At 43.6% G+C, this 72,089-nt stretch overlaps 1 protein-coding gene across 2 annotated transcripts; it reads right to left on the bottom strand.

The window, feature by feature from the left end:
- Nucleotides 1-14,019: 14,019 nt before the first annotated feature.
- Nucleotides 14,020-65,169, bottom strand: LOC137383956 (serine-rich adhesin for platelets-like). 2 transcript variants are annotated; one of them, XM_068057396.1, is made up of 9 exons: nt 64,979-65,169; nt 39,701-39,820; nt 39,359-39,424; nt 36,771-36,923; nt 30,758-30,926; nt 29,375-29,913; nt 23,684-23,739; nt 21,663-21,715; nt 14,020-19,460 (listed from the first exon to the last, which is right to left on the bottom strand). In XM_068057396.1, the coding sequence occupies exons 1-8, from the start codon at nt 65,009-65,011 to the stop codon at nt 21,688-21,690; spliced, it is 1,164 nt and encodes a 387-aa protein (XP_067913497.1). In that variant the 5' UTR covers nt 65,012-65,169; the 3' UTR covers nt 14,020-19,460; nt 21,663-21,687. The 2 variants fall into 2 exon arrangements, with proteins under 2 accessions (XP_067913497.1, XP_067913498.1); XM_068057397.1 differs by having other exon boundaries at nt 14,020-19,397.
- Nucleotides 65,170-72,089: the final 6,920 nt, after the last annotated feature.

The following is a 72,089-nucleotide window of genomic DNA, read 5'->3' as shown; positions in this document are numbered from 1 at the left end:
CAGACAGTTTGTAGAATGCTGCTTTTATGCCAAGGGCAGTCACTCTCACCTCATCTCTGCAAGTCAGCTCCTGAGCCCATGTTTGCACCAAGGCTATATTGAGATCCGGGCCCATGTGGTCCTGGCAGAACCTATACTGAACATCGGTGAGCAGGTTATTGATTAGGAAGTGCCACTTGAAAATACTGTTGCTGACCCTTTTCATCATTTTGTTCATGCTTGGCATTTGTATCATGCTGCATCCTCATGCATGTTAAGCATTGAATGGATTGTTTGCCTCTTGTCTCCAGAGATGAGCTGAGAGCGACTGCTCTTGGCATCAAAGCAGCATTCCACCAACTGTGGCACCAAGGAGTCCTGGCAAAGCTGAAGTCAAGGGGGATCAGGAAAACTCTCCACTGGAGTCATACCGAGCACAAAGGAAGACGGTTGTGGTTGTTGGAGGACCATCACCCAAGGACACCACAAGGGCTGTCTAGCATAAACCTCTATGAATGCTGTGGAGGAGTTAACAGTAAATGAATTACAGTTATAAGGATAGACTTAAAGGTTTGCATGCTTTGGGAAGGTGCTCAATTTATAATGCTGAGCTGTACTCTTACCATGGTGGCTTTCTTCACCTTCTTTCTGACCTGCAACCAGGACCTGGTTATGCAGGCAATCTTCATCCTATCTGTTATCTCTTGCTAGGCTTGATGCACCCATCACTTTTGAGGAAGTGCCTTTCTATCCAATAAAGCACAGTCCACCTTTCCTGCACTTCCTGTATCTCTATTACCCACAGATCCCTCAATGTACAGGCAGGGTTAGTCGTCTAAGAAAACTGGTTTTGAAGGCCGCACCACACCGTCACAGTAATGGCAGAGCTTGTGCTGTCTCCTAGAAAGTAGCATAAAGCCAACCTCTATTACAGGGACGGCACTGCTAGTGGCTGTCAAGTTCACTGTAGACCTGAACTTTCATGACTCTGCCTGGTTCTACAGCTACCACAGGAGACATCAGAGACATCAGTGAAACAAGCAACTCGTAGTCAAGTAACATACATTTCCTTGCTAACCTCTGCCTTGCTCAACAGCACAATAGATGCAAGCATTTCTGACTGGCTCGCTGTATGAGTGGGAGCTCAAATGGTCCGTGCTCAATGGGAAAACCAGCAACATCAGAGGCTAACAGACGGGCAAGCTTTCTCAGATAATCATTGGTAATGCAGTGTAAACCTCCTTTTAGTGCAGTGTCAGCAATTTCCAAAGTTTCTCAAGAATGACCCAATCTGTGAATTCTACTGAAACACAAGATAGCAATCAAATGTGTGAAAAGCAACTGATGCATAGCTGTAAAGAAGGTCGATAGCAGATGAATAGCCCAGGCACGACCTAGATGGAGCATGATAGTGAAAGAAAGAAACTGCATTTCTATAGCTCCTTTTACAATCTCAGGACATCTCAAAGTACTTTATAGTCAGTGAAGTATTTTTGAACTGTAGTCACTGCTGTAATGTAGGAAATAGTAAGGCACCGCAAACAGCAAACAGCAATGTGATAATGACCCAATAATCTCTTTTAGTAGTTCTGGTTGAAGGATAAATATTGACCAAGACACTGGGTAGAAACATGGCCTGTGTGTAGTGATGACACAATGGGCTGGATTTTACCAAGCCCTCAACGTCAGGCTCTGTGCCGGCAGAGGCCTGCCATGGATTCCGACGTCAAGGGGGCCCAGCCCGATCCTCCCAGCGGCAGTAAGGCTCTGTGGCGGCCCCCCTGCCTCTGGGTGATGGAACCTGGATTTCAATATTTAAATTAATTTGCTGCATAAATTTAAATGTACTTACCTGCAAGCTTGAGGGCCCGCCGCCATCCTCAGCATGGTGGTCGGGACTCCCGTGCCTTCAGTTCCCTGTCCAGGTAAAGGCAGCATGACACTGGTGGGGAGGGGGGAGGAGTGAAGATTTTTGAGGGTTGGGGGGAATGGGGTCGAATAAACAGAATGGGTGTAGGGGATGGTGGGAAGGGGTGAACTTCAAACTTTTTTCAGTCTGGGGGGTGCAGGAGGAGGTCAGATTTGAAAGGTAAGTGTTTTGGGGGGAGGAAAGGAAAAATGCTTAATGTAATTGTTATTGGGGGTTGGGAAAGGGGCATTAGAAATTTATTTAATAAAGTTTGGGGGGGGGGGATGGAGCGGCAGGGCTGGCGCACAGGCAACTGACGCCATTGCTGGGGACGGACAGCCCGTCTCCTCCATATGAGTGGGGGTGGGGGGGGGGGGGGCGCTGCCCCGGCTATTTAAATGAGTCGTGCATGAGATCGTGGCAGCTCTTGGCGTGCAACCCGCACTTGTGGGTGCCATTTTCTGAGCTCTCCGCTGAGATTGGCAGCAGGCTGTTAAAATCCAGCCCAATTTTGTATTTGTGTTTGTGTGTGTGTCTGCGTGTTGTATGTGTGTCTCTGTTAAGTGTACTATCTGCACATAGGAAGAACAAGGAGAGGCAATATAAAATGAAGGGTACAATTCTAAAGGAAGTGCGCAGGCACTGGCACTATTTTTAAAGGGCAGCCAGCCCTGCTGCTCAATTTGAATTTTTAAAGAACCACCTCCCAAACTTTATTAAATACATTTCTAATGCCCCTTTCCCACCCCCCAATAACAGAGCACTAGGGGTGTTTGTACTCAAATCATTGAAGGTTGCAGGGCAGGTTGAAAAAGTGGTTAATAAAGCATACTGGGTTTTATAAATAGGAGCAAAGAGTACAAAAACAAGGAAGTTATGATAAACCTGGATAAAACACATGTTCGGCTTCAACTGGAGTATTGTGTCCAGTTCTGGGCACCACACTTTAGGAAGGATGTGAAATCATTAGAGAGGGTACAGAAAAGATTCACGGGAATAGTTCCAGGGTTGAGGAACTTTTGTTACATGAATAAAATTGGAGAAGCTGAGACGGTTCTCCTTGGAGAAGAGAAGATTGAGAGGAGATTTGATAGAGGTGTTAAAATCATGAGGGGTCTGGACAGAGTAAATAGGGAGAAACTGTTCCCATTGGTGGAACGATGCAGAACCAGAGGACACCGTATTAAGGTGATTGACAAAAGAAGCAACGTCAACAAGAGGAAAAACTTTTTTATGCAGCGAGTGGTTAAGATTTGGAATGCACAGGCTGAGAGTGTGATAGAGGCAGATTCAACCGAGGTATTAAAAAGAGAATGGATAATTATCTGAAGAGAAAAGAATTGCAGAGCTACGGGAAAAGGCAGGGTGTGTGGGACTAGGTGAGTTGCTTTTGCAGAGAACCAGCATAGACACCATGCGCCTCCTTTTGTGCTGCAACTATTGCATTCTATGATTCTATGATGTGCATGCCTGTGTTTCTGCCTTTATTTTGAAGTGTGTGTGCATGTCTGTGTCTATACATGTATGTCTACATGTGTGTGTGTTTGTCTATATGAGTATATGTCTATAGGTGTATGTGTATGTATGTGTCTTTTTCTGTGTCTGTGTTGTAAATAGAGGTGCATTGTGGAAAAGACACAAAAGAAAATAAACCAAACATGGGGGAATATTAAGTTCGAGATAGGAAAGGTAGAATAGTTTTGGGGATAATCACAAATAATTCTGAAGATCTTGGGAAATGCGGAGGACAGTGTCGGAACATTTAGAAAAGTAAAACAAAAACTTCAAGAAAAGGAAACTAGAATGGGAAGCAACCAGAAAAAGGAAATTGTGAATAGTGTGAGGAATTAAAACACTTTATCCACGGCAACAAATTAATAAAGAAAATATGGGCCTGTAAGATAAGATGGACAAGCCAATGGGGAAGCTGACAATGCAGCAGAGCTTTTCAAATATTTGTTCAAATTAGTCTTTGCGATAGAAATTGTTGCTGGTATTCTTAACCTGACCACAGAAGGAACGCTGGGCAGGAATTTTGCTTTGAGGTCGGGACTCTGCCATTGGGATCATTTCTGGGTCCAGACCCCACACAATGTGGGCAATTTTTGTTGGATTGGCCCATTAGTGGCCAGAGGGCATGACTGCTGTCTAATTAATAACGGCGGCTGGGCTCTCAATGCTGTCGGGCCAATAAGAGTGAGAAAGCTGCAGCCTGCTGAATCCAGGTAAGGGAGAAAGAGGGCACCTCGAGATGGAGGCCGCAGTGGTGGCCATTTTTCTGCATTGGCAGCGGGGCACCTTTCACTGGCCATATTCTGTCCACTGCAGGGGGCCCACCTGCTGACTGTAAAATTCCAATCGGTGTGGGAGAGGGGCCTTAATAGGCCCCTTAATGGCCTCAATTGGCTATTCATTGCTTGCGGCAGGTAGCTGTCTCGCCCTCAGCCAGGCTTCCAAAATCGCTGGGAGGCTGAACCGTGCTGGCAAACCTCGGGCAGGCTTCCAAGATTCTGGCCACTGAGTTCATGTGGAAACAAAATACTTATTAATAAAAACTGAAGCTTTTCATTGAAGCACGGCTCCAGAAAGAACGAATACGTCAAAAACTTCTTCTGAAATGGGGGGTGCTGTAACATAAAATGTTTTACAATCCTCGAGACGCAGGGAATCTCCCAGAAAATCAGGAGGTCATTCATTTGATTGCGGACAATAGAACTGTAGCTGATGCAGAATGCCTTCTGACAGCCAAGATATATCATAAAGTCATCACAGGCAACATGTAGTCAGAACGCAAGTGGTGATGACACACATTGTGTAAAATTATTAGGGCTTGATGACTAAAGATAGCTGCAATGATGGGTGACTAATAACTATGAATAAAAATCCACCCCTGCCTCTCACCAGGAGAATCCTTGGATTATGTTGCTTAATTACTCATTGTAAGTAGAATGTCTGAATTGCAATCATCCCAAGGGGACTGACAATGCAAGATGTTTTGGGAAGGCGGATGTAAGAAGACTACTGTTATGTTCTTCTATGAGTGATCGTGGATATTTGCGTGGGTTGGGATTACACCAGTTAGAAGCATCAGTAATGACATGCTCTTCAGCTTCCCTCCCGAAGGAGAAGTATCCAATTTCCAGCTGGCGAAGAATGGAAAGTTGCAATGTGCAGATCTGTGTTGCAGCACAGGGCCCCTCAGCCTGGGGCACGCTATGGGCCCGGTTTTAACTCTGTGCAAGTGGATACGCTTTGAATGAGTTAAAATCTCGCCCAGTGTGTCAGGAATCGGACTTAAAAAATGTTTAGGAAAAAAATTCACAAATATCAGAAACAAGATTAAGTGAGGGAGCAGAGCCTAGAGCAGGGCACAAATCTAGAGTTGGGTCAGGTTTAATTAGACAGGAGAACGTTGACTTGTTTCGGGATGTTGCTGATCAAGTCCACTGTTACTTTCCCTGCTTAGTTTAAACTAAATTAAAGTTATGCTGAAGTTGTATCGAATCTTGGTTAGACCACTCTTGGAGTGCAGCATACAGTCCTGCTTGGTAGCTTATACAGAGATACAGAGGCATTGGAGAGGGTAGAAAGAAGATTTACAAGGAGGTTTTCAGAGCTGCGAGGTTATACCAATCAGGAAAGGATGAACAGGCTGGGCTCTTTTTTCTTGAATAGAGAAAGCTGAGGTCTTTAATAGAGGTCTTTAAAATTATTAAAGATTTTGATAAAGTGTTTCCACTTGTGAGGAAGAGCAAAACTAGAGGTCGTCAACATAAAAAAGTCACCAAAAAATCAAAAAAGGGAATTCAGAAGAAACTTCTTTATCCAGGGAGTGGTGAGAATATGGAACTCACGACCAAGGAAGTAGTTGAGGCACATAATATAGATGCATTTAAAGGGAAGCTGGATAAGCAAATGAGAGAGAAGGGAATAGAAGGTTATGTCGATTGAAGTAGATGAGCAAGAATGTGAAGAGGCATGAGTGCAGCATAGACATTGGCATGGACTGGTTCGGCCGAATGGTCTGTTTCTGAGCTGTATATTTTGTGCAAGCCTATGCAAACCTTTCTGTGCATGTATATATAATTTGAGCCAGCCAGGGTATGTCCAAGCTATATAGGTCTCCCCAAAGACATAAACCTCCAAATATGCAAGCCAGTCTTGTTCGACAACTACTACAAGAATTGCAACAATTTTCATTAATATAGAGGTTTTAATGTAAAAATTATCCCAAGGTACTTTAAAGCGAGGGGAGAGAAAAGGGAAACAAAGATGAAAGGAATACAGTAAAGGACACTGAGCCATGGTGACGAAAATCTTCGTCGTTGAGATGGGTTTTGAAAGGATATTTTTAAAAGTGAGCTGGATAGGTGGAGGGGTTTAGGGAGGGAGATCCAGAGTGTCAGACTGAAGTGGCTAAGGGCAATATCAGTGGGCAAATGCAGGGGAGGATTGCACAACCTGCTAGAGCTGGAGGGTCAGAAGGTACAGGAGGGAATGTAAGAATAGGGTGTGGTGAGCCCATGGAGGGATTTTAAGAGGAGAACGAGGATTTTTAATTCAATGTGTTGGGGAAAGGGGAACCAGAGCAGGTCAGGTAGAGGAGGTCACGACGCGTGGGAATGAAGGCCAAAGAGGAATATTTGCAGACAGGATGCAAGTGGCTGATTATTTTTGAACAAGATCGATGCTGAGTCATGCACATTCTGTTAAAAAAAAACCTGACTACATCTGATTAGAATTTCCTGTGAAACAGCATAGCACAGCTGGGTGACTGCCCCCCTTCCTTAGTCAGAGACTAGGAGGGGGAATTAAGCATTGCTAATTAATTCAACCACAGGCAGAATGGAATTGGCAGCTTTTATTCACAGCAATTGACTGTCTGTAAATGAAGAGCTTTTTAAACCTGCTGCTACTGACATTGATATTGGATTAGGAGTTTATTATGTCAGCAGCAAAAATCACTTAGGGCTGTTTGAACATATACAAACGAAAGGTCTTCAAATTGGCTTCACAAGAATCAAACTATTCCCATGTGTATAAATGAAGTAGAAGACACATGTTCAATGACTTGAGGTCCACAGTGTGAGGCACACTGCAGGAAGTGAGCAAAAGGGTTTGACCTGCATAGAACACATTCCATTCCTAAAGAATACAGATACATGTCCATAAAGACAATATCCCTGGACACTCCACTGCCCTTCTTGTTAGTGACTTCCTCAATAAATCCAACTAGGTTAAACAGAAATGACTAACCTTGATAGATTCCAGTCATTTCCCCATATGGATTTGTCCTTGCCTTGTGCAAGTATCTCCGCCATAATCCACAAAGTGTTTCTTCCATTGTTTGGAGGCCACAGATTTTGTGCAGATGGGGTTGAGCAGATACGGTGTGTGGGGGTGGTGATGTAGTAGCAAGATCAACCTTCATCCCCAGATCATACAACTTCCTATGTTTGAAGGATGAGAAAGAGTTGCTCTTTGATTGGTGGACATGGACCCATGAAGAAGCACCCTTTATCCAAGCCTGGAAAAATTAAAGTGTTGAAGCTTCCAAGTTGGAATCTGTGCTCAGGACCTTCTGCTCTTAGGAGATGAAGATTCAGTTACTGCCAAAAAACAAGCAATAGAAGCAAAGAGGAGAAGTTCCTGACCATAACCGTGGAGAGCAATATGCTTGGACGTGGCACATCAATGACGTTAGCATCAGGGCAACATTCAAGTTTGACCGACTATGAGTCCTCTGTTGGAAAACAGCATGGAGTCAGATAACAACTTTCTTCAAACTGTGGGGTAATGACTGGAATTTATCAACGGGGACAGAGTGACTGAACGTTTGAACAGGAATAAGCCGACCAAATACAGTTAGCATTTCTCAGGGAGTCACTAACAAGGTTAGGGGAATGTCCGGGGATGTTGTCTTCATGGACTTCCAGAAGGCATGTGACAAGGTTCCACACAAGAGATTTTTAGCAAAAGTGAGAGCACATGGAATTGGAGGTAATCTTGTGACATGGGTTTTTAATTGGTTGGGAGGTAGGAGAGAGAGAATAGGGATAAAGGGAACATTCACTGATTAGTGACGTGATGTTCCACAGGGACCTATAATGAGGCTTTGACGTTTCACTATATGTATCAATGACTTGTAGGAAGGAATAGGCAGCTGTGTACACGAGTTTGCAAATTACTCTAAATTAGGGGACACACTAAATTCTGTAGATGGGAGCAAGAAATTACAAAGGAACATTGGCAGATTGAGTGAGTGGATAAAACTGTGGCAGATGGAGTTCAAAGGTTGGAAAGTCATCCATTTTGGATCAAAGAAAGACAAATCAGAGTATTTACTTAATGAGGAGAGACTAGAAACTGTGGAGGAGCAAAAGGATGGGTGTGTCCGTGTGCACAAATCACTAAAGGCTAATACACAGGTACAAAAAGTAATCAAAAAGGCTAACAGAATGTGGAATTTTTCTCAAGTGGGTTAGAATATAAATGGAAGGAAATTTGGGTGGCGCAGTGGTTAGCACCGCAGCTCCAGCGACCCGGGTTCGATTCTGGGTACTGCCTGTGTGGAGTTTGCAAGTTCTCCCTGTGACCGCGTGGGTTTTCGCTGAGTGCTCCGGTTTCCTCCCACAGCTAAAGACTTACAGGTTGATAGGTAAATTGGCCATTATAAATTGCCCCTAGTAAAGGTAGGTGGTAGAGGAATTGAGGGAAGGTGGGGATGTGGTAGGAATATGGGATTAATGTAGGATTAGTATAAATGGGTGGTTGATGGTCAGCACAGACTCGGTGGGCCAAAGGGCCTGTTTCAGTGCTGTATCTCTAAATAAATAAATATACTGAGTTGTAAGACCCTTAGCCAGACCCCAGCAGGAGTAAAAGCAAAATACTGCAGATGCTGGAAATCTAAAACAAAAAGTGCCAGAAATACTCAGCAGGTGCAGCAGCATCTGCGGAAAGAGCAGAGTTAACGTTTCAGGTCAGTGACCTTTCATCAGTTCTGATGTTTCATAGCCTAGAATGATACTTAGACTTCAAAGATTAACCTATGATGCCAGTTTGTATAAACATGGGTTGTGTTCCCTTGAGTTGAGAAGATTGAGGGCACCTTATCGAGGTGTTTAAAATGATAAAAGGATGCAATAGGGTAAATAGAGGGAAGCTATCTCCTCCTGGTGAATCCAGAACAAGGGGATACATTTGACAGAGGGGAAGGGCCATTGCAACTGAATCCTCTTCATCTGCTCACTCAACATCCACAATCACCAGTGGCAGGCCACTGGACAGCAATCATGGACAGAGATGCTGGCTCCGCCTCTCAACTTGGCTGAGGCTGATTGCAGCAACAACTCCTGAGATCAGCCAACTGACAATTGAATCTAGGATCTTCCTAGTCATATAGCTCAGTACCATACTGTCAAGTACATTTATTTGCTGAGTTATAGGTTTGGAGGAAGTCAAATGTTTTAATAAACAACTAGAACTGGAGAGGTTTCCGGCCCAGCTGTACAATAAGAGATGGGAGTTAAAAATAATGAGCTACAAAAAAAATAAATCAATAATTCACTCTAAAGTCAAACGTGAGGCAGAACAACAGGAGAGGAAGTAAGTGGAAAGAGAAAAGTTAAGTCAAATTGGAAGGAGATTTAAAAAATGAGGAATTCAAATAAGAAAATAGCCCTTTCTCTGCTGTGATGCAAGGAGTCAACAAGTCTTTGTGTTTTTGAATTAGCAGGCAATTATAACAAGCCTCAATAAAAGAACTGGACATACAATAAACGTCAAGCTGTGTGTGATCATAGGTTAAATCACAAGGGGTTGCAATGACTATTGCTCATCTGCAGTTAAAATAGTTTTTTTAACAATGCATTACAAGTTGAGTGAAAGGCCAAGTATAGAACAGAGAACGCTTTGAAGAGGCTAAGAGACTGTTGCCAAATCACATCTGCAGCATGAAACATTAGGGGAAATAAATACATTGGATAAATATTCAGCTTCAGTAAGTAGTGAAAATGGGCCTTGGTACATTGGCCACATGTTATACACGCCACCTAATTTCTTTTTGGATGAGGTACGGTGGATGGGGATGGTATATAACAGGTGGCGGATCTGCTCCCATCTGCTTCACACGTCCACTGATGATGGAGGTGTTGCCTGTTGTAAGAAGCATGTGCACATGTTAATATCTTTAACAAGCATTGCTCCTTTTCCCTTTGGCTGGCCTTCAGCTTTTTCCTGTCTGAAGGACAAACTCACTGGGAGTGGATTACAACATGTTCAGGGATCTCACTATGGAAGGACCCAAAGCAGAAAGTAGAACAAGACATGGATGCACTGACCCAGAAGACTATAAGTGTACAAATGTGGAGAACCACTCACGCCACTAGGAGGGACAATGCACTGCATGTACACCAGATCTGAATCCACCATGTGTTCCCTAAAGTGCTAATTGATGTGATTACAGCATGGCAGTGTCTAACCTTACCTGGAGATCGAGGTAAGCTTTTGGCAATGCACGCAGAAAAACAAACAGTAAACCATGTTTGGTAATTACTATGAGATACTAGATGTTCACATACATCCATATGGTCTGACTTCAATCTTCAAAAGCAGGCCAATATCTCATTTTGTAGTTTAAGATATCACGCCAATTTATTAAACAGTGAAGAAGTGAATAGTCTAGCAGTGATATGATAGTTGACACGTATTTGCTCTAGAAAGGAGACGATTCCCGTATATTGGGCATATTGGACAGGCAGTGGGTGAGTCCTCACCTCCACCTGTTGAATGATGATGGTATCAAGGTCCAACTACTTTTGGTGATCACGTCCCAGTTAAATATGGACAGCAAGTTGCCAGTGCATTCTGATAGCTTGCCGATCTGCCAGGGTGGGGAAATGATGAGAAATTCTCTGTGAGGTTCAGCCCACTGTAATTGGGGTTAGGGGGACGTGGGGATTACCAAGTGTCTGGCAGCTGATGGGATGATGTTAGTGGGACCAGGGGGAGCATAAATTCTCGCCATTGGCTGCAAAAGAGAAATTACTCAGTGCAGTTTTACCAGCGGCCCTTGAAGTACTGCGGGTTCAGTCATTTTATGTTGAGTTCCACTGGGTGAGGCTTGCACAGCCCCTCCACCACCCATTGGCCTGCTAAAATCCAATCAGCATGTGCAGCATAGGAGACTTTGCATATATTAATAAGGTTCCCGCATGAGTGGTGGCTGTCTAAATCAAGGACTGGTTGAAAACCACACCAGGTGGGGCTTTGGGTGGCAACTGAGCATTGAGTACTTTGTTGCCTATTTTTTGTCTTGCTACCTGGCCCATTCACATTGAGAAATAAAAAGTGACAGGAAGATGAAAATCACCCTCAAACTTTTTTTACCCACTCCTCATGTGGAGGATAACCAGCTGTTTTATATAACTTTTCTGTAGGTAGAATTTCTGCTCTGGTCTTCTGACCTACCACCAAAAGACTTACATTTATATAGCACCTTCCCTGGCCTCAGGACATTCCAAAGCATGTCACTTTTGAAGGGTTGTAATGTAGGTAATGCAGCAGCTTATTTGTGTACAGCAAGGTTCCCCTAAACAGCAGAGATAACCTGTATTTAGTGATCTTGGTTGAGAGATAAATATTGGCCAAGACATAGGGGAGACATCCCCCTCTTCAAAATAGTACTGTGGGATCTTTCTGTCTAAGTGAGGGGGGCTCATCTGAAAGACAGCACCTCCTACAGTGCAGTACTTCCTCAGAGTGTCAGCCTAGATTTCATGCTCAAGTGTCTGGAGTGGGACGTGAACCCCCAACTCAGAGACGAGAACGCCAACAACTGAGTCACAGCTGACATCTCATCCTGATACCACCATAACCTTGGTGGAAGGTGAGTGGCAGTCCTGCAGAAACATGTCAATGGCTGTTGGTGCTCTGGAGTTTCCAATGATCTGCCACTGAAGTCATGGCAGAGATCAGAAGGATCCCTGTGAAATTTCCAGATGCTCGTCCCTTTTTTTGCTACAAGCTTTTCTTATTACAGGTGTGAGCCTATTCTACTTTACCTTTTACTGATGACGTTTCCTTTTTAAAATTTATTCATAGGATGTGGGCATCGCTGGCTAGGCCGGCATTTATTGCCCATCCCTAATTGCCCTTGAGAGCTGCCTTCTTGAACTACTGCAGTTCATGTGGGGTAGGTACAACCACAGTACTGTTAGGAAGGGAGTTCCAGGATTTTGACCCAGCGACTGTCTTCTGATTATTCAACTCAATAAACAGATCCAGTTACTTAAATGCTAAGCTTCCACCAGTTGTCGCGGCTTGTTTAGATTTTTTCGCAATTGGAAGATGAACTCAAAATAATTGGCTTGTAAAACTTTTAATTTGATAAATCATACCATTTTGTCAAAGTTAACTTAGTTTCTCCCTTCAAGCCTACAGTTGGAAAGCCAGTTTGAACTGATCTTGCGAGATTTTACCGAAGGAAGCTTGGTACAGAGATCTGAACTGGGGTTGTAGTTATTTTTGGACTTTATGTACAGTGGCTGGATATAGGCCGTCAGACGCTTGGCAAAGACAGGTCATTTTTTGACATGACTGGTTACAAATTGGGAGAGGGAAGCTGGAGTGGTTTCCTAGCAACTTAGGCATGTTACAATCTTGAAACAATGGGATAAATTTTCTTGCCGTTTTATCCACGAATAGGAATTCCCATCGGTTCCCAATCAGTCATGCACTCAAAATTGTGATTAAGCATTCATGTTACCTGAACCTCAGCATCAGAGCATGAAATACTCGACAGCATAATAATATAAACAGAGTACAATGCAGTCCTTTCAAGTAGGATCTAGGGACACAGTGGGATATGCAGATTGTCTCCAGTTGCTTGTGGAATGCTTTAGTTTCACTGTAGTCAGATCAGCTAACCTCTACGGTCTGTTCAATAATATGTTGCATTAATGTGTCTTAGTATTAGAGAATCTTGAGTTTTTATCTGTCCATTAAACACTACATTATCCATAAGATGCAATGTGAAATCTATCCTATTGCTGTGGTAGTATTTAGAGTCCAACTTCACAACTGCTGATAGGAGAACTTGGGAGTTGGCAACACATCATAAAGTAAGACAAGAACAAGTCACATGGTAATTGGAAACATTTAATCTGCAGTTTACTACAGTCTGTGCCTTGAATAGAATATAAAACAGAAGCAAAAAACACAAGTGCCAGCTCATGTCACATCACATCATGGGGTGAAACATACAAAACACCAAACAATATCAAGGTGATCATGCTTAACTTGTAAACCATCCAACTTGTCAAAACATGTCAGGTTTCACATGGAGCAAAACATCAAGTACAACTGTCATGCTAGGCCCCCACCTGTCAAGAATGAGGCACATTAATTTTGTCACGAACATTGATTTTTAACTGTTACTGGAATAAACAGATCAGCCGTGGCTGGAAAAAATCATTTGCATATTAACAAACAGTGTTTGGAAGGACAAAGCAGCCATTCCCTGATACATTCAATCCACAAAGGACTTTTGATCATCAAAGGTTGACTGCTAAGATGGCCGAATACACAAACGGACATGGTCAAACCAGCTAGTCAATGACTAACCTGCTGGGCAACCTGAGTTTTTTGAACTTGTACAAACAGTTTGGGCAGAAAGCAGAATGCTCCTGGACTGAGAAGATCTCTCCTGTCTGCTCCCATCTCTTTCACACAAGCCTCTGAATCCACTGAAGACACATGAACCCCAAGAGAGAACAGTCTCCTACACTGAACAAGGCTTAAGAAGAATACTGGGCCCCAATGAAAAGCAAGAGCTACCTACAATCAAGGACTCGACAGTGAGCTCGAAGAGCCGTAACAAAAACTCTTCCGATATTGCCTCAAACTTTCCCACTTTATTTCTTCTGCTCTTTTCTGTCTCTACTTGCATGTGTGTTAAAGGTGTGCAAAGGAAACCTAACCCCAGTCCGAATGCCGGACCCGGAAGCCTGACATGACCCGGCCCGACCCCGACACGTGTCGTTGGATCCCGTCGGGGTCAGGTCGGGTAGCAGGCCTTTACATCAGTACATGGGTAAAGGCCTGCTACCCGACTCGACCCCGACGGGTCCCGATGACATGTGTCGGGGTCGGGCCAGGTCATATTGGGGTTCCGAGTCTGGCATTCGGACTGGGGTCGGGTTTCCTTTGTACACCTTTAATGTGTCTATCGCGTATGCATGCTAATGTGGGGCGTGTTGTGTATCCGTAGATGTTAACTGAATTAGCGTTTAAGTTTAATAAATTTCAATCTTTCTTCTTTAAACCTAAGAAAGCTTGTTTGTGCTGGTTTCTTTGCCTTATAATTGGAAAGCCGTGAACAAGGATTCACCAAAGGGGAGCTAAAAACACGGTGTTTAAAATTAAACCCTGTTACGATAAGACCAGGTGAAGGCTAAAAGGGTACCCTAGACCTCTTTCACACCTGGTTGTAACAGTCACAGCTGTTATACGTACCCCCCAGCTGGCAGACAGAAAATGAGCTTGCGCGCAGGTATGGCCTACCAAGAAAATATCTGTAAATCCCACTGATGTGCTTCTTATGTCACAGTTCTGCAGCTGATGATCACATCAAAGATGCACAAAGCTCTCTTTTAAAGAAAAACACTCATTAACCCTTTGCTGAACATGTTGCAAGGCAAATAGACATTCAGGAAAAATTATTTTATGTTTGGAATTCATCTCAGCAAGAAGTGTAATCAATGAACCAGCTTAAGCATTTAAAGTCTTCCTACAGGGTCCTGTGGCAAGGGAGGTTCAGTGGAGAAGATTATCTCTGTGCACTTTGTGGAAAGAAAATACCGAGGCCATTTAAAAATCGGGATATGATTTGGTTAAACGCAATGTGCAGAGAAAAGCTTACTTCATGGTCTGAATAATACTACAGGCTTACAGGTCGGGTTACCAACCTTATAGGATTGTCCTGGAGATGCCAGGAATTAAAGATTACTCACCAGGACGACCAGGGAGAAAGAAAATAATTGGCGCACTGAAAAAAATGCTTTTTAAATTTTCTTGGAATGCTTTTGTTTCTTAGTTATAAAACTGCTGGAGATGGAATAAAGGTTGTTTGACTGGGCAGGGTGGTTGAATGCGAGATGAAACCTTCAGGAATATGTCAAAATCAGAGATGGCAACTCTACCTTCAGCCCAGTTCACACTTTCATACCCCAGTGGTGTCAAATACACAATCTGTTCCATTCCAACATTTTGTTCCGGCATCAACATAAAACAAACCTGTCACTGTCACACTACTTCCGTTTCAAATCTGTATTATTCCGAAGAAGGGTCACTGACCCGAAGCGTTAACTCTACTTCTCTTTTCACAGATGCTGCCAGACCTGCTGAGTGGTTCCAGCATTTCTTGCTTTTATTTTTGTATTATTCCTGATTAGTGCTATTTGCCCTATTTCCAGTTCAATCTTTATTCTGTTTTATGTTATAAAAATACTGAAATAGAACTAGTTGAAGTGTTATTAAAGAAATACTAAACTTATGGAAATGAAATGGAAACCACCTCAAGATAATTGAACAATGATAGTGGGTGGTTATGCATGAAGACTCATAGACATCTGCATTCATAGTCTAATGGTCAGACACCAAAGAAAGATTGCTAGATTGGAAACATATGTTTGTAATTGTTCTTGTTTTACAAATCCCATTCTTGAGTCCTGTGGAACTTTTCTGCTGACTTCTCTTGATTTTTTTCTTGGCCATAATCTCCACTTTGCATTTGTTGCTGCCATGAGTGCAGCATTGAGACTCCTGCTAACTCAGGTGGCTGAAGATGGGTGACAATAATTGCAATGTCTGCAGTGCTCTGCATTGCAGGGCAGAGGAAGATAACAATTGAAAGCAGGAGGGCAAAGGAGAAAACAGAAATTGAAAAGGTGGTTGACAGCAAGGTTGAAGAGAGGTCTTTCTGATGGGTTTTTGCAAATTAAGGTGGTACTGTAGAGACACCTAGAAATGGATTTTCAGCAACCTCACATCCTCTCCATCACCAAGACTGCCTACTTCCACCCCTGTAACATTGCCCATCTCCCCTCCGCCTCAGCTCATGCGCTACTGAAACACTCATCCATGACACTGTTACTTCTAGACTTGATGATTCCACTGTTCTCCTGGCTGGTCTCCCATCTTGTAGCCTCCGTAAACTTGAGTTCATCCAAAATTCTGCTGTTTGTATCCTAACTCACACCAAGTCCTATTCACCCATGCTTGTTAAACTAAGTTGGCTCCTGGTTTGGCAACACCTTGATTTTAAAATTCTCATCCTTTTTTTCAAATCCCTGTATGGCCTTGCCTCTCTCTATCTCTGTAACCTCCTCCAGCCCACAACCCTTTGAGATATCTGCGCTCCTTCAATTCTGTGTTCTTGCACATCTGCGATTTTCTTCACTACATTGGTGGCTGTTGTTTTAGCTACATAGACCTTAAACTCTGGAATTTCCTCCCTAAACCTCGCTATCTCTCTCTTTTAAGACACTCCTTAAAACCTAACTCTAAGATAAAACTTTTGATCACCAGTCCTAATATTTCCTTATGTGGCTTGGTGTTAAATTTTGTCTGATAATTACTCCTGTGAAGCACCTTGGGGTGTTTTACTATCTTAAAGGCGCTATACAAATGTGGCTTATTGTTATTGTTATACAGCGGTTGCGAAGATGATGGTGGAGCCGAGGGAACGAGATGCGGAATGTTGCCAGAGAAGCGGAGTGTGCATCCTGACACCTGGCAGCAGGAGTGGGGAGAGGGCTGGCAGTGCTGGTTGGAAGTGGGAGATAAAGCCATGAATTGAAGGCCCAGACAAGGTTCAGTTTGGTGAGACTCAATTATTTGGTAAGGGTGGCATCATGGAACTACAGGATTTTATAAGGTGAGCACAGAACCATGGAAATGGTAGCAAGTGGTAACTTGTAGGAGTTGGTCCAGACTGTGCAGGATGGCGGGGAGAGGCTGCTTTGGAACATGAGCTTTGTCGTGATAACGGCACAAATTAGGATTTTAGCTCTAGTAAGTGGTGGAGATGGGCCATATTACAGAATTTAAAGAAAACAATCTTAGCAATGGAATAAAACATAAAATATCCATAATAGGATAAAATGAAAGAAAATAAAGCACAAAATAATGAACAATTACTGGTAAAAAGTGCATTATAAATCAACAGTGCATATATACATCAATTCTCAGATGAAGTTGTTGAAAATTCTTTGAAGGTTAGCTTTGCATTCCTTGCCATTTCTCTAAGTCAGTGCCTTCACATTATGTTTGCTAGTCTTTTTATAAAACACCAAAAGATTACTGTTCCCGTCTTTGTGCATCTGGTAGTAGGAGATCAACAAGACTTTCTTTAAAATTATCTATTTAGAATATAAGGTTTGTGATGACACAGATTACAATCGTGATATATTGTATAGCTCATAAGTTTTATATTTACTTTATATTTTACAGATATGAAAGGCAAGGCTCCAAAATTCTATAGGAGATTGGCAGAACCCTCAGGAAAATGGCAGAGACTTGGTTTGCACTAGATTGCCATGGTTTCCAGGAGTTTCCATGATTTGCCTCTTACAAGGCAAATAGTAGCCTGGGGTCAGCAACACCCTAAACTGGAGTGCCCTCACCTCAGGCGCCAGTGGGACTGACATATTAGAGGGGGGCTGGTGTGCCCATTAAGTGGGGGCTTACTGACCTCCACTATGGCATAAGTAGGCCCTTATCAGTCAGATCCAGGCTTGGCAATTGATCTGGATCCCAAAGAACGTTCTGCACAGATCCTCCCCTTATTCAGGGGGCTGATGTGACCTTTGATAGGATCAGTGATCAGTATGGGCAATCTCCCAGCCAAGGCAGTTTGGTGCCAGCATTTCCTGTAGTTAAGAGCAGGCGGATGCTGGAAATGTACCCAAAGTGATGACTGGGCTCGCCTGGGCTGTGCAGATTAAGTATGTTCCCACAGACCCTCCAAATTCTGCTTGAAGTCAGTGCTGGAGGGCATTAAACTGCCAGGCTTTCAATCCAAAGAATTTCAAAGCTAGAGTCTTTGGCTAATTTGTATTCAATGCCACCATGAGTTAATCATTCCCTGTTGCTGTCTGGATTCACTTGGCTTCAGCACAACAGCTGTGAGGGGGGAGGGAAGGAGGTTCTGAAATGGAGGAGGATGGAAGGAGGATAGTAAAATCATTCACATTCAATTAGAACTCTTCCTATACTTGACTATGGTTACTAATATTTGATATCAGTTGACCCACTTCACCATTAGAGTTCTCGATGTAAAAAATGAGATTAATCATGTCACAATGATGCCTTCATATAAACATAGAATCCGATGATATAATATTCACTGGATGGATAACTCCTCCTTGTTGGTATGAACCCACTATTGTTATAGACCATCTCATCCTTTGGCTATAATCCTATCAGTGTGGGTAATTTCTCCCCAATCTTTATACTATTTGTACATATTTTAGGCAAGATAGTTTGGTGACATTACATTGAAAAAAATTTCAGGAGGTTATTCGGAAATCACATTTTCCATGTACAGTGGTGGAAGTTCCTTTAAAATCTTTTCACATCAAAATCTCAAAATTCCAACATTGTCAGCGACATCAGGAACCAACTGAGGTGGCCAAGAATGATTCAAAATAATCTCCTTTATCAACATAATTCTTGTAGGTGGAAGAAATTGTGAAGCAGAATTCAATTTACAGACTTTAGACTAGTAACTTGGTGCCTTAGTGATAATGGGTTGTTAGCGCTGTGGTGACCCAGTGATGTGAGTTCGCAACTCAATGGTGATTCCATTGGATTAGCAGCTCTACAATGATTGTGGATTAGTAAATCATTGCATCAAGGTGACTTAGTGATGGTAAGTATGATGATATGATTGTAGGTTGTTAACTTGATGGTGACTTGGTGACATCAAGCTGTTAACTCGATGTATATTAAGTTGGTAACTTATGTTGGCTCTCACTGTAACTCTTGTGTTGGGTACTAGTCTAACTATCCTACCATATATGCAGTTTCTCTTTTGCAAGTATAAAAATAATTTTTCCTTAAGAGGCAATATCTTGTGGAAACAGTCTCTAATGATTGACGTAACTCAGATTCGACTTGATTACCCCAGAGCAACTGGAGCAGGTAGATATTAGACGAGCCAGGCAAAATTATTCAGCTCATCCTCCTTGCTTGCTTCCAAACGCAAACCTCCATGTTGTGCTGCCAGTGTTGCCCAGTTACTGACCTTGAATTAAAAAAAGCCTGTTTGTGTGTTGCAGGAATCCTATATTCTTTGTCTTTTCACCACTGCTAGTTCGAATGCTGTAATTATTTGGGTTGAAGCCAAGTTTGCCGCAGTCAATAGCCAACACAATGTTCACAAGCAGCTCAGGCATCAATCTATACTTCGGGGAAACTCAGGGGGATTTCCAGCTCCATTACTAACCTGAGGAGAGAAACAAACACTGGCTGCTTCACAGAAGCTAAGTCTCTGTGTAGAACATGAAACCTGCAACATAAAAGCTAGAAGTTAGTTCCTATAGGAAAAAAGAATGAAAACTAAAATAGCTGTGCACCTCACTTACAATTATTCTCAACAAACTTTGAGGTACTGCCACCAATTCAATTCTACTTTGTCAGGTAAGGGTACGAAGGGATATGAGTGTAAGGCAGATAAATAGAGTTGAGATACAGATCAGCCATGATCTAACTAAAAGGTGCAGCAGGTTCGAGGGGCTGAAAGACCGACTGCTCTTCCTATTTACTTGCAAAATACAACGACAAAAAGTCTTAAAGACTACCTCCACGGTTGAGTGCTTAACTACATTTGGGGCAAAATTCCTCAGGGGATTTGCTGTAAATCTGGCGAGAGACTACCTAAACCCCCTGGAAAATGGCAGAGGCCTCATTGTGCTGGATCTCCATCATTTCCAGGGATTTAGAACTTGTTTCTAACAGTAGAGGCTTTGTCCCACTTCTACAAGGCAAATGTTGTCATTGGGTTAAAGCCAGATGTGGAGACTCCCAACACTGAGAGCTGGATTTTATTGGCGCGCCATGCTCTGCAGCGGTGCACTTTGAACTTGGCGGCCTTCCAACATGGTACAGCTGCCGCACAGCCCCCGTGATATTACGTGCGGGGGCTGATTTAAATAGAAGGGGTGGAGCGGCCTCCCCCGATGACGTAGAGGGGGTGGCTGCCATGCCCCCGCCAACGGTGTCCGGTGCCACCGTGCAGGCTCCGGCGCCATTTTTAAAGGGCTTTAAGCCCTTAGAAGAAATTTGAATTTTTAAAGGTAAAGTACTCGAAATTTTTACTTAACAAATAATAAGGATATGGAGGCCCTTCCCCAACCCCCCCCCCCAATGGTCATTACAATGCCCGATATGACCAACACTTGCCTTATTCCCTACCTGAACTTTCCTCACCACCCTTCTAACATTTGCCCTTCAACCCCTTCCCACCATCCCCACATCCAATAAAAAGTGATTTCCCCATTCCCCCACCCCTCCCACCCTGAATATTTAATTCCTCCCTCCTCCCCACAAGGTTCTCGCCTCGGAACTCCGTATGGAGTTCCGAAGGCGCGCGAAGGACGAACGGCGGCTGTAAAATCAGCGTGGGACAGCCGCCGCCTGCACGTAAGTTAATTTACATGTCTTTATTGTTAATTTAAATAGTCAGATGAAGGGCCCGCTGCCAGGCGGCAGGGGGACCACACTGAGATCCCCCCGCCGCCGGTAATATGTGGCGGGGCCTTCTTAACGTCGGGGGTCGAGGTGGGCCACTGCCCGCAGAATTTTACGGGCCCCCCTGCTGTGACCCACGGCGTCGAGGGGCTTGTAAAATTCAGCCCTTAGAGTTTGCAGTTGGGCCTCAGCATCTCTCTGGAGGACAATGGAAGCAGATTCAATGGCAACTTTCCAAAGAGAATTGGATATATACTTGAAAAGGAAACACTTGCAGGGACAGGGGTAAAGAATGGGGGAGAGAGACTAATTGGTAGCTATTTCAGGGAGCTGGCACTTGCACAATGTGGTCTCCTTCTGCGCTGGAAGTTTCTGTGATTCTATATGGCTATACGCAACACCAGAAAGTATATTTATCCACTAAATAATTGGAACAAATGTTTGAAGTGGGTTGTGAGGCAAAAGAATACATCATTAGAAGAAGGAAGGAAGGAAAGAAAGATATAGTGCTTTTCATGACCTCAAGATATCACAAAGTGCTTTACAGCCAATGAAGCACTTTTGATGTGAGGTAACTTTGTAATGCAGGAAACGCGGCAGCCAATTTACTCATAGCAAGCTTCCTCAAACAGTAATGTGTTAATCCAGATAATCTGTTTTGTGATGTTGATTGAAGGATAAATATTGGCCAGGACACCTTTTCTCTTCTTTGTACTAGTGGCCATAGCATCTTTTACATCCAACTGAGAGGGCAGACAGGATCTTGGTTTAATGTCTCATCCAAAAGTGGGATCTGGCATAACATCACCAGATTTCCTATTTCTGACTTTTAACTATCTGATGTCACTACCATGCTGATGCAGGTGCAGCACTGGCGAGAATGCAGAATACAACACTGGCGGGTTAAACAGTGTGACGGTGCGTGATACTGTAGTACGAGGCAGCTACAGAATGTGGTTTTGTGCCTGCATCTCCACCCACTGGGTTATTGCATTAATTGGGAAATGCTTTTTAGACTTACCACTCTTCCACTCCTTGATAGTCCATTAGACTTCTGTTAGCAGAAAACTTCCACTGCAATGAGAAACAGGCAGGAGATTGGTTGACAGTCTGAGCAATAAGCCACATCAGCTCAGTGATAAATCCTGGTCAATCATAGCACAAACATCATTTCGTAACTGACTCGGCCTCTCCCCATGAATGTTAGTTATTTACGAAACATGCTTGAGAAGCCCCTATACTAACATTTGTGGCGCAACTTTGTGAAATTCCTACTTAAAACTATTTAGGTTTATGGTTACTATGAGTTTGTGTTTATACAGGAGGGCGGCACAGTGGCGCAGTGGTTAGCACCGCAGCCTCACAGCTCCAGGGACCTGGGTTCGATTCCTGGTACTGCCTGTGTGGAGTTTGCAAGTTCTCCCTGTGTCTGCGTGGGTTTTCTCCGGGTGCTCCGGTTTCCTCCCACAAGCCAAAAGACTTGCAGGTTGATAGGTAAATTGGCCATTATAAATTGTCACTAGTATAGGTAGGTGGTTGGGAAATGTAGGAACAGGTGGGGATGTTTGGTAGGAATATGGGATTAGTGTAGGATTAGTATAAATGGGTGGTTGATGTTTGGCTCGGTGGGCCGAAGGGCCTGTTTCAGTGCTGTATCTCTAATCTAAAAAATAACTGTTACTCGCTGTGTGCATGTGTATATAGTAACTGTTCAGACAGCAGGATAAGTGTTCCTTGTTGTATAACTATGGAATCATTATTTATACAGCAGGGCAAAAGTTACTTAAGTAACAGTATATAGTCATTGATTATATAGGAGGACAGGGATCACTCACTGTGTAGCTGTATGGAGCAGAGGTCATCTACCCGACCCGAACCCGACCGGACCTGACGAGTTGTGTCAGGTTCAGGTCGAGTTGGGTTGGGGGGACACACAGTAAGTGCTCTGCTGGTAAGTATTAAAAATAAAAAAAACTTACCTGAGCTGGGAGTCCGGGACGAAACTGAGTCTGCGCAGTGAGCGAGTGACATCACTATGACGTCTCGTGCATGCGCTGCAGCTTTTGCAGGTTCAGTGTCAGGAAGGTAAGCAAAGGGGTGGTGGGGTCAGGTCGAGTAGTGGCGGGTTTGGCTCGGGGCAAAATCGGAGGGACTCGGGCCGGCTTGGGCTCGGGTCCGCTGTGGTTCGGTCGGGTTCGGGTTGGGTTCTTTATCCCGACCTAAAGCAGGCCTCTAGTATGGAGTTATTGTTTATTAAGTGGGTATCTGCATTAGGGTCTTCACCCCACCTTTCACTTTTACTTGTGGATGGTTCAACTTCAAGAGGCTTGGTCCCATTAGTAATAATTATTTGCTAATTAAAGAGCATAGAGAGCCTATAGGGAATAGCCTGCTGACATTCTCTGCTTAGGGTCAGATTTTATTTTTAATTCTTCATTGGAATGTGAGCATTGCTGGCTAGGCCAGCATTTGTTGCTCATCCCTAATTGCCCTTGAGAAGGTGATGGTGAGCCACCTTCTTGAACTGTGGCAGTCCATGTGGTATAGGTACTCCCGTAGGGAGGGAGTTCTAGATTTGTGACCCAGCAACAGTGAAGGGAACGACCACATAGTTCCAAGTCAGGATGGTGCATGACTTGGAGGGCAACTTGCAGGTGGTGGTGTCCCCATATGGTTGCTGTCTTTGTCCTTCTAGGTGGCCTTACAAATGTGGTCACAAGCCAAGTTAACTAGTCTGGAAAATTCTTCTGCTCTCTGTAAATTTTAGTTCCAATAACAGAAGGGTTCAATTGAAAGTAGCTGTTCCAAAGATGGTTGACTCCTAAATTTGACTGTGGTTACTGCTGCGAAGGCAGAAACACCGAGAAATTGGACTGATAAGCCAAAATGGCACTGATGCGAAGACAGAGTTGTCTCCTGGACCTGTGCATTGTGGACAGAAGGGAAAGGCAACCAACTCGCTTTTTCGTAAGAAGGAGGAGGAGGAGGTATATGATATACTTTAAAGAAACTACAGAGGATAAAAGTTTGATAAAATTCTACCTGGCCTCTGTGTCAGGAGCTCGGAAGACTTCTCTCCAGTACCTTTTCTGCAGGTTCTGGAAACAACAAAAACTCGGTCAGATTAAGACGAGGAATGGCACTGAATTTATTTTTTTCTCATGGCTCTCCCCATCATTATTCCTCACTTCCACAATACCATTCCCAGCCACATGAATTCTACATATGACTTGGGATGATTTCAGTTAAAGTTCAGTATTCCATAAATCACCTGATCACCATGATCTATAAATGATTTTTATAATCATCAATCCCGTTGCTAATGTCCATTCGGGTCCTTTTCAAAGGAGCTAATCAACACAGCATTAACTTAAAAAAAAAATTATTTCATGGGATATGGGCTAAACTGGCAAGGCCAGCACTTGTTGCCCATTCCTAATTGCCCTTAACAACTGAGTGGGGCAGTTAAGAGTCAAAAACATTGCTGTGGGTCTGGAGTCACACGTAGGCCAGATCAAGTGGGGGCAGCAGATTTCCTTCCCTAAAGATTATTAGTGAACCAGATGGGTTTTACAACAATCGTTGATAGTTTCATGGCGCTATTACTGAGACTAGCTTTCAACTCCAGATTGTTATTAATTAATTGAATTTATTAATTAATTGAATTTAAATTTCACCAGCTGACATGGTGGGATTTGAACCCATGCCCTCAGGGCATTAGCCTGGGCCTCTGATTACTAGTCTAGTGACATTACCATGACACTATTATTTCCCCTATTTTTGATAGGTGTCTAATCTACAAATGTACTACTGTGTGGGGAAAATACTTGCTTCTGCTTTTTCAAGCAATAATCTAATTTCCTTTTAAAGGAATACATACCGAGTGAGATTTCTCAAATCTGCAGACCGGCAGTGAAGCGTTGTATTTATTGAGCATAGATTGGAAGCTTGTCTCTGCAAAGTTCTCGATTTACTGCCCATTGAAATTAGGAAATTCTGGGGCAGTACATCCACAGTTTTCCAATCAATGCTGATCGTCTGTCAAGCTTTGTTGGGGCCTTAGAAAACCTACTCCATGACCCATGCTTTTCTCAGGCTTAAAAATGACACTATGAGATTAACTGGAACTATGGGTTGTAAGAGAAAATCCTTTCTGATTAGAATAATTATTTTTCCTCTATCTGGTATCTAAGGTCTTTGAACTATTTGCCAAGGATGCTTGTTGTAGCTCAGCAGTTGGACACACATCTCTTTTGACCCTATAATTACAGTTTAAGTAAGCAAATTATATCAATTACCCATGCGTCCCGGCATTCGTAAGAACCTGGAACATGTCCACTCTCAATCCTCTTTCTGGTACTGAGAGAAAGAAAGAAAGAGAGAAAGAAAGAGAGAAAGAAAGAGAGAAAGAAAGAGAGAAAGAAAGAGAGAAAGAAAGAAAGAAAGAAAGAAAGGATGACTTGCATTTATATACCTCCTCAGGTTGTTCCAAAGTGCTTTACAGCCAATTAAGTACTATTTTGAGTGTCGTCACTATTGTAATAAAGGTTAATAGAGGATTGGAACAGACATACTGTAAATGTTATATGTTTTCTTTGAACTCTCACAATTTGTTTGTAAATAGTTTAAACAACTGGGGATACAAAACAAAGGCATTCATCACCAGTCACAGTCACTGTGCGCTTTGCAGATAGAGCACTCCCTCACACAGATCAGATACAGAGAATTGAGAATGTAACTTCAATAAGAACTAGTCCAGCTGTACAAGCCTATTCTCATAAGAGGGGTCTTATGCTCATAATTAACTTTCTTTTCTTTTCTAAAGCTCCCACAAAGCATAAATGCCAAATGTTACGGAGTCTAAAATTGCGCACTGCGTTTCAAATGTACCAGTGAGTTACATGGATTGGAGCAACCAATGGGTGATTTCCCTTTGAGTTTTGGATCATTGAATCATGTCCCAGCGCCTTGTTTCAATCTGTAATAAAATGTCGAGTTAATGTTTCAGGTCAGTGACCTTTCATCAGAACATCTGATGAAAGGTCACTTACCTGAAACATTAACTCTGTCTCTCTCGCCACAGATGCTGCCAGAGCTGCTGAGTATTTCCAGCATTTCTTGTTTTTATTTCAGATTTCCAGCATCTGCAGTATTTTGCTTTTATATTATTGTAATGAAATGTCCTTGTGTTGCATTCCAGTATTTGGTCAGTCTCATGGCTAATTGCTTTGATTTAATAGGACGTTTTCTATGACTGACCCATAATCACAACCAAACAATTCTCCTTCTCCTGCCATTAGACACCCATCCAGAGTGTTTATATTTCATATTATTATGCATTACTCTCAATATTTTCCTTGTTGAATTCTTCCTGCCATTTTCAAACCATTTCATTTGCCCAGATTTTTTTGAATATTTTCCTCTGTCAGCTTGTCACACAGATTGGAGTAACCATGACAGATTGGAAGTGTCACAGAATACAAGAAATGCAATATTTTTAAAAGGCTGAGAGATATTCCAAAATCACCGCTCTAAATAGTGCACCATTGAAGCCTTTTATGAGTATAGAGCACCATATACTAAATATAAAGGTCATCTCGGCAGGCAGCTGGTATGCTGAAGACAACTCTGAGCTAAACAACTGGAGAAGTTACTGTAGCAGAAATGAAGCTTTTTTTTTATTCATTCAATGCAAGCTTCCCTGGCAAGGCCAGTATTATTGCCCATCCCTAATTTCCCTCGAGAAGGGATGGTAAGCTGCTTTCTTGAATATAACTGAGTGGCTTTCTAGACCATTTCAGAAGCAGTTAATGGTCAACCACATTGCTGTGGGGCTGGAGTCTATTTATTTAGAGATACAGCACTGAAACAGGCTCTTCGGCGCACCGAGTCTGTGCCAACCAACAACCGCCCATTTATACTAATCCTACATTAATCCCATATTCCCGACCACATCCCCACCATTCTCCTACTGCCTACCTATACTAGGGGCAATTTACAATGGCCAATTTACCTATCAACCTGCAAGGCTTTGGCTGTGGGAGGAAACCAGAGCACCCAGTGGAAATCCATACAGTCACAGGGAGAACTTGCAAACTCCACACAGGCAGTGCCCAGAATTGAACCCGGGTTGCTGGAGCTGTGAGGCTGCGGTGCTAACCACTGTGCCACCACTGTGCCGCATTGAGTCACAGGTAATGACATCAGATTCCTTTGCTGAAAGGACATGAGTGAATAAGATGGGCTCTTGTGACAATCTGGTAGCTCTATGGCCACTGTTATTACTACTAGTTTTCTTTTAAAATCCATATATATTTATTTAGCTGAATTTAAATTCCCCAGCTGCTATGGTGAGATTTAAACTCATATCTTTGGATCATTAATCCAGGCCTTTGCATTATTAGTTCAATAACATAACCACTATGCTACTGTACCCTTTTGTTATGCAGCACCCTGTTGCAGTTTGGTAGCCTTGAAGACTGTTTTGAAATACATACGCAGATACAACCTCAGCTCTCTTTCTATTGTTCATTTTATCCTAGTTCAGCCTCGTTCTTTTTGAGTGACTCTGAAATAGTTTAACTACTTGACCTAATCATGTTATAAAAAAACGCATTTCAGCACTGGTCCATTTTTAGTTGACATATTTTACATCTTGGTTAGCTAGATTCACAGAAATGCTTGCCAAAAAACAAGCCCTACATGTTTTGTCAGGGGGAATTCCAGCAATGTGCTGTACAGACTACTTACAGGAGGAGACAGAGGTTTAAAGAGGGAGTTCCAGAACTTAGAGTGTAGACAGCTGAAGGCATGGTTGCCAATGGTGGGTTGATGGAAATTGAGGTTGTGCAAGAATTTGAGGAGCAATGAGATGGTAGAGGGTTATAAGGCTGGAGGACGTTACAGAGATAGGGAAATCCCATGGAGGGATTTGAGAATTTTACATTTGAGGTGTTGCCGGACTCGGAGCCAATGTAGGTCAGTGAGCACAGTGTCATTTGTGGTCATTTGTTGCAGGTAGTTGGTATTCAGCTAGCCTGCTTCAACAAATGGGTTGTTACAGAAAGTTCTGGAATGTCTGGAAGCAGTATAAGCTGTTGTTGGGGAAGGGTCATAAAGACTGACAGCCTTGAGATACCCTCAGGTATAAATAAAGATGTAACCTCTGCTCCCTCTCTCACCCTGCCTTGCTTGTCGAAACAGGCCATGCTATGTGTTTCTTGTGGAAATTCTAGCACGGGTGCATGACTTGTTGACTGCCTGATGTTTTTGTGAGTCATCAACTTGTCTTTTCTTACTGAGCTGTGCACTACACTCCACCCAAACCGTTAACAAAAAAGAGACCAGGTGACACCTTTTTCCATGACAACACAACAAAATTTTCTATAACCCACCAGCCCTTTTACATATACTGTTTTCAAAAAGGACAAACTACATTGGACCCAGATCAGATCCCTTCAGAACTTAAGAACAACAACTTGCATTTACTTATGTTCCAAAAAGCTTTACAGAGGCATAATCAAATAAAAAATGATGAGTCAAAGAAGAAGGGGTGACCAAAAGCATGGACAGGCTGGTGGGTTTTAAGGATCTTAGAGGATGAGAGGGGGGTGGAGAGATGCAAATACCACAGCATAGGGTCCTGATAATGGACGGATGAAGGGAGAATGGACAAGAGATTAGACTCAGTGGAACAAAGAATTAGGTGGAGGTGTTGCAGAGATGGGAAGGGCAAGGTCATGAAGGAATTTGAACATCAGGATAATCATTTTATATTTGAGGTATTGGGGAAATGAGAACCAATTCCTGTCAGTGAGGACAGGAATAATGGGTCACCCGCACTGCAAAGTGGAGATTTTTAAAAAACAAAATATTAAAACAGTGCCTAACAGTGACCAGATCAATTGCTCTGTGATTAATTGCCCAGCCTGTTTACATTTTAAAGGCCCCTTCCCTGCTCTCCATACCAACACTGGCTATCTGGGACGAGCATGTGTTTCTACTGCCTACCATTGCTAGAGGACAAATGACACAGATTAAGCTGCATGACCTATCCCTGTTATTTGCCTAGCACTTGGAGACGCTTACCCATATATGGCCAGACATAACCTATTCCCCATCACTTAGGATGGAAAATCGCAGAAGTGTTGGTGACTGGCAGGCAGCTAGTGGAGGGATCCTTGAGGAACATTTATAGTATCTCCCTGGGGTGATGCTGAGACCTGGACATAACTGCTAGAAAACTCTAGGCTGGAACATCTTCACTCACAGTGGAAGCATGTAGATCTTCCATCCTCTTCTCCTTAGCTTCATACTATGAAAATCGTCATCTACATGAAAGTCTATACTCCTACCATTCCCCCATTTGGGGGAGACAGTGGCGTAATGTCACTGAACTAGTAATCCAGAGGCCCAGGCTAACTCCCTGGGGACATGGGTTCAAATCCCACCATGGCACCTGGTGGAATTTAAATTAAATTAATTCATAAAAATCTGGAATTGAAAGCTAGTCTCAGTAATTGTGCTATGAAACTATCATCACAAAAACACATCTGGTTCACAAAGGACATTAGTGTGTTCCAAAATTATCTTTTACTCCACATATTGGAACACAATTCAGCTAGCCAGTGTTATTAGTTCTCTTCTCAGTCACTAGATGAAGCCCAGTCGAAAATGAAGGACAAAACATGGAGACCAGGCCAGATAAGGAAATAAAGAGAAGCAATTTCTTACCCTTAGCCTGGAGTACAAATAAATGGTTGCACAGAGCACCAGAGCCAGTGCAATAAGTGTTCCTATGAATGGATATAGATATTTCTGGGAGTTCATGTGCTGCTTATCTTCATGTGGACTTGCTGCTCCTGTTGCTCCAGTGGATGTACTGACAGTCTGTGAATGAGATGGAGCAGAACTTGATGCAGACAGTATATCAGGCACTGTTCCACTCTTACTAACTTCTGTTTGTGTTAAGTTGCCGTCACTGTGATGTGGGCCATCTGTTGAAATACTCTCAAATAAAGCACTCTTGTTGGTGGCAGCACTTGTATTGTTGTCTCCTGTGCCTACACTGGTCGCTGTAGACCCCACTCCTGCATTGGAAGTAAGCTTATAGTCCATCACTGTCTGTACAGGGGACATCAAGGAGCAGAAAGGCTGTGGTGTGCTCACTTTATACGAAGGATGTGTGGAAGCGCTTGTGTAAAAATTGCTTGATTGTGATTCATTGTGAAGATCAATCAGGCAGCAATTTGAAGAGATGGATGTGTTGGAGGCTGCAGGGATAAGCAAGCAAGTTAACTCTTTGAGAAAATGGCTCATCAAATTTCTATAATTTAAAGATCCCTCTATCATGTTCTTTTGTCTCTTGGCAGATGTAATATATGTGATCACTCCTTTACAGCACAGGACTCCCATAAAAACATTGTAATCAATTACAGATCATAGGCAAATGTCACCAGGAGAACTGGTAGCCATAAAGATGGAACAGCTGGAGAAGAAAGGTTGTATTGATTAGATAGCAAGATAAATGAAAGGAGAAAGTTGTGAAGACTGGATAGGCTGAAAAGGGGAGGAATTGTAAAGACAGGACCAAGTACTAATGAAAAGGCAAAATTAGGGAGAATGCACAGGAAAACAGAGGAACAAGAGAAGGCCATTTAGCTCCTTGAGCCTGTTCCTCCATTCAATAAGATCATGGCTGATCTGCAACCTAACTCTATGTGCCTGCTTTTACCCACCCCCTCATTATCCCGTATTGCAAGTTAACACAGGAACTTAAATGAGCGTGGTGAAGCTCTGGGCAGGAAAAATTTCCTGCTCAAGTGGGCTGCTATGTATTGGAAGGAAGAATAAAGAGAAGGCATGTAAACTAATAGGTAAAATTTGAAAAGACATAAACAAGCAGCCAGACTTGGGGATTGAGGTAAACAAATTAAAGCTTTAAAAAGAAACATATGTAAATAAGGGTGTAGAGCACAAAAAGCAGAGGTAAAAGAAAAAAAATGAAAGTTACAAGGGTATATGGAAAGGGCTGGTGAATGGGAATAGAGATAATTCTTTCGAAGGCTGGCGACCTGAATTCTCCCCAGTGTTGCAAAATTCTATGAAATCAGTTACCTTTAAGGAAGAAAAGGTAGTCCTCTGACTGCTCTGTGGATTGTTTTTTTGACTTGCACTGATCAAATATATATTTATATTGATTCAAGACAGCTTGAAAGTAAGCAAATAGATCGCTTTTACATGCTGTAACAACCTTCGTGTCTGGTTTCAAACACCGATGAGAATTCTGAAACAAAATTTTAAAAAATGAAGAAAATATTTATTTCCTATTCTTGAAAAGTTACTCCCCACATCCCAATATATATTTTAGAATTATATATAAACCAGTCCGATAGAACAAACTTATGGTAACTGAAAGGTTGCTTAGTACATTATACAAACCTGTTCCCGCTGTCAATAGACAATAATTGGGTTTTTGTGCAACTCTCGTTCCTCCAGACAGAATCTGTGGGAAAAAGGCTGCCATTTGATAGATTATCCTCTCACCTCCAACTTCTCTCTCCATCCCATTCTTGTGTCTCTCTATTATATTGTTTCTTCTCAGTTTTCCTTTCTTGTTTTACAGAAGTCCTAACTATGCTACTCTATATTCATAGGAGCACAGGAACATCAGGAGCCATTTAGCTCCTTGAGCCTGTTTTGCCATTCAATGAAATCATAGCTGATCTGTGACCTAACTCCATATACCCACCTTTGCCCCCATATTCCTTAATACTGTAATGATTGGCACCCCACCCACAAACATTCACTTCCTCCACCACTGACGCACAGCGGCAGCAGTGTGTACCATCTACAAGATGCACTGCAGCAATGCACCAAGGCTCCTTAGACAGCACCTTCCAAACCCACAATTTCTACCACCTAGAAGGACAAGGGCTGCAGTTGCATGGGAACACCACCACTTGCAAGTACCCCTCTAAGACACACACCATCCTTACTTGGAACTATATCTCCATTCATTCACTGCCACTGGGTCAAATTCCTGGAACTCCCTTTCGAACAGCACTGTGGGTGTACCTACCCCATATGGACTGCAGCAGTTCAAGAAGGCAGCTCACCACCATCTTCTCAAGGGCAATTAGGTATGGGCAATAAAGGTTGTCCTAGCCAGTAATGCCCAGATCCCATGAATGAATTAAAAAAAAACCTTTGGTAACAAAAACCTATCAATCTAAGGTTTAAAATTAACAATTGATCTAGCCTCGACTGTGATTTGCAGAAACCAGTTCCAATTTCTACCAACCTTTGTGTGTAGAAGTGTTTCTTAATTTCACTCTTCAAAGGTCTGGCTCTAATTTTTAGGCTCTATCTCCTACTCTGAGACTCCTCCGATCTCTTCCACTTAATATCTTAAAAACTTAGAACAAATCACCCCTTAATCTTCTAAATACAAGGGAATATAACCTTAATTTGTGTAATCTCTCCTCATAATTTAAACCCTTGGGAGTCCAGATATAATTCTGGTAAATCTACACTTCACTCCCTCCAGGGCCAATGTATCCTTTCTAAGGTGTGGTGCCCAGAACTGCCCACAATACTCCAGTGTGGTCTAACCAGGACTTTGTATAGCTGTAGTATAACTTCTACCCCCTTATATTCTCATCCTCTAGATATAAAGGTCACGCATTCCCTTGGCAACTATTTTACCTAAGTGCTGACCTTCACTACGAGCCTTGACTCTTCAAACTAGATTTCTCAATATAAATAAATCTTTTCTTGGCCATTTCCAAAGCATTAGCACTTTATCAAATTAGCACACTGCGTCAATGTTAATATACAAATTCATGTTTTACTTTATCTTTTTATTTAAAGTCTATTCCTTAAGTAACAATGCAGAATCGTGAATAACAATGAAACTAGTAACAGTAACAAGAAGGGAATAACAAACATGACAGCAATTAATATTGATTCATTCAAATGTAGATTAGATAGATTTCTTTCAGAAATAACGTTTTGAGATACAGTATGTGAGTATTTTGATGAATTATGTGTGGTAAGTACTTGAGAGGAACAGCTGACTTTAGTCTTATGGTTTCCAAAGCTCTCCACCACTGGGAGTTTTCCTCACCTCATGTTTGGATCTCGTGTAGAGATTGATACAGACTGATTGCTATGATTAGTCAACAACTCCATTATGGTTGTCTCATGCAACAACCAGGATGGTAGTGGGCAATCTAGCCATCCAGTGCATAATGGATACAGAGAAACTATTTCCTCTGGTGGTGGAATCCAGAACAAGGGCATAACCTTAAAATTAAAGCTAGGCTCTAATTCAGGAGTGAAATCAGGAAACACATTTTCACGCCATGGATAGTGGATATCTGACATTCTCTCCCCAAAAGGCTGTGTCTGTGAGGTCAATTATAATTTTCAAGATGAAGCTTGATGGATTTTTGTTAGGGAAGAGTATCAAAGGATATGAATCAAAGGCAGGTAATTGGAGTTGATGCACAGATCAGCCATGACCTGACTGAATGAAACTAAGGCTTGACAGGCTGAATTTCCTCCTATTCCTAATATTCCAGGAGATAATATTGAAGAGGGTGAAGATAGCACTGGGAGGGTGGGATGGGACAGGGAGTGTACGAGACAATTCATTTTCTAAAAAACAAGAAACCATCCAAATTATCAAAGCTGTGGTAAGATGGATGGTACCTTCATCATTAAATAAAGTATTGGTTGAAATCACCGCCTTCGAGGTAAAACTGGTTTTGCAAAGCCTCGTACGTTCACAGGTCCTCTCCAGCAGACAGTTTTAAGTCCTTATCTTGCCTGCTCAGGAAACCACACCCTACACTAATGAGAGTGACGTGAGTATTGAGTCATGGGAACAAGTGTGCTGACATCTCCAGAGTCTGAAAGAAGTGACAAACACTCGTCTAATTCCCCTGACAGGTTCAGAGCAGCAAAAGGCTTCACAAATCACTTGGAAGTGCTGCCCTTGAATAAAAACAGGGAATCTACAGGGGGGAAAGGGGTGCGAGGCAGCCCTCCTCCTAAATCACTGCTCATTGACCATCTGCAACAGAGAAAATACATTTATTTTTACCACCAAATTTGAACAGCTTAACAATTAGAAAATAGTCAACTCCTCCACTTGAGGACCTTCAGGTATTAAGGTGGATTATCAGGTCCTTGTCATTCAGGGGAAGCTGGAGATCTGCCAGTCAAAATCATTAAAGGGACTGGGAAGGTTTCAAATAAATACAATGACTGGGAGAGAAAATTTGGAGATAAGATTTGCCATCCAACTTGGAGCCGATTTGGGGCAGGAAATTGGCCTAGAATCATTCTACCAGCTGCCTGAAGCTCACTACCAGTGGTAATGGTGGCCAAACATAGGTGGTTGTATCCAAATTGTGGCCTTTTTGACCCCGAGCTGAGCTTATGATCGCATATCCTCTCCATCACCAAGACTATCTACTTCCATCTCTGCAAAATCACCCCTCTCCATTTCTGCCTCAATTCTTATGCTGGTAAAACTCTCATCCATGCATTTGTTACCTCTATAACTCAACGATTCCAATACTCTGCCAGCCGGCCTCCCATCTTGCATTCTTACCCAAAACTCTGCTACCTGTATCCTACCTCACACCATCTCGTTCCACCAGCGTTTACTGACCTGCTTTGCTTCCCAGTCTTGCAACGGCTGCATTTTGAAAATTCTTGTTTTCAAATCCCTCCATGGCCTCACCTTCCCTATATCTGTAACGTCCTGCTGCCTGTGAACCCTCTGAGATCTCAGTCCTCCTTCTATTCTGGCCTCTTGTGCATCCACAATTTTCATTACTTCACCATTGGTGGCCCTGCCTTCAGCTGCCTGGGCCCCAAGCTCTGGAATTCCCTCCCTAGAGCTCTCTGCCATTCTCTGTCTCTCTTGCTTTTCCTTTAAGACACTCCCTAAAACCTTCCACTTTGATCAAGCTTCTGGCCACCTGTCGCCTGGTTTGGTGCCAATTTTTGACTGATAATACTCTTGTCAAGTGACCTTGGACATTTTGCTGAGTTAAAGACACCATATAAACGCCAGTTGTTATTGTCGTAGCAATAAACAAATATCTGCATAGCTGCAATCTGGCATGCATGCAGTTGCTGGAAAACTGCAATGGGCCCCAACTGTTCATGCTGGTCAGAGCTTGGAAACTGCATCCCTGACCTGTATGGGGGTTGAGGCAGCCAAAATGATGGTAGTCTGTGCAATGCAGGCAACATTTATATAGTCAATGTGGCATAGCTGCCTCTGTAAGCACTGTTGAGAGCCATCCCTGTAGATAAGATTATGGCCCCTCTGGAGACAGCAGCCCTGTATCATTTACCTCCCTTGCTTAGGGGCTCCATCTCATGCAGCAGTGCAGGTAAATGCAACGTTAATGCAACTGTCCCTTCACACACTGCAGAGCTGATCACAGGGGCAAAGCGGTAATGATTGCGGCACTCACAGGCACTCTCGTGAGAGGAGCTGGTGAATTTAGACAGATTTGGTAAGTTTGCTTAAATGACTGGAGTGCACTCCCTGTGCAAAGGCAGGGATGCTGGTAATAGCCATCCCAGGATTTGGCGGAATTACCACTAGCCGAATCAGGAGGTTCCTACTGAGAGGTGGCAACTTGTTACCACAGCCGTTCCTCTCAGTGATTGGCCACTTGGATCATGAGACTGGGTAGTAAATGACACAGCCTATACTCTCACCAAACACAAGCATTGGGGAAGTGAACTTTGCAGTTGGGGCATACAATAGGGGAAAAAACTGTTGCCCCTTCTTGGGAATGCACTGTGTATATTCATTGCCAGAAGTAAGACATGAATGGCGGAGGTTGGGTGAAACAGGCAGGGCTTGTAGCAAAGGCAATGGCAGTTGGGCCCAGTACGTTGTAAAAGCGGCTACAGCTCATTCAGGGTTACACATGCAGCTTTTACACACAAGTTCTGTTAAAATAATAATTGATCCACTAGCCTTCCTGACTGCTCTTCAGCCTTAGTTATGTTATCTTCCAAGGCAGCAGACCGACCTTCCTGGTCCACTGACTGAATGAGTCCCCTTCTTTGAATTGTAAAATTATGCTTCAAGATGAAGCAATTTAATATTTTATTAAATTATTATTAATATATTATTAAATGTAATTCTGGGACGATTTCTCAGGGCTACGGAGCAGGACCTGACTTGGCCTAACAGCAGAATATCTGTTTCAACATGTCATTCGTATGTTGCACCATAATTTGCGTGGAGGCATCAGCCTCATTGTACTTTCTATTGGCCCTGTTTGGGGGTTCTGGACTGGTGTTGATTGTTCAGGCTTTATGGATTTAGCCCTGTTCTGCAGCAACCATCTAATGGCAGCAATAATGCTTTTGATCTGGCACTGCAGAACAAAACAGCAGCAAACAACAGAATAAAAACCTAGTGTAGATGCATTAATGTATAAATAGCTGCATAGTATATTGAGAAAACAACTTTCCTGTACAATGTCAGTCTCAGCTTTATGAATGGGCATTCAGGAGCAAACGGTGTGAAAGCGACCAAGTACCCGTATCAAGTGGGTGAGCATCACGTGACAGCCAAGAAAACAGAGAATTCTTCATGGGACCTGTTAACATCTATCTGTATCTATTTTGAGCATATGAGGCCCAATGTGGCCCCTAGAAAACTTTCAACTCCCTGCCCTACTGCATCTGGCATGCAGCACTGCCTGACTCCACAGTGCACTAGCACCACCTACAAGGGCCTGCTTCTTGATGGCTATAAAAGAACAAAAGGAACTGCATCAAAAAGGAGAAGGCCATATGGCCCCTCAAGCCTGCTCCACCATTCACTAAGATTACAGTTGATCCTTGACCTCAACTCCACCTTCCCACAATATCCCCATATCCTTGATTCCCTTAGTGTCCAAAAATCTATCAATCTCCATCTTGAATATACTCAACGACTGAGTATCCACAGCTCCCTGGGGTAGAGAATTCCAAAGATTCATAACCCTTTGAGTGAAGAGGTTTCTCCTTATCTCAGTCACAGGGCTATAGGGCAATCCTATTCTAATATCACTTAAAAATAGCAAGAAAGACAAACCCATACTTCATCGGAGCAAGCATTGTAGAGTTTATTTAGGTCATTGACCACAGTCTGAGCCTGGAAGTAATTGCTGGAACTTGTTTTAAAGTGGCTCATCAGCAGGAGAAGTGTGTTGTTGAGTTGCTGGGCGGTGACGATGATAAAACAACGATCAGTCTGTTGGGAAGAAAATAATGAAATGGCTTAAACATTTATACCGATTGGAAACGAGAGCTCACATTATGTCAGCGTGCACAATAGAAATGGGGTCAGTTAAGCCAGATGACTTTGAGGGTAATGCACTTGAACTGGAGCTATGCAGACTTGAAGGTACCACATTCAGTCCACAAGCTCTACTGAGCTAGCAGAAAATAATGGAGCAACACAATTGGCCTCAGTGCTCCTGGGTTAGTGAGGGGAAAATAAGCAAGTATGATGGCAAGTATGAATATAAATAGACTCCAGGTGAGAAGAATAACCATTTAACTAAGATACCAGAAAGCTACCATGGAGCCATAAACCAGCAGAAGTCACCTTCAGGACAAAAGGGAATGAATTGGAGGGAGGATTGTATTAAATGGTACTTAGATAAGATGGCATATGTGTCATCTTGGCTCAGTGGTTGCAACTCTCACTTCTGAGTCAAATCCCACTCCAGAGACTTCAGCACATTATCTAGGCTGACACTCCAGTGCAGTACTGAGGTGCTGTCTTTTGGATGAGCCGTAAACATGAGACACCATCTACTTGTGCAGCTGAACATAAACAAAAAAATCCCATGGCGCTATTCGAAACGTGCTAACATTTATCCCTCAACCAACACCACCAAACTAGTCATTTATCCCATTGCTGTTTGTGGGATCTTGCTGTGCACAAACTGATCACCACATCTGCTTGCATATTAAGCAAGCCTACACTTATGAAATAATTCATTGGCCCCGAAGTACTTTGGGAGAAGAATGTGAAGGATATTTTATATTCTTTTTCGATGAGCCATCTTTACTGTAAAAAAAACATGTGTTTCAATCTTACCACAAAAGTAGGAAATTTAGCCACCAACTTTGTTTTTAGCAGGTGGATAGAATTTTTCAACAAATTATCAGTCGGGGAGGGGGTGGGGGGGTGGGTGGTTGGAGGTGTGGAAGAGAAAGCCATGGCAAAATTAGTAAATGGGTTGGATGGATTCTCTTTGGGAAAGATAATACAAGTAGAATCATAGGGTGAAATGTTATGCTCCCCTCTGCAGCAGGTTTGCAGGCAGGGAGACCATTAAAGTCAGGTGGGGTGGTTGTGGGGGGGTGGGGGCAGTGATGGAATCTCCTCCACCTTCCTGTCTCTGCCAAAATTAAGTCTGGGCGGGAAGGCTTGTAAATGGCCTTCCCACCCCGCCGCCAACTGATTAATGCCCAATTAAAGACCTCATCCTGCCACAGCCACAGTCAACTGTGTGGCGGGCAGCCCTGTTGCCACATGGGAAGCTCAGCACGAAAACCCATGCGGGGTGCTTCTTGGCTCTGACAGGGGGTGTTGGGGGCCTCATTAAGAGGCACTTAGTGCCTGAACGAGGGACTCGGCATCGTTGCGGGGGGGGGGGGGCACTGAGAGCCACCCCCCTGCCCTTGCTAATGATCCCCCCTACAGCTCCTCCTCTGTGACACCCCTCCCGCCCTGACCTACCAGTGGCCTGGTTCCAATGCCACTCCTGGGCCTTGGGTAGGTACTCCACTGGCAGTAGCCACTGCCTCCGTGGTGGTGCTGCTCAGTGAAAGAACTGCTGGCCTCTGATTGGGTGTGACTTCTGTCGTCGGGGTCCTTGATCCCGTGGGAGATTTGCTGCCATCCATTTATGTTCCTAATTTGCACTAGATTCGGTGGGCCTCCCACAGAAGAGGTGACGCAGGTTCTCAGTATCACTTTTTCTGCATTTTGAGACCCCAGTCACCAGCATAAAATCCTGGCCATGGTGTGGAAAGTAATGGATGGCTTGGAAGTGTAGGTTAGATGAACCAATGGTATTATTCCACCCAAATTCTTTATAAGTGAATCAGCAACTATAAGGTAAACTGCAAGTCTTAAACAAAGTTATTTGCAAGTTATATGAATATTTGCACAGTGTTAATGAAAGGTATTATTTTACCTGGTACAAATTAATGGTCATTCACAAATTTATGCTCCATTTATATTACAGATCCTCTATTTAAGTTGGGCAAATTTAAAGCCCAGGAGGTAAGATTGGAGCAACTGTGCAACTTTAAAGTAACTGCTCAGGAATGACCTTGTGCTGATACAGTTAGGCTAAAGTCACATTTATTGCCTAACAAACCTTCCCCAATGTCAAGGCTTCTTTGTACAGGCCAGCATTGTAAAATCCACCATGAATGGATGACCGAGAGCCAAGCCATGAAAACACAACAGCAAAATGATTTCATTGCCTCCAAATAGTTACACACTGCTTCATTTACATCTTATTGTGGTATAAGCAGTGTTGAGATAGTCTGGCTTCTGTGTTACAAGTTATATATTAATGCTAATTCATACAGTGAAATATAGCAATCTAGAAACCATGTCTAACCATTCTATTGTAACATTAAATCAAAGTGAGCATTACTTACCAGTTCAGCAGAGTTCACATCCGTAAAGACGTTATATTTTACCATACTTGGGAGCAAGTTATCATTCTAGGAAACAGAGATACAGTTAGACTCTTAAAACTATTATATCTACAGCCAATTAGGGGTAATTGGCTCTGTATTATATTGAGGAGTGCAGACCACTGAGGAGGATGAGATATATCAAAGTCATTAGTACTAACATGAAAGATTAATAGTTCAGCATACAAATTACATTAAAGCAAGAGGTGAGAGTTGCAGGCTGTTTCAGAGTGTTAATGAGAGCAAATATCTCGGGTGGTGTTACGGTGAGGAGCGTGCATAATATTGCTACATTTCTCTAACCAGATTGTTGATCTCTTCCTGAAGTTTTTCTGTTAGCCATTTGAAGTTATCTGGGTTGTTGCACCATTTCTCTGTTGCAATAACAGGCAGCAAGAACACAAGACACAAGCAGCATAGTGCCTGCAATAAAACACAGAAACGATTATGGCACATCAATCAGTTGGGTGCATGTCAGCAGGTAAACATAGGGCTACATAGGCTTTTATAGCACAGGAAGAGGCCATTCCGCCCATCAGGGTATGCTTTATACGAGCCTCCTCCCATCCTACATCATCCCACTCGATCAACATATCGTTCTATTCCTTTCTCCCTCATGTACTCAGCAAACCTCCTCTTAAATGCAACTATGGGACTCGCCTCAACCACTCCATGTGGTAGCGGGTTCCACATTCTAACTACATTTATGTGTGTCTCTGACTTTCATTGATCTTTTAACTTTTTTGTGAATTTTGTGCTCATCAAGTTCTGATGCGAATGCTGGACCAAGTAATCCCAGGTCAGGAACAGCACAGTATGATGCAAAGTAAAGGCTCCTCTACTCTGCTTCACCAATGTGCCCCAGTCTCACAAAGTTGTATCATACCTGTCACCCTGTACCCTCTCTGAGTTAACTTAGTGACAATTATTGTCAAATTCTGGGCCCATGTCCCCATTATGAACCCAAGACCATTCAAACATATTTCATGTAGCACCATAACATCAATGAGACTTTTTGTCTCATCACTCTATGTTGGATTTGAACTCAGTTAACAGAAGTGAAAAGCCAACACCTAATTTCATGCCTTGTGTTAACAGCCCTTGTGTCTTTAGTGATTCTATTAGCAGCCACCACAAGAAAATCTATCAGTGGCACTGAAACAAAAAGGAGTTTGGCGCATTTTTCAACTGCAACTGGCTGAAGTAGTCAGTCAGACACTGAATGCTGAATCTAACCATCTCTCTTTGACATTCAATGGCATTACCATCACTGAATCCCCCACCATCAACATCCTGGGGGTTACCATTGACCAGAAACTGAACTGGACCAGCCACATAAATACTTTGGCTACAAGAGCAGGTCAGAGACTGGGAACTCTGCAGCAAGTAACTCAACTCCTGACTCCCCACAGCCTGTCCGTATACCACAAGGCACAATTTAGGAGTGTGATGGAATACTCTCCACTTGCCTGGATGGGTGCAGCTCCAACAACACTCAAGAAACTCGACACCATCCAGGACAAAGCAGCCCGCTTGATTGGCACTCCATTCACAAACATTCACTCCCTCTACCACCGACACACAGTGGCAGAAGAGTGTACCATCTACAAGATGCACTGCAGCAATGCACCAAGGCTCCTTAGACAGCACCTTCCAAACCCGTGACCTCTAACACCGAGAAGGACAAGGGCAGCAGATGCATGGGAACACCACCACCTGCAAGTTTCCCTCCAAGCCACACACCATCCTGACTTGGAACTATATCACTGTTCCTTCACTGTCGCTGGGTCAAAATCCTGGAATTCTCTTCCTAACAGCACTGTTGGTGTACCTACCCCACATGGACTGTAGAGGTTCAGGAAGGCAGCTCACCACCACCTTCTTAAGGGCAATTAGGGATGGGCAATAAATGCTGTCCTAGCCAGTGAGGCCCACATCCCATGAATGAATTAAAAAAAAAGTCAGGAGTGTGATAGAATACTCTGCACTTGCCTGGATGAGTGCAGCTCCAACAACACTCAAGAAGCTTGACATCATCCTGAATAACGAAGCCTGCTTGTTGGTACCAGCATCTTAAACATTCACTCCCTCTACCACTGACGCACAGTGGCAGCAGTGTGTACCATCTACAAGATGCACTGCAGCAACTTGCCAAGCCTCCTTCGACAGCACCTTCCAAACTCACAGCCTCTACCACCTAGAAGGACAAGGGCAGCAGATACATGGGAACACCACCACCTGCAAGTTCCCCTCCAAGCCACATACCATCCTGGTGTGGAAATATATCACTGTCCCTTTAATGTCACTGGGTTAATAACCTGGAACTCCCTCCCTAACAGCACTGTGGGTGTACCTACACCAGATGACTGCAGCAATGCAAGAAGTGAGCTCACCACCACCTTCTCAAGGGCAAATAGGGATGGCAACAAATGTTGGCCTAGCCAGCGATGCCCACATCCCATGAGCGATTAAAAAAAAAACTGTCCTTTCACCTGCTTGTCCAAAAAGGACAAGTGACAAGCTCCTCTGTCCCACAGCTGCAAGAGTTCGAGGTGAATGAGGTTTGGTTACTCTCCTTGGGTGGTAAGATGAGTAATGTCTCTTTAAGTCCAAGTTGGTTCCAAGATGGCGCATCTGGCAGTGGAAACAGAAACTGAACACTGTGTCCACTATGCAATTAGATTTCTTTATTATCAGGTTGGGAAACTCCGAGGCACGGGAACGTGTTTCTGCATGTGTTCTACGTTCCGTTGGCCAAAACAATTATTCTATAGAATGGATGTCTCCAAGACAGATCTGCCCTGTACTGGCGGTTTCCCAAAAATAGCACATGATGAGATGAAATGGAAATGTCACGGCTGGTTCAATCGGGATTGGTGGCAGATAACAGTGAACACCTCCTTCGTAAAATAGTAATGCCGCACACATTGGTCCTCGCTGAGGCTGATATCAGAGAAATGCTTCCTGAAGACCCTGGGTAGACAAGGCCTCCTGCTGAGAGCCCTTCTCCCCCTCCTCTTCCCTCTGTGAGCAGTTTGTCCTCATCTGTTGCTGTCCTTGCTGAATCTCCCTGTCATGCTGCAGGCTAAGGAGGATGGAAACTACAGAACCCATTACCTGCGAGCAACTGGTCTGACCAGAATCCTTGAAGTAAAAACCAAGGCCGTCACTACAGCACCACTCCCTGCAGCAGTGGAAAACGCACAGCACAAATTCAGACAAGCTGTAGAAATCAATCAGCAATTAGCCCAAAAAGTAGGTTATGAACCCTTTAAGTAGTGCTGTGATGGAGGTTCCCCCTGAATGCATATTCAGTTGTGCGTGTTTAAGAATGGGCATTTCCTGGAGCGGCAAGGTTAAAAATGGCAGCTCTGCTGTCAAATTAGCATTAAACCCTGACAACATCATCATCTGCCTACCCTGCATGCATCTGGTGCAAGGGCCTAAAGCCCACATTAACAGCCTCATCAAAATGGCGGCTGGCATGGATTACGTTCGATGTGTACGCATGCAGTTTGGACATCATTCTGTTACTAAAACGACACCTGTAGCACTGTAACTACGGGAGCTATGGAGCCAATTTTTGCAGCCACAATATTATGGGATTTGATACAATGCTTTATAAAAACAGGAATGTTACGTAATACACAATATATTATTCTCTTGCTATTGTCATGCTAGGCCCCCACCTGCCAAGAATGAGGCACATTAATTTTGTCATGAACATTAGTTTTTAACTTTTGTTGGAGCGAGGAAATGACTTGTTAAACAGATCAGCCATGGCTGGAAAAAAGTATTTACATACAAACAAACATCGAAGGTGAGGAAGTATATTCCAGGGTCTGCTAAGGAGGATACAATCCACAAGGGCCAGGACTGGTTAGACCAGCTGGTCACATGACTAACTGGCTGTTCCAGGGTTTTCTTTTGAACTGGACACAGAGAGTTTGAACTCAGAAAGACTGTTTGCTCCTGGACTGAGAAGATCTCTCCTGTCTGCTCCCATCTCTTTCTCACAAGCCTCTGAATTCACTGAAGACACATGAACCCCAAGAGAGAATAGTCTCCTACAGCGAACAAGGTTTAAGAAGAAATCTGGGCCCCAACGAAAAGCAAGATCTACCTACAATCAAGGACTCGACAGTGAGCACAAAGAACCGTAACAAAAATTCTTCATATAGTGCCTCAAACCTTTTCCACTTTATTTCTTCTGCTCTTTTCTGTCTCTATTTGCATGTGTGTATTGCATATGCATGCTAGCATGGAGGTATCGTGTATCCGTAGGCATCAACCGAATTAGAGTTTAAGTTTAATAAATTTCAACCCACTTTTCTTTAAACCTAAGAAAGCCTGTTTGTGCTGGTTTATTTGCCTTATAATTGGAAAGCAGTGAACAAGGATTCACCAAGGGGGAGCTAAAAACACGGTGTGCTAAAAAATCAAACCCTGTTATGCTAAGACCAGGTGAAGGCTGAAAGGGAACCCGAGACCTCTTTCTCACCTGTGTGTAACCCTATGGTGAAGTTCAGACCCTTTGAACTACATAGAACTTTCTAGATTACCATAGAATCTTTTGCATACAAGGCCTCCTGCCTGCCTTTGCAAAATGATCTAAGCAGGGAGTAGCTGAGCTCTGTAGACCCATCCAAGCATGCACAGAGGGAGCTCCTTTCTCATGGAGCTCAATAGGCCCTGCTGCTAGCAGTATAACTTGGTTCTGTCAGCTACACAGATTGAGACTAGCACGTATAGCAAAACGGCTCTGAATTTATGGGTGGTTTTAAAGAAGTTCAAAAACATTTTCTTTTATTCTTTCATGGGATGTGAGCGTTGCTGGCAAGGCTAGCATTGCCTATCTCTAATTGTCCTTGAGAATGTGGTGGTGAGCCGCCTTCTTGACTCAATGACGGTGAGGAAATGGCAATATAGTTCCAAATCAGGATAGTGTGTGCCTTTTAGGGGAACTTGCAGGTGCTGGCGTTCCCATGTGTCTGCTGCCCTTGTCTTTCTAGGCGGTAGAGGTTGTGGGTTTGGAAGGTGCTGTTGAAGGAGGTTTGGCGAGTTGCACATTGGAAAACTCTGTATTAAATAGCGTTAATTCTACAAGATTCCTGACATGTCTAATATTCAAAGTGAGATAACCCTCTTTGGAATTTTGGAAATGCCCTTCATTCTGTCTGGTGATTACAAAACATAGAGCCATTGCGGACAGTTTGAAAAAGTCCATGAGAAATCAAAAATGAATTTGAAGAAATTTAATTCAGCAGAGCAGCACAGAAAGCGAGGGTGTACAGGAAACTGCTTCTACAGACTGTAGGATGTAACAGTTCACTATATATTCCGTGGTCAATCATGTCTTCATTACTTTGCTATCGTTTTTACTTGAGGCACATTTACTGGCACAATCTGCTCTAAATGATTTCCTATAGAGTGCCAGCTTTGGCTCACTGGATTCTGAGTCAGAAGGTTGTAGGTTCAAGTCCCACTCCTGAAACTTGAGTAAATAATCAAAGATGGCACTTCAGTGCAGTACCAAGAGAGTGCTGCACTGTCAGAGGAACAATCTTTTGGATGAGGCGTTAAGCCTTAGGCCCGTTCAGGTGGATGTAAAAGTTCCCATAGCACAATTCCAAGAAGAGCAGGGAGTTCTCCTCAGTATCCTGGCCAAGATTTATCCCTCAACCAACATCTAAAACAAGATGATCTGCTCTTGATCACCTTGCTGATTGTGGGATCTTGCTGTGCCCAAGTTGGCTGCCGCGCTTCCTACATTACAACAGTGACTACACTTCAAAAGTACTTAATTGGCTGCAAAGTGATTTGGGACATCCTGAGGTTGAGAAAGGTGCGATAAAAATTAAACTGCTTCCTTTATTTTTGATCACGATTTGCAAGCTTGGTCACTTCTACACCATAGTTCTTCAGTCCCGATATGAAATCTGACCACAAAGGAATATAAATAGGCCATTCAACTTGTTCCACCATTCAATTACATTGTGGTTGATCTGTTTCTTACTCTATCTACCAACCTTGGCTTTTATCCCTTAAGACCCCACACCTAACAAAAATCCATCAAGCTCAGTCTTGTAATTTTCAATTGACCCCAGCCTCAACAGCTTTTTGGGGTAGACAGTTCCAGATTTGCACTACCCTTTGTATGAAGAACTGCTTTCTTGCATCACCCCTGAATGGCGTAGCTCTGATTGTAATGTTTTGTCCCCCTTGTTCTGTTGTCCTCCGTCAAGAGGAAATAATTTCTCCCTATCTGCCGATCAACTCCTTTACTCATTTTAAACACCTCAATTAGATCACCCCTCAATCTTCCACTCTCAAGCCTAGTCTAACCAACCCGTCCTCATAATTTAATCCTTTTAGCCCTGGTATCATTCGAACAAATCTTCACTGCTCCGCCTCCAAGCCGATATATCTTTCAGGAGGTGAGGTTCCCAGAACTGAACGCAATACTTTAAGTGGAGTCTGTATAACATAGTTTGGCCAAATTTTAAAACGCCTTTCTAAGAAACTTTAAAGTTCAGGTTTCTACAGGATAACTAGTTAGCAGTCATAACTTACCGGCAAAAATGATCATTTTATTAAGGGTGTCTCTCATGTACTTTGACAGTGATCAGAATTTTACAATTTGACATTCTTTAAACTGAGAAAATGGAACAAGTGTTTGAAATCTACCAACATTGTACTTTTCACATATACTGTAGCTAAACAATGTGACAGTAACACTTGTAATCTTAATGATATGAAACTGCATTCTGTAACATTATAATATGACGCATTAACACGCTTCTAGGAAATAACTGTCTGCTGTTTCAACAGAGGTGTTAACCCTTGGAACTAAACATGTTACGCTTCTGTTTAAATAGCGCGCATTAGGATTTCACACTGACATGTTAACCACTTGGATGCTAAATCTTCACCGTTACAAACTGCAGTCACACACAAGTAATATTCTCACCAACATCATCTGCCAACTTATCATTAGAGTCTCGCCCTCCTTGCCTGATTGCTGCAAGCTTGCATCATGCATCATTCAGTATGCCTCAAGCCATCAGTAAGGGAGAGGCAACTAGGTATCTTGCAAGTTCTTGCACCCTTGCATGACAATGAATGAATGAAAGAAGATATGAAGGGAAGGAGGGAGGGAATGGTGGATGGATGGATGTTTTTATCGAAGTAATCATTGGGAAGGCTTATCAAACTCTCAGTTTCAGTTTCTTTATTAAGGCTTGCAGACTAATAGTAAAAATCTGATGCCCTTTAAGATGGTTTTCAGCAACATACAGACAGGATCCAAGGGTCTCGGATTCTGAACTAGCATGGCTACCTGTGACCATGAAAAGAGCCCATTCAGCGTTTTGCACTGTACATTGCTAAGAGTGCACAAACCAACTTCAGGCATTACGTGAGAGAGGAATGAAGGTCCTACTCAGGTGTTTAAGATTCTCACACTCCTGGACCACAGACTTAAATGGGAACAATACAGGCAGATCCTTAATCTTAATGCTACCAAGACAAAATCGACTTATTTCCAAACACACAAACTACAAACTCCTCCCAACTGACAACTTCATTAACTATTGACAAAATTTGGCTTTCAATAAAAGAAAACAATGAGATACAGGAGATGCTTGTACTTCCAATCCAGAAATCAAACAGAGTGCAGTGACATAGTGGTAAATGCAAGCAGAAAGCAAATTAGTAGTTAACTACTGGTATCCCAAATTGACTCATTGTATACAATAGAACATAAAGTCCTTTCAGACGCTGTCAGATTTGGCCCATAGTGTTGACTGGTCCAAGTTGTCCTGTACAGGATAATGATTAGTAAATTGATGTAAAGGAAATTCCACAACTGCTGTAAAACGGAGAGGTCACTGCAGTACCTGCCTTTGATCAGCTGGCATCAAGCCTTGCCTCTACTTCCCCTTTCTTCCAAAATGTATTTATCTACTCAACAGTTACCAAGAAAACCTAGAATGAGAAATGGCTATCATGTTCATTCCCCTGCCCAGGCCGTTTCCACATTCCAGTCATTCTCCTGAGACTACCAAACCAAGCAGTTATAAAAATCTCGAAGCAGATAAAACTGTTAAACTTCTAGCTAATTCACAAAAATGCTGAAATTCCGGGATGTGATTCTAACCCATACTCCCACCAGTTACATTCCACATCCATGATGCCACCAGTACTGAAAAAATTCTACTTCTATTAATTACTCATACGATATGGGCAATGCTGGAGAGACTATATTCATTGTTCACCATCTCTGTCTATCTTTGTTATTGTCAGCTTCAGTCCCTACTGTGGAAATACCCTCACCACATGGGTAGCAGGAAGAAGGATCTCCACCACCTTGTCAAGGGCAAGTACCGTTGGGCAACAAATGCTGGCTTTGCTGATGATACCCACATCCTGAAACTGAATTTAAAAAAAAAAATCCTTCCTTAAAGTTACTAGTTGACATGACATTCATTAAATAAAATTGTTGGATTCCAATATTCATTACTCCAGCGGTTTCAAAATCTTTTGATTTTCAGATCCCATACAAGTATTGACCAACTTCTGAAGCGCTACTGCTAAATTGACCCATTCTCAGAGGTCCCATGTCCTAATTTTCAAAAAGAAATGCCAGCCGCCCAATAGAAAGTGACCCAAAGGGCTACCATTACAGAACATGTTTTGAGTTTGTACACAACTGAGATGACAGGCTTGATTTTAACCTCACTCGTTTGGTGGAAGCCAGGCCTTGGGGTGTGTGGGGGGGGGGGGGTGCAATTAAAATGGAGAGTGTAGATTTTTCCACTTCCTTCTTTTCCGATGTGGCAGACTGCAGTTTCAAGTTGTAGATGGCAGGGGCACCTGCCTTTATCCAGCAGCCTCCTCTTTAAATATGCATGTTATTATTGGGACCTGATCTACCATTTCAGAATCATTTATTCATTGAATGGTTACAGCACAGAAGGCGGTTATTCAGCCTGTTGATCCCATGCTAGTTCTCTGCAGGAGCAATTTAGCTAGTTCCTCTCCCCTGCCCTTTACCCGTAGCCAGACAAATTTTTCCCTTCAGGTGCTTATCCAATTCCCGTCTGAAAGCCATGATTGAATCTGCCTCCAGCACACTCTCAGGTAGTGCATTCCAAATCCTAACCACTCGCTGCATAAAGAGGTTTTTCCTCATGCTACCTTTGGTTCTTTTTTCCAATCAGTTTAAATCTGTGTCCTCTGGTTCTTTCTATCTACTCTGTCTAGGCCCCTTTTGATTTTTGAACACCTCTATCAAATCTCCTCTCAACCTTCTATTTTCGGAGGAGAACAGCCCCAGCTTCTCCAATCTATCCTCATAACTGAAGTCCCTCATCCCTGAAACCATTTTCTCCAATCTTTTCTGCATCCTCTCTAAAGCCTGAAACCTGAGCGATGGGAGCAGTGGTGATTTCTCCTGCTGGGCAAAATCAGCCGAGAACAGGTGCTACGGCCAGAAGAGGTCCAGTAAAGTAAGGTTAGAATTTCTTTATTAAGTTTCCTTGCGGGCCAAGAAATTGCATCAAACTTTTATCTGCCTGTTGATTTTACGTATGCTTGGTTGGCTCCAGCTCCCACAAGATATCTTGGTCCTCCCCTAGCCCAAGCTTCCTGCCCACCTCCCCCCACCACACCTCTCCCCCAAGCCAGTGACTGCGATTCCGCTCCCAAAGCACTTAACTTGTGTAGGGACTGTACCCCTAGCTTCCTGCCATACCGGCTGCCTAGCCAATTCCCACTGACTACCTGTTTTGGTCAGGGCATTGGCAATCTAATGGCACCCGACTGTTAAAATCAACCAGGCTTGCCCACTGTCGCTCCTGGATACACAAGCTTTGTCGTATTTCTGCCTGGGAGTTAAAATCACACCCGACCTGTTGGTAAGTCTACAATGGAGAAAAGGAAGAAACCCTGATGTTAGGGAACCCCTGGAATCCACTGTATGGACATCAGAGGGTCTGGGGACCCCAGTTTGGAAACCTACGCATTATTCTGTCAGAAAGAAAATCTGATATCTATGAGACTTATTATTTGAATCTGTGCTCTGAAGGGAGTCTATGATTATGGTTGAAGTTAGGCATAGCTGGTTTCCAGGATTAACCCACACTTACTTCACCGGGCTCTCTACAGCAGACATCTCGAGGCCCTTCAGCCTTGACCAGCAAATATAGGACATTTTTAGCTGTATGCAATTGCCAAGGTTTCTGTATAAAAGGGAAAGTTATTCACATATAAAACCAGAAACCTATGTGGCTGCCCTGAAGGGGCAAAGGTCAGCATAAAGGAGGGTACAACTAAGTACTGAGCCAGCTGGCGTACTGAAATTTCACAAGGCACTCAAGATGAGCACCAATGGTTCTGTTCTATTAGAGCCAACAGTGAGCTTTTTTGTTTAGCCACATTTTGTGATAATGCAGAGGCAATGCTGGATCTAATAAAGGGCTGTCATATTATACCATTGGGTATTGAAAATACATACTAATAGCTACAACCAACTAAACACCCATAAGTAATACCCAAGCTACAGTCTGAATGGACCAGAATGATTCTGCACATTAGTGTAACAGACATAGAAATAACAAAGGTGAATTCTATACATAAGACACATAGAAACAGGAGTAGGCCATTCAGCCCATCAAGCCTGTTCCGCCACCATTCAATTAAATCATGTCCGCTCTGATTCTTAACTCCATCCACCTGCCCCGGTTCCATAACTCTTAGTATTCTTGTCTAACAAAAATGTATTAATCTCAATGCTGAAATTCTCAATTGTCCTAGCCTCAACAGGTTTTTTTGGGGGGAGAAGGATTCAGATTTCCACTATGCTTTGTGTGAAGAAATGCTACTTGCTATCACCCCTGAATGGCCTAGCTCTAATTTTAAGCTCACAGACCCTTATTCTGGTCTCCCCTACAAGAGGAAATAGACTTTACCTACACTACAAACTCCTTTAATCATCTTAAACTCCTCAATTGGATCATCCCATAATCTTCGATACTCACAGGAATAGAAACACAGACTGTGCAGCCTGTCCTCATAATTTAACCTTTTAGCCCTGGTATTATACTGGTGAATCTGTGCTACACCCACTCCAAGGTCAATAGGTCCTTCTTCAGGCCCGGTGCCCAGAACTGAACTGGGGTCACATCAGAACTTTATATATCAGCAACATAACTTCCACCTCTTTGTATTCCCATGAGGTAAAGCCAAGATTCCATTAGCCTTTAAAATTATATTCTGCACATTCCCCCAATATTAAGTTTTTAACATGTTACATCCATTTCTCTCCAGAATGACAGATTTAGCATCCTAAATGATTGTGTGGTCTAATGTAATCGGAAAGGTATGAAATGAAGGGGAACGGCCCTGCTTATTCAGAAGAGACAAAGCTCAATCAAACTGATATGCCTGATGCTGGCTTAACACATATTTCAGCCAAAATCTACCAGCTCAGTTATATGATCACAAGTTGCATACAACATACTCAGGTAGGATTCTGTGCACGTTTGTGGACCTTAGGGATGAAATATCAGTCTGATAACTTTAACTTTAACAGATGCTTATGTTCTGCGTCACTTTGCTTAAGCAAAACTTCAGTATCTGGCATCTATATAAATCACTGCAGGAAGATGTGAGAGAGCAAAAAAGCCTTGTCAGATAGTCACAGTTTCTTTTTCAAAGTATGTTGGAATTTTCATATTGGGTGAAAACATTCCTTTGCAGTGACATGGATGAAATAGGCAGGCACAGCTCATTTGAAACCTCAAATTTTACGAGAAGCAGTGCTTTTAAACACTGGGACATAAACTGCATAGAATTATTCAAACCACAGGTCCATCTGCAATTGTGCTCATAGATAATATGCATACTTTTTAAAGACGTTATTTGGTTACAAGCCAAAAGAACTGAGAGAGAACACACACGCACATTGACTTTCTTCTCCCTTTTCCTCTTCCTCCCTTATAATACGACTTGGAATAAATCTTATTTAACGGCCAGTTAACGGCCACTTAAGGGCCTCCACCCACCACCATGGGGATTTTACCCTTGGCTGGCGGGCGGCCCAGGCCCAAGAAAAGCTGCCTGTTAAAAGTAGGAGGCTTTCTGAAGGCCCGGGGAGCAGGCCCTCCTGATCAGGCACCCTGTGCCCGACGGAGGGCTGCCCCCGATGTCCCAACCACCCCCAATGCCCAGCACGCACCCTGTCCCCCCAATCGACCACCCTTGCCTTGCTGGGGCCCGACCGGTCACCCCTGGGGTGAAGCACCAAAAACTTACCTTTACCCGGGGCTGTCCTTCCGCTGCTTCTAGAAGCTGGGTTGCAGTTCCAGCAGTAGCCACTGCTCCCGGTGGCATTGTTGGGACTAAGAGCTGCTGGCCTGTTGATTGGCCAGCAACTTCATTAGGTGGGACTTCCTGCCTCAATGAGGTGGAAGTCCCGGCTCAGGCTAATTAAGGGTCTGGGGACCGTAAAATGCGATCTGGATCCCCCGGCCAGGGGAGACGGGATTGCCACCGACTTTTCGGTCGGTGGACATCTCCCATCTGTCAAGGGTAAAATTCCGGCCAATGTGTTTTGGTTAAGGGAAGAATGCTGGCCAAAGTTTAGGGAGCCCTTCCTCAAAATAAAAGTGCCAATGGATCTTCACGTCCACCTGAGAGGGCATACAGAGGCCTCGGCTTGACATCTCATCTGAAAGATGAAACCTCTGACAGTGCAGCACTCCTTCAGTACGGCACTGAAGTGCCAAATTATTCACTCAAAACCAGACTTTGGAGGACCTGACTTTTTCTGAGGGCATACTGCCTGCTGCACATATTGGGAAATCGCTCTGTGAATTTCGATCTATTGATTTAAATGGATGGAAAATCACCAGCAGCCTCCAGGCAATTTCCTGATCTGTGTGGGTGAGGCCCAAATCAGTCCTTCGTTCAGAACCAAAGCTTAAACTGCAAATCCTCCAAAATGTGTCCATCCTCTCAGAACCAGAATGGAAGAGTTAAACAACTGGGCTGAATCGAAGCTAAATAAAGCAACTCTGTTCAACTTTATTGAGAGCTTTACTTGAGACTTTTCTTATTAAGAATTTGCAATTAAATTTCTCTTCCATGTAATGTTTTTCTCAGGCAATTTCCTTAGACGTGAGGACACAAAGGCTCCAATGTCTGGTTCCAATTAGGAGTAACTATGTTCCAGAATGTCTACAAATAGCTGCCACTCGTCTAGTGAGAATGCTATACAGGGGACAGCGATGAGTAACGGTGGTTGGGGTGGGTGGGGGGGGGGGGGGGAAAGGGTTATCATGAATGGTCTTCCTGCACCTGTCATCTGGCCTATGTTTCACTTTTAGTGAACAGTTATTGGAACATGTTTCTTTTTTAAATTTTCTATTTATTGGGCATGTTGTTCCTCATTCTCAGTATGTGTGCCCCATACATATGCTTTCTATGTTCTTTCATGTTTCAATCACCCAACAGATTGCAAATGTTTCAAAATATACAATGCAGATATGGGTGCCAATGGAATGGCTCATGGTATTTATTGTTGTTTAAAATATTAAAATGATCGGCTTACCACTGACAAGACAAAGTAACTGCAATAGTAACAACCTCACATAAAGTCAATTACGCATGAGGAAATGACTCTCTAGCAAAACGCAGAGGCTTTGTCTAACTCTCATAACAAGTATAGAAAACAAAAATTTCACAGTAACTGGAGGAGGGAGCTACAGCAATTTACAACACATTTAACCTACTAGGGTAAAATTTAACTCCCCCTGCCCGGAGGAAACCATGATGTTCTGCTGAGCCACCACTGATAATGAAAGAAGCCCTGAAGAAATTTCAAATGATAGCATTCCCCTATTCACCCTATCAAAACATTTTGTAGCTAAAAAAAACTCTATTAAATCTCCTCTTAGCCTTCCCTGCTCCAATGGAAATACGCCTGGTATCATAACTGCAGCATCCATTCCCTGGCATGATTCAAATCTGCTTCATTCTTGAGACTGCTCCTCCACTGACTCCAGATTGACATTACTCTGGTACAAAGTGAAATTACTTGATATCAATGCAACAGATGTGAAGGAAATGTAGCCTAAGATTACTTATGTTTAGAACAGGATTAACTAATACAGCTAGACATTGTACAACCTGCTTCCACAGTACTGTTCACTCTTAGCCACTCCACTGTTGGATTGGTCACTGGATGCCTTTAGGTTCTGTACTGGGATAGGAACTAACAAACCTGCAGTCTCAGAAGCACAAGTACTACCAGCTGAGCCATGGCTAACTGCTACAGATGGTGTAGAACAAGGGTGTTCTGTGCTGTCCTGGAAAGGCTGAAACACAATGTGTGTGCTACGTGACAGGATCGAGCACAGTTGTGAGTCTACAACTTTTTCTTGGGAAATATCTTACTTGACACTGATAAGAAAGTACTGGACTGGAAGCCAAGGGAAGGAAACAGGATTAGTCACCATCACTTTAGGAATCGGCCGGGCGCACTAAAATAAATGATTAGCGTCTTTACTCTATGACCTTATTTATAAAATTTCAACTTCTACAGGCCTCTTACGTGACTTTACCTCCACTCAGACTTTTAGTGCATTGCATATTTCAATCCCTGCACCTCTCTGTTCATTCACACCCTTCGCTGCCTTTCCATTAATGGAAACACCTGTTCTTTGCAATAGCTCCCAAAGCACATTACCAGATTTAATTGCATCAAATTATCCTCACAGTAGGTTAGTGGAGCTGACTATGTAAACTTATCACGCTATGATTACACTTTCCTATCAGTGGTGGCGATGGTTGGGGGGCCATATTTGATGACATGGCTATAGGTGTGGGGCAACTGTAGCTACTGGAGCTTAAGAAGATCCATCTAGTGGTAGGCATATGCAGATGCAGATGTGACTGCATTTTACAGAACGTTGATGCATAAAGCATGCATTACATGCATAGCAAATTTTATATATTATTAGATGATTGTCTGTGACATTTGGAGTCAAGATCCAGAGTAGTCATCAGGAGGAGCAGGGATAGAGGGCAGGGATGACTACCTGAAAATAGATCATCTGGTCATTTCTTTCATTGCTGTTTGTGGGAGTTTGCTGTGCATATATTGGCTGATGCATTTTCTTCATTACAACAGTGTCTACTCTTCAAAAGTAGTTCATTGGCTGAAAAGCACTTTGAGACGTCCTGAGACCGTAAAAGGTGCTATATAAATGCAACTTCGTTCTTTCATTCCTTCCTTCATTTTCTTTCTTTTATTGGACCGGGGTCTGCAGATGTAATTTCTGTGACCACATTTATATTGGAGCTGACTATGTAAACTTATCACGCTATGATTACACTTTCCTATCAGTGGTGGCGATGGTTGGGGGGCCATATTTGATGACCATCCCTAGTTTATAACAGTCGCTGTTCTATTTAACAGTTTGCTCACTTACTTCAGAGGACAGAATAAATCACCGAGATATTATTAGGGACACTGGAATTTATCTTGGAAAAGCTGGCAGGAAATGCATGCTGAACAAAGATTTTTAATGTATTAATAAAGACTGAAATTTAAAGAACAGGAATTATTTGTTTTCAAAATATGTAACATTGGAATGATGGCTACTATTTTTCTGATTAAGATAGTAGCACATTGCCAGTAAGAGATGAACATAGGAATTGCTAGTGGCAAAAAAGCCAAGGTCCATCTTGTTTACCATCTACCATTCTGGTAGTCACATGATAAAACAAGAATGGCAATTCACCTTTATGGCCAAAATTTTACACCTCCCCTCACCAGGAGTGGGCTGGGAGTTTGGGGTCGGGGGGGGGGGGGGGGGGGGGAAAGAAAGGGGATGCTTAACCATCTCTGCTGGCATTTTACCAGCAGCAGGGAAGGTGGTGAGTAGCCCACCCACCTTAGGCCAATTTATTTATTTAGGGATACAGCACTGAAACAGGCCCTTCGGCCCACCGAGTCTGTGCCGACCATCACCCACCCATTTATACTAATCCTATTACCCTCTCACATCCCCACCTTCCCTCAATTCCCCTACCTATACTAGGTGCAATTTATAATGGCCAATTTACTTATCAACCTGCAAGTCTTTGGCTGTGGGAGGAAACCGAAACACCCGACGAAAACCTATGCGGTCACAGGGAGACCTTGCAAACTCCGCACAGGCAGTACCCAGAATTGAACCCGGGTCGCTGGAGCTGTGAGGCTGCGGTGCTAACCACTGCGCCACTGTGCCGCCCTTTTGAGGCCATTAAGTGGCTAAGTAATGGAAGACCTCCCCTGCCCTTGCAATCGATCCCGCCACCCCTCCCCACCTCCGGGGCCTGGCTAATTGGCCCCGGCGAGCCCCAACCCAACTGCCCGCCCTCTGATTGGCCAGCAGCTCTTGGAGGCGGGACATCCTGCCTCAGAGGGGCGGAAGCCAGATCCCAGGCCAGTAATTGCCTTAGTGACGCAGAATAGTGTCATGGCTTCCAGGGCCAACGGAGGCGGTCTTGCACTGACTTTCCGACCATTGGGCGGGGTCACCACCTTCTCGTTAAATTCTGGCTTATCCGTTAGTCCAGCAACAGACCCAGACATGAGGGGCTGGATTTTTCTGGCCCCGTAGAGACGGGGTTGGAGATGGGTGGGGTTGGGGCGGTGGGGGGGGCGGGTATGGCCTTGTCTGGGAAAATAGGGGAGAGCTGTCCTGACACATTCCCGCTGCTGGGGGACCTTCCTAGGGGCAGGCTGGGAACCGAGTCGACTGCCCACTCCATTTGGGGACCATTTTGAGCTGGCCCTGGTATTTCACCAGTTGGAGTGTTCCCCCCCACCCCGCCCCGCCTCCCCGCCCCCCTCCCCCGCCACTGTGTGCTGAAGCGACCAGCTCAATCAAGGTGCCCTCCGGCAGCAGGCCAGGGGAACCATTGGAGCCAGAGGCTTCATGTCCCAATGACAGGGGGCCCTATCAGTGCTTAAACCTGCTGAGGGGTTTCCGTTGCATCCCGATGTACCCATCAGCTTCGGGAGTTTGCAATGCAGCCCTTCTGTGTTGGCCAGTGAGGGTCAGCACTTATTTGATAGCGCCCAGCTGTCAGTGGATAAGTAGGAAAAGGTCACTTTGGCTATGCTCTCAATTGGTCTCCATAATTGAATTTGAAGCATCCAAAATTCCCGTTCAATGCTTGGAAATATAACTTGCATAACTAAGGCAAGAAGGGGGCTTCCTCATCAAACAGTGCTATTACAGCTCAGTCATAAACCAGACAAGTTGGTGCCTAACAATCTGGTTGTTATGGCACTGTACTAGTCAAAGTCATACACTATGAAAGTTTTTAGTTTGAATTGGCCAATAATGTGCTTTGGATAAAGTTTTATCCCAATGGATTTTGTTTTCCATCAGTGCATTCCAATATGGCCTTGATTATTGCCAGTCGCTTGCTCATAGCGCGGTACAATTAGGATTATGTCCATTTGCTCATTTCCTGTTAGCTCTATGCTAAAGCTGAATTTGTGCCCATTTGTTGTTCTCTTACTGATAGTATGGAGAGGATGGATCTGTGATCAGGTCTTTCTGTAACTGGCAAGATAGGACTGGGCTTTTGCCCATTTTGCTCTTGTGTTGACAATGTGATAGGGCTGGACTTTTGTCCAATAAGCTCTTTTTCCAGAAAGTAATATTTTGGGATACTGTATTTGAGTATTTTGGACATATATGGTGAGTGTAGCATGCTTGGGAGGAACAGGTCACTTTGGACCTCTGCTTCCCAAAGCTCCTCACCTCAGGCTGGATTTTCCCGCAGGCTTCGAGACCCCGATGTTAGGACTAAATGGGTTCCATCCAAATCATTGTTAGATGACGGACCTGTTAACTAGGCTATGTAGTAACAGTGAAGCTGAATGTTTTAGGAATCCTTTTATTAATATCAAGTTAATAATTAACACTTAAATATTAATTACTCAATTATTCCTTGGATTTTACTTGCAATCAATCAGTAATGAGTTACACAGAGGGGAGTAGATAGAACAGAAAGGAGAATGATAAAGATAGTTCTGCTAGCTAGTTTTTCTTTAGAAAATCAATACAGAGCAACATATAATGTTGGATAGCACATATTTAGAGAGTGTGAAATTGTGTTAGAGAGTAACATCATCCATATCGGAGCCCACTCCCCCATCCCCATTTCCATAATCTCCTATATCCTTCAGCCAAACACTCTGTTCTTCTGACCCCAAACTCTTGTGCATTGCCTGTACCTTTGCCTCATCAATGGTGGCTGCCTGGGTCCCAGTCTCTAGAATTCTCTCTCTCTTAAAATATCCTCAAAACCATCTCAAACCAAGCTTGCAGTTACCCCTCTTAATCTTTAATGTCCTGGCTCGATGCCTATTTTCCATACACTTACGCTGTGGGTAGCTTTTGAGGAATTTATTTACGCTAAAGGCATTGAATAAATAGAAAGGGCGGCACAGTGGTGCAGTGGTTAGCACCACAGCCTCACAGCTCCAGGGACCTGGGTTCGATTCTGGGTGCTGCCTGTGCGGAGTTTGCAAGTTCTCCTTGTGACTGTGTGGATTTTCGCCGGGTGCTCCGGTTTCCTCCCACAGCCAAAGACTTGCACGTTGATAGGTAAATTGGCCATTGTAAATTGCCCCTAGTGTAGGTAGGTGGTAGGGAATATGGGATTACTGTAGGGTTAGTATAAATGGGTGGTTGTTGGTCGGCACAGACTTGGTGGGCCGAAGGGCCTGTTTCAGTGCTGTATCTCTAAATAAATAAAATAATAGAAACCAATCTGAGGATGATGCAACTGTTACAAGATTCTGTATGTTTTCAAGTAGAGATCAAACTATATATTCATTTCCTAATGTCTTTTCTCCCAATTTCCCCAACTAAAATCTCAGGAACTGGAGTAAAAGGTTGTGTGGGGGTGAGAGGGGGTGGGGGTAGGGTGAGAGGGGGTAGGGGTAGGGTGGGGGGCGGCGGTGGTGGTGGTAGGCTTGAGAAGTGGGATTATAAATAGTTGTGATTTTATAAAGACAATAAGTTGTGAGCTTTGGAATTAAAATAATTAGCTACAATTAGGTACAAAATTGCTTGGGAATAAAGTAGTCCTTATAAGTGAGAAAAAGCCTTTTTCCCTTTGCCATTCCGCCCCCTATGAAGGTCTCGAATAGTTTTATAGGGATTAAGTGCCCTCCAGCACCCACACAAAATGTGAACTACAACAGTGGATAAACTTGCTGAGTCATTGGGAATACTAAGTACCATCCCACTAAATATGCATCAGTTTGGCTCAATAGTAGCACTCTTGCTCTTTGAATTAAAAGGCTGTGGGTTCACAATCCCACTGCAGGACATCAGCATACAATCTAAAGTGATGCTTCAGTGCAGTGCTGAGAGAGTGCTGCATTGTCAGAGGTTCTGTTTTCTGGATGCAATGTTAAACCAAGGCACAGGGTGCCTGTTTAGGTAGATATAAATGATCCCACAGCACAATTTGAAGGAAATGGGGAATTTTCCAGTGACCTGGTCAACAATTATTCCTCAACCCATACGAGCATATCAGATTAAGGTCATTTATTCTATGCTTCTTGTGACTGTGCATGCCTTTAAGACAACAATGATTACACTGCAAAAGTATTTAATTGGTTGTGGAGTGTTTTGGGATGCCCTGAGGATGTGAAATGTGATATAGAAATGAAAGACCTTTCATTCTAAACTGTAATAATAAACTGTAACTGGGATAGAGAAATTCAGAATATTATGCTTCTTATAAAGGATTACTTGCAACTTATTCCAACAATTGTGTCATAAAGAAATTGTGCAATAATAGATCTTGCTGCAACAGTCCATCATTGATGCCAATGTATTGAATTCTAGCCGTTGCTCCATTTTTCTTTGGTGTTATGTGAACTGGGACAATACATAATTATTATCCTTGATGGGCAGGAGGGCACTACTGGATTGGGATTTCTGATGTTGATCACTCCATGACATGGATTGATGGCATGGATTGATCCCTATCTGAAGATTACAACAAATGCCCTTTAAGACAGTGCTGCTGCCCCTTTAACCTGTATTCGTTTTTCATTCACTTCATCAGAAGTAACACAGAAGGTTAGAGGTTTTTAAAATTATGAAGGGGTTTGACTGGACAGACATAGTGAACATGCTTCCACTTGTAGGGAGGGTCAAAATTAGGGGCCATGAATATCATAGATGCAATTAAGGGGAAGCTAGATAAGCACGAGCGATATATCAATATGAATTAGATAAAGATGGGAGGCCCATGTGGTGCATAAACATTTGGAGACTATATGGAGCATAGCCAGTTGGGCTGAATGGCCTGTTTCTGTGCTGTACATTCTATGTAATGCTATGAAAGCAAGGATTCAGGAGACAAGTCAAGAATTAAATGTCCTTATTGCAATAAACAGCAAAGAAGTCTCTCCTCTATACATACTATTAAACAAAGGGGGATGATGCACATGGGTGTGATTAGTTATTGTAGGATTTTAAATTACTTTTGCTTTTTATTTGCTCAATGAGGAACAATATCAGTATTCATAATGTAACACCTTTGGGCAGTCAACTTTGATTATAAACCACACCCCAATCAGCTAAAGCATAGCCAGATGGTGGAGAAAGTTTTCTCTAATCTACCACTCAAACACACCTTAACCACGACCTCAACGAAAGATTCCTACCCCACTTATGTTAACATTTCCACTTCCAGTACACGTCTTCCCTGGGTAAGACTGCTAATTTTGCGTCAAAACTGTGGGCATGTTCTTGTTGTTGTCACACACCACTATGAGCTGAGATGAGACCGTTCAAACCCATTTCAATTAGTAAACCTACAGCTTGCAGAAACAGAATCCTTGTGCCCCAGCAAGAGTTGGATCTGAACTCCGGATCCAGCGATTAAAACATGGTGCCATTCTCACTAGGAGGCAAAGTATAATGCTTAAACTTTAGATTTTACTGCTGAGAAAAAAAGTCTTAAACCCCAAACTTTGAAAAAAATAATGCAGTGCTGTTTTAGGCTCTGACCACTTATGCATCTTTGCCACACATAGAATAATTTAAAACACATCGATATCACACAGCGGCTGGGAATGTTTTCCAGAGAAGGGAGGCAGGGAACATCGTCTCGGGATAATGACTATTTCTTGCTAGATGATGAAGTGGTTGGGCATGGTTTATTTTCTCTCTTCCTCTTGCGCTGACTCCCTCTGGAGTGTAAGTTCTGCTGCCTTCCCTATGAGGCTACTTTCAATGCAAAAGCTGAAGCAGCAATTGTCATCAGAGGATGTGACTACGAAGTTGGGGGGCGGGGGGTGGTCACATCTGAACTTGCTCCTCACACCAGGTATGGTGTTTCCACATACTGAAATAGATTTTCATCGTCACAGCCGGCGGCTGGTAATTTCATAGAACGTGGAGCGCAGAAACAGGCCAATCGGTCCAGCTTCTCCATGCTGTTGTTTACGCTGTGCATGAGCCTCCCCCCACCTTCCTTCAACCCTAGCGCCATAACCTTCCATTCCCTTCTCCCTCATGTGTTTATCTAGCTTCCCCTTAAGTGGAAACATTGACATGGCAACTTCACCTTAAATGGAAATGACAAACATAAAACAAAAATGGGGACATGCACACTTTTTTTGGGTCACAGGCCCAATTGTCTTGAACACATATTCTACACATAACATCTCAGAAATGAAGCAATAGGGATCTTTTTCTGAGGTTGCAGTTAAGGTGTGTTTTAGTGGTAGAACACAGAAAGTTTTCTCGATCACCTGGCCATGCTGTAGCTGATCTGGGTGTACTTTACAATTAAAGTTGACTATCCAGAAGTGTTACATTATGAACACTGACATTCATTCTTACCGAGCAAATAAAAAGCAAAAGGAATTTCAAATCCTACAATAACTTACATATCATTCCCCTGTGTCTATTAGTAAGTATGTAAGTGAAACTTTTACACTAAGGAAATATGATTCTTGACTTGTCTCCTCAATTCCTGCATTCATGGAATTACATTAGATAACATGTTTAGTACTGAAACAGATCATTTGGCCCAAACGCTCCACAGGAGCCTCCTCCCACCCCTCCTCTTCTAACCCCATCACCATAACCTTCTATTTCTTTCTCCCTCATGTGCTTATCTTGCTTCCCCTTAAATGCATCTATGCCATTCACCTCAACCATGCCTGGTGGTAGCAGGTGCCACATTCCAACCACTCCCTGGGTAAAGAAGTTTCTCCTGAATTCCCTATTGGATTTATTAGTGATTATCTTATATTTATGGCCCCTCGTTTTGGTTTATCCATAAGTGGAAACATCTTTTCTATGTTTACTCTATCAATCTTAAAGATCTTTAGCAGTTCACTCCTTAGCCTTCTCTTTTCTAGAGAAAAGAGCCCCAGCCTATTCAGTCTTTCCTGACAGGTAATCTGGCAGAGTGAATTGCTCAGTCTTTATTGAACCTGCTTGATTTTCTATCCATTGAAATGACTATTCATCTTCTTAAACCCCTCTCTCCTGTCTCCTGAAAACTCACCTCCGACAACAAGCATGAGGAGCTCATGAACTTCTTTGTCGCTAAGACTGTGACCAGCTGCCACTTCCTCCTTTCCCTTATCTCTCCCAAACAAACTTCCCTCAAGGTCCCCCTGCCCCCAACCCAGCCCTGAACTTACATCTTCCTCTAGTTTCTCTATTATCTCCTCTCCTGCCCTCTTCATGTCCATGACAACCACCGAAAACTCTCTCAACCCTATTCCCAACAAATCGCTGGCCATCCAACTTCCGTTGCTAGCCTCCCATGCCATGCTGGCTGATATTGTTAACAGTTTCCTCTTAAGTGCCTTGGAACATTTTACAGTATTACAGGTGTTAGATAAATGCAGATTGTTGTTCTGTGTGATCTACCGTCTCAGCTGTTGAAGATAAAAGTCTATCACATTCACTTTTGCACCCAGAATCATTGGACAATGATTAGAAGTGGGACCCCAGCTGACTGTTTCATTTTCATAGTCCTGGAATAATTGAGGCCATTAAGCAGCAAAAGACTGATCTCAAATTTCCAATTACAGACTGAATAGCTCAGGGGCCTTCCTGAATGAATGGGGGAAACAAGTTTTAAATCTGAGGCCAGATCAACATTTCTGACAGCCAGTTCAAGACGAAAGGTTGGGAACACGTTAACCAGCTCCTGCCCAGTCTCTTTGAAGGGAAGGGCGGCCCAAAGAAACTCACACATGGAGTGAGTCCCCAACCTAAAAGCAAACATATAAGCATTTAAGGGGAAGCTAGATAAGTATGAGGGAGAAAGGATTAGAGGGATATATTGATAAGCTGAGATGAAGTTAAGGTGGGAAGATGCTGGAATGGAGCATAAATACCAGCATGGATCTGTTGAGCTGAATGATTTGTGTCTCTTCCCCTTTCATGTCAAGATTGCAACATCATGCATATTGGCATTATGCTGGTATTAAGCAAATGAATGCAGGCCTCACACATGCAGCCAGGTAGAAAGGAAAATCATAGAAAGATACAGCACAGGAGGCTATTGTGCTCATCATGCCTGTGCTGGCTGTTTGAAAGAGCTATCCAGTTAGTCCCACTCCCCGTTCACTCTCCTTGTAGCCCATCAGATGTTTCCTTTTCAAGTATCAGGGAAGACTTAACAGGTTGGGGCTCTTTTCTCGAGAAAACAGAAGGCTGAGGGTGACCTGATAGAGGTCTTTAAAATTATGAGTAGGATTGATAGGATAGTTAGAGATGTTTCCGCTTGTGGGGGAGTCCAAAACTAGGGGCGATAAGTAAAAGATAGTCACTAATAAATCCAATAGGGAACTCAGGAGAAACTTCTTTACCTGGACAGGCGTTCGAGTTTGCGATCACATGGACGAGTTGTGAATAGCATAGATGCTTTTAAGGAGAAGCTGAATAAATACATGAGAGATAAAGAAATCAAAAGATATGCAGATCGGGTTAGAAGGAGAGGACTGGAGCATAAACAGTGGCAGGAATCGATCAGATGGGCTGAATGGCCTGTTTCTGTGCTGTAAATTCTATGTAATTCTATGTATAGATCCAATTCCCTTTTGAAAGTTAATAATGAATCAGTTTCCAACAGCGTTTCAGGCAGTACATTCCAGATCATAACTCACTGCGTAAAAAAAAAAATCCTCATCTCGCCCTTGATTTGGATGAGAGAGGAAGGAGCAAAGAAAATGATATTTACTTGGAAAAATAGGATAAAGTGCAGTAATGTATTTACATGTTATCATTTTCACAGCAATGCAAGTGGGATCCACACTTTCTCCATCAGCTCATATTACTATGAAGTTGAAGATGCCAGGGGCTTTAAGGCAAGGTTCTCAAATTCATAGGGTGGCACAGTGGCGCAGTGGTTAGCACCGCAGCCTCACAACTCCAGCCTGGGTTCAATTCTGGGTACTGCCTGTGTGGAGTTTGCAAGTTCTCCCTGTGTCTGCGTGGGTTTCCTCCCACATGCCCAAGACTTGCAGGTTGATAGGTAAATTGGCCATTATATATTGTCCCCAGTATAGGTAGGTGGTAGAGAAGTATAGGGATAGGTGGGGATGTGGTAGGAATATGGGATTAGTGTAGGATTAGTACAAATGGGTGGTTGATGGTCGGCACAGACTCGGTGGGCTGAAGGGCCTGTTTCAGTGCTGTATCTCTAATCTAATCATACAGACAGCACTCAACAAGCACAATATGCACCAGCAGAGTTTGCTGCAACTTTTGACGCTTTCCCTTTGCTTCTGTCAGCTCTTTACATACTACAGTCACTTTCTGCTAGGTGATTTCTGACGAGTTATTTGTTCCTAAAGTGTTTCTTCCTGTGGTTACCCAGGAGACGCAAGGCTTGGGGGGGGGGGGGGGGGGGTGAGGTTCATTGTGGGTGGGGGAGAGCGCGGTGGGGGCGGGGGGGGGGGTGGTAACAGGGCAGTGAAGTGGGGGGTATTAAAGTACAGGCACCGACCCGGGTGCTGCAGACAGATTACCTTCATTACCTGCGAGGCTATGCATGATCCACAAGCCAAAGTCTCACCTGGCTCTTGCCTCAGGGCCTGATGTGTAGCAGTTAAATTGGACCTCAGCAGCGAAGGAGCAAAAGAAAAAATTCACCAGAAAAGAAGGTGCAGAAGAAACACTGTATTTTAAAATGCCAGATCTCCAAATACTGCCACTGATCCAAAACGGAAAGTTATGCAGGAAAAAAAAGACGAGAACAGCGGCACAGGGTAAAAACCCACTGGCACTAACGAGAGAAAGTGAAAGTAGGATTGAGAAGATGGACACTGTCCAAGCAGAACATTTACAAAGAATAATCCCAATCAGACAATCGACCTGTATCTGCCCAGGATTCCAGGTGGACTCAGTCCCAACTGAATCCCTTTGCTGCCTTTATTTTTAATTTTATTTTTACATTAAATTTAACAAAGTTTCCCACTAAAAATCCGCACAAGGATCTGCAGGGCGAGTTATGAATTACCTGGGGTTTGTAGAAAAAAGCTGACTTCTTCATAGGGAGCAGATGTTGGCTTTTACTCCTGGGCTTAAAAGTATTGATCTCAAGGACAGCTCACATCACCTTTCTCAGCGCACATTGCTCGGCAGCTCCTTAAATACATGTCCTCATCTCTCTCTCTCTCTCTCTCTCAGACACACGCTAGCGACTCTCAATGTACTCAACCCACCCCCTCGCACATGTGATTTCCCGGCAGCTCTGCACTTTCAGCTGTTGTTGCTGCTTCGGTGTTTGTGACAGTTGGGGGTTTTGATTCACTCTGCACATTAGCGGAATCCTTCCAAATTTGCAGTTGAGGCAGAGCGTACAACAGACCCCCTACTGAGGCAAATACAGTATCCAGCACATCCCCAAAATACAGTGTCCATTAATTCCCCAAATACAGGGGTCCAGAACATTCCTCAAATACAGTGTTCAGCATATACCCAAATACAGTGTCCAGTAAACTCCACAAATTAAGTGTCCAGCACCTTCTCCAACTACAGTGTGCAGCAAATTCCCAAATACAGTGCCCAGTACATTCCCCAAATACAGTGTCCAGTAAACGTCCCTAATACAGTGTCTGGCACATTCCCCAAATACAGTGTCCAGTAAACTCCTCAGATATAGTGTCCAGTATATTCTGCAAATACAGTGTCCAGTAAACTCCCCAAATTAAGTGTCCAGCACCTTCTCCAACTACAGTGTGCAGCAAATTCCCAAATACAATGCCCAGTACATTCCCCAAATACAGTGTCCAGTAAACTCCTCAGATATAGTGTCCAGTATATTCTGCAAATACAGTGTCCAGTAAACTTCCCAAATAAAGAGTCTGGTACATTTCCCAAATAAAGAGTCTGGTACATTTCCCAAATACAGTGTCCGGCACATTCTCCAAAGACAGTGTCCAGCACATTCCCAAAATACAGTGTCCAGGACACTTCCCAAATACAATGTCCAGTAAAATCCCCAAACACAGTATCTGGCACATTGTCCAAATAGAGTGTCAAGCACATTCCTGAATAAAGTGACCAGTAAACACCCGAAATACAGTGTCCAGTACATTCTCCAAATGTTGTGCCCAGTAAATGTCTCAAATACAGTGTCCAGTATATTCCTCAAATATAGTGTCTAGCACATTCTCCAAATACAACGTCCAGCACATTCCCCAAATACAGTGCCCAGTAGACTCCCCAAATACAGTGTCCAGCACCTTCCACAAATATAGTGTTTGGCTTATTCCCCGAATACAGTCTCCACTCAAACCCGTAATACAGTGTCCAGCACATTGCCCAAATACAGTGTCCAGCACATTCTCCAAATACAGTATCCAGCATATTCCTCAAATACAGTGACCAGATAACTTCCCAAATACAGTGTCCGGCTTATTCCCCAAATACAGTGTCCAGTACATTCTCCAAATACAATGTCCAGCACATTCCCCAAATACAGTGCCAGTAGACTCCCCAAATACAGTGTCCAGCACCTTCCACAAATATAGTGTTTGGCTTATTTCCCGAATACAGTCTCCAATCAACCCCATAATACAGTGTCCAGCACATTCTCCAAATACAGTGTCCAGCACATTCTCCAAATACAGTTTCCAGCATATTCCTCAAATACAGTGTCCAGATAACTTCCCAAATACAGTGTCCGGCTTATTCCCCAAATACAGTGTCCAGTACATTCTCCAAATACAGTGTCCAGTACATTCTCCAAATACAGTGTCCAGATAACTCGAGGAACAGCATCTCATTTACCGATTAGGCACACTACAGCCTGCCGGTCTGAACATTGAGTTCAATAATTTCAGAGCATGACAGCCCCCCATTTTACTTTCATTTTTAGTTATTTTTTCTTCCTTTTTTTTACATTCTTTTTTTACATTTTTTACAATCTTTTTTTTGCATTTATTTCATTTCATCTTTGTTCAGTTTACTTACCCACTGTTTTTTTTCAGGTTTGCACTTGCTGCTGTTCAATATTCAGTGTATTAACACCTAATCTGTACTAATGCTTTGTCTTTCAACACACCATTAACATATTGTTTGCCTTTGCTCCGTGACCTTTTGGTCAGCTATGTGGCCTGGTCCAATCTAGACCTCCTTTGTTATCTCTTGCCCCACCCCCACCTCACTTGCTTATAACCTGTGACTTTTCTAATATTTGTCAGTTCCGATGAAAGGTCACTGACCCGAAACGTTAACTCTGCTTCTCTTTCCACAGATGCTGCCAGACCTGCTGAGTGGTTCCAGCATTTCTTGTTTTTATCCCAAATAGTGTCCAGCTTATTCCATGTCCAGGACATTCCCCAAATAGAGTGTCCAGTAAACTCTCCAAATACAGGGTCCAGTAAATTTCCCAAATACAGTGTCCAGCACATTCTCCAAATAGTGTCCAACACATTCCTTAAATACAGTGTCCAGTAAACTTCCCAAATACAGTGTCAGGTGCATTCCCCAAATACAGTGTCCAGCACATTCTCCAAATAGTGTCCAGCACATTCCTTAAATACAGTGTGCAGTAAACTTCCCAAATACAGTGTCCGGCTTATTCCACAAATACAGGGCTGAATTTTATTCGGCGGCGCGCTGCGTGGCGGCGATCTTTCAACTCAGCGGGGTGCCCGCATTTAGCGGCGGCCGCCGAGCACCCGCGATATTACGCGCGGCGGCTCATTAGAATCACAGCGCCCAGCCGCCCTCCCCATATTACGCGGGGTGCGGCGGGACATTCGGCGCAGCCAGAGTTTTTGACAGTTGTGCAGCAGGTGCTGGGGCCCTATTTTAAGCACCCCAGCACCTGCTTCCTGACAGCTGTCAAAGAAATACTTACCGGACTGCTGAAGAGTGGGGGCTGCTGTAAATCTGGCAGCAAAGCAGAAAGTGCTGCAGAAATCCAGCAGGTCAGGCAGCATCTGTGGAGAGAGAAGCAGAGTTAACAGTGACCAAGTTCACAGACCTGAAAGTTAACTCTGCTTCTCTCTCTACAGATGCTGCCTGACCTGCTGAGTTACCCCAGCACTTTCCACTTTGCTGCCACATACTTACCCTGCTGTGTCCCAGTGTCCTGTGAAGTTATGATCCTCTTCTCCCACTCAAGTGTAATATTCCTTCTGGTAGGTGTGCCACACCTGGGTGAATAATTGTAAATTTGCACATTCCGGGACGTGAGACTTAAATAGACCATAAAAGGTATTACAGAGGTTTACAGAGAACACACTGACACAAATGGGAATGCACGGGTGTCACAGCAATGTAAATACGTCATTCACTAAATGTTCCTCACCAACATGTGTGTCCTTTTCTCTGTGTGAATGATGTGTGCCAGCATGTAGCGCCAGTGTCACATCCCTTTACACCGTTGGCCCTTCAGGAGAGCCAACGTGTGCAATAACATCATTGCCATGCCACCATTACTCATGAGCGTCTCCACGGATGCAGTGACATGGACATTGGCTCAGTCAGCTGCTGCCTCTAAAGGTTTACACAGGGATGCTGCAGATGTGGACTGGTGCACAGCAGGTGAACGAGGGTGATGTGTGGCTTGCAGAGCTAATTTCGGTTCCTATGGAGCAGACAGCCTTTGTCTGATAAACCACTTCTGTACATCCCTAGCTCACTGCTAGCCCTGTGCGCAGAGCCTGAGTACCATCTGCCCTCCCATGCATCTTTCCTGTCATAGGTCCTCAGCATCCTCATAGTCTGAGGAAGAATCCTGTTGACATCTCTTCACATCATGACAGGCCTGGCCCCTATTGGGTGCATAGTTGTGCAGAGCAGTGAAGAGAGGAGCTGGCCTTTTCAGCCCGTAGTACAGGGCATCACCCGATCCACACTGGCATTAGAGGTGCTTTTTCAGCATAGTCATAGAGTCGTACAGCATAGAAACAGGCCCTTCGGCCCACCGCGCCCATGCCAACCATAATGCCTATCTATACTAATCCCACCTGCCTGCATTAATTCCATATCCCTCGATGCCTTGCTCATTCAAGTACCTGTCCAAATGCCTCTTAAATGTTGCTACTGTTCCTGCCTCCACCACCTCCTCAGGCAGCTCAATCCAGATACCCACTATTCTTTGTGTGAAAAATTTACCCCTTTGATCCCCTTTAAACCTCCTCCCTCTCACCTTAAATCTATGCCCTCTAGTTTTAGTCACCCCTACCATGGGAAACAGACTCTGGCTATCTACCCTATCTATGCCTCTCATAATTTTATATACCTCTATCATGTCCCCTCTCAGCCTCCTTCGCTCCAGGGAAAGCAGACCCAGCCTATCCAATCTCTATAACTCAAGCCCTCCAAACCAGGCAACATCCATGTGAATCTTTTCTGCACCCTCTCTAGCTTAATCACATCTTTCCCGTAGTGTGGTGACCAGAACTGCACACAGTACTCCAAATGTGGTCTAACCAACGTTATGTACAACTGTAACATGACGTCCCAACTCTTGTACTCAATGCCTTGGCCGATGAAGGCAAGCATGCCATATGCCTTCTTCACCACCCTGTCTATCTGTGTTGCCACTTTCAGGGAACTATGTACTTGCACCCCAAGGTCTGTCTGCTCAAGAACATTCTCCAGGGCCCTGCCATCCACTGTATATGTCCTGCCCTGGTTTAACTTCCCAAAATGCATCACTACACACTTGTCTGCATTAAATTCCATTTGCCACTCCCTTGCCCACTTTCCCAGTTGATCTATATCCTGTTGTAACCTTAGACAACCTTCCTCACTGTCCACTATACCACCAATTTTGGTGTCATCTGCAAACTTACTAATCATGCCCTTTACATTCACATCCAAGTCATTAATATATATGACAAATAACAGAGGGCCCAGCACCGATCCCTGCAGCACACCACTGGTCACAGGCCTCCAATCTGAAAAACAACCCTCCACTACAACCCTCTGCCTCCTATCACCAAGGCAATTTTGTGTCCAATTTGCTAGCTCACCCTGGATCCCATGTGTTCGAACCTTCTGGACCAGCCTACCATGCGGGACCTTGTCAAAGGCCTTGCTAAAGTCCATGTAGCCAACGTCCATCGCCCTGCCCTCATCAATCCTCTTGGTCACCTCCTCGAAAAACTCAATCAAATTCGTGAGACATGACTTCCCACGCACAAAGCCATGCCGACCATCCCTAATCAGACCATGCCTTTCCAGATGCATATAAATCCTGTCTCTCAGAATCCCTTCCAATAACTTTCCCACCACTGATGTAAGGCTCACCGGCCTGTAGTTCCCTGGCTTATCCCTGCTGCCCTTCTTAAATAAAGGCACAACATTAGCTATCCTCCAGTCTTCCGGTACCTCACCCGTGGCTAACGCTGATGCAAAAATCTCTGCCAGGGTCCTAGCAATCTCTTCCTTGCTTCCCATAGCATCCTCGGATACACCTGGTCAGGTCCTGAGGATTTATCCCCCTTAATGCGCTTCAATACCCCCAACACCTCCTCCTTTGTAATGTTGATATGCTCCAGGATATCGGTGTTCCCTCCCTTGAACTCACTAGCTTCCATGACCTTCTCCATGGTACATACAGACGAGAAATATTCATTTAAGACCTTGCCCATTTCCCGTGGCTCCACACATAGATTACCACACTGATCCTTAAGGGGACCTACTCTCTCCCTAGCTACCCTTTTACTCTTAATATACTTACAGAATCTTTTAGGATTCTCCTTTATCTTATCTGCCAGGGAAATCTCATGGCCCCTTTTTGCCCTCCTAATTTCCTTCTTAAGTGTAGTCCTACATCCCCTATACTCCTCGAGGGACTCGCTCGATCCCAGCTTCCTATAGCTGACATATGCCTCCTTCTTTGTTCTGACCAGACCCTCAATATCCCTCGTCAACCAAGATTCCCTAAACTTGCCCAGCCTTGCCCTTCCATCTAACAGGAACATACCGGCCCTGAACTCTTCCTATCTCACTTTTAAAAGCCTCCCACTTGCCAGACGTCCCTTTACCTGTTAACAGCCTCTCCCATTCAACTTTTGAGAGTTCCTGTCTGATGCCATCGAAATTAGCCTTCCCCCAATTTAGGACTTCAACCTGAGGACCAGTCCTATCCTTTTCAATAACTATCTTGGAACTAATAGAGTTATGGTCATTGGGCCCAAAGTGCTCCCCCACTGACACATCAACCACCTGCCCATCCTCATTTCCTAAGAGGAGGTCGAGTGTAGCCCCTTCTCTAGTAGGGCCATCCACATACTGCTTCAGAAAACTATCCTGGAGACACTTAACAAATTCTTCACCATCTGATCCCTTAGCACTAAGGCAGTCCCAGTCACTATTAGGGAAGTTAAAATCACCTACTATTACAACCCTATAATTCCTACACCTATCTGTGATTTCCCTACATATATGCTCCTCCACTTCCCTCTGACTATTGGGGGGCCTATAGTATAATCCCATCAAAGTGATCACCCCTTTCTTATTTCTAAGTTCTACCCATACGGCCTCGCTGGACATTCCCCCCGGGATATCCTCTCTAAGTACTGCCGTGATGTCCTCCCTAATCAATAGTGCAGCTCCCCCTCCTCTCTTACCTCCACCTCTGTCACGCCGGAAGGATCGGTACCCCGGAACATTGAGCTGCCAGTCTTGCCCATCCCTCAACCACGTTTCCGTAATAGCTATAATATCACAATCCCATGTACCGATCCATGCTCTGAGTTCATCTGCCTTACCTGTAAGCCTTCTTGCATTAAAGTAAATGCAGTTTAGCCTACCATACCTTCCACGCTCCCTGTCCTGCCCCTGCCTGGCCTGCCTATTGGACTTGCTTGCTTTAACCTCTACATTTGCCTCAACTATCCCATCGGAGAGACTACTACTTTGGGTCCCACCCCCCTGCAAAACTAGTTTAAACCCTCCCGAGTAGTACTAGCAAATCTCCCCGTGAGGATATTGGTCCCCCTCCAGTTTAGCATGCTGATCTCCTGCTCAATGGTGGCGCATGTAGTTCATTGGCTGGCGTTGTATCTCTCCTCTGCAGCAGTGGTGGGGTATCTCACTGGTGTCGGGAGCCACGTCTGCAAAGGATAGCCCTTCTGTCCAAGAAGCCACCCCTCCATCTGAGA

This window comes from Heterodontus francisci, chromosome 25 (assembly GCF_036365525.1).
Source record: "Heterodontus francisci isolate sHetFra1 chromosome 25, sHetFra1.hap1, whole genome shotgun sequence".
Classification (NCBI taxonomy): domain Eukaryota; kingdom Metazoa; phylum Chordata; class Chondrichthyes; order Heterodontiformes; family Heterodontidae; genus Heterodontus; species Heterodontus francisci.
This window is presented reverse-complemented; position numbering and strand designations above follow the sequence as displayed.

Bases quoted from the DNA above. Each gene is read 5' to 3' on its own strand.
- LOC137383956 (XM_068057396.1), bottom strand. From the start codon at position 65,011: ATGAAGAAGTCAGCTTTTTTCTACAAACCCCAG. The intron at 30,927-36,770 runs GTATGGGTTTGT...ATTTTGTTTCAG, and splicing joins ACAATGCTTGCTCCGATGAA to AATTCTCATCGGTGTTTGAA. The intron at 21,716-23,683 runs GTAGAATTTTAT...TTCTCATTGCAG, and splicing joins GCTCCTGACACAGAGGCCAG to TGGAAGTTTTCTGCTAACAG.